The sequence below is a fragment of the Carcharodon carcharias genome, chromosome 30 (genome assembly GCF_017639515.1).
Source record: "Carcharodon carcharias isolate sCarCar2 chromosome 30, sCarCar2.pri, whole genome shotgun sequence".
In the NCBI taxonomy this organism is placed as follows: Eukaryota; Metazoa; Chordata; class Chondrichthyes; order Lamniformes; family Lamnidae; genus Carcharodon; species Carcharodon carcharias.
Window position 1 is genome coordinate 31669873 of NC_054496.1, and position 72089 is coordinate 31741961.

At 43.0% G+C, this 72089-nt stretch overlaps 1 protein-coding gene and 3 pseudogenes across 1 annotated transcript; all 4 read right to left on the bottom strand.

Moving 5' to 3' along the window:
- Nucleotides 1-10607: 10607 nt before the first annotated feature.
- LOC121271235 lies at nucleotides 10608-13419 on the bottom strand (annotated as a pseudogene).
- Nucleotides 13420-30949: 17530 nt separating this feature from the next.
- Nucleotides 30950-48838, bottom strand: LOC121271236 (annotated as a pseudogene).
- A 258-nt stretch (nucleotides 48839-49096) lies between these two features.
- Nucleotides 49097-50037, bottom strand: LOC121271237 (annotated as a pseudogene).
- A 19236-nt stretch (nucleotides 50038-69273) lies between these two features.
- Nucleotides 69274-70459, bottom strand: LOC121271238 (zona pellucida sperm-binding protein 3-like). The gene is made up of 6 exons (XM_041177062.1): nucleotides 70344-70459; nucleotides 70152-70255; nucleotides 69883-70060; nucleotides 69670-69796; nucleotides 69501-69589; nucleotides 69274-69415 (listed from the first exon to the last, which is right to left on the bottom strand). Exons 1-6 carry the CDS (start codon nucleotides 70457-70459, stop codon nucleotides 69274-69276), a joined length of 756 nt encoding a protein of 251 aa, XP_041032996.1.
- Nucleotides 70460-72089: the final 1630 nt, after the last annotated feature.

Below are 72089 nucleotides of genomic sequence, written 5' to 3' on the forward strand. Positions count from 1 at the left end.
ATGAAATTTGACTCCTGATCTGATTGAATTTCCTGAGGTAAACCATATCTTGTAAAAGATTTAGTGAATTCCTCCACTAACTTCTTGAGTGCAATATTTATTAAAAGAATTGCTTCAGGGAACCTGTTAGACACATCAATTATTGTCAGTAATTACTGATTTCCAGTTTTCCCCTGAGGGCGGGCACCTACACAATCAATCATGGCCATAGTAAAAGTTTCTTCAAATTCTGGTATTGGAATTAAATGTGCCGGCTTAATCAATGTTTGTGGTTTCCCTATTTCCAGACATGTGTGACATGTTCTACAGAACTTCACTACATCCATGTGCAATCCTGGCCAAAAAGAAAAACCTCTGTATCGTTTCCTCTGTTTTCCTAATTCCTAAATGTCACCACCCAACCCTTTCACGATCAATTCTCAACATCTCATTTCTACACCCTAATTGGCTAGCAATCTGCTGCATCTCACTCCAACTTTCCTTTGCTGAGACATAATCTGGCCTCCATTTTCTCATTTAAATATCAGCCTTAAGGTAATAACATACTGGAATATGTGTTGCCTCTTTTTCTGAGTAAGCTGCCTGATAGAACTTTTTTAATTGCAAATCATTTTTTCTGTAACTCCACTCACCTCCTTGAGTTAAACATTTCTGCTGAATTGTGCTTTCTTCCTGAACAATGTTATTAAACACAGAGCCAGCTGATTGGATTTTGACACCTTGTTCTTGCCTTTGAGCTGCCTCCCCTGCTTGTTTGTTCTTGTTTCAATCTATGAGTCTGTGATCTCTTTACCACTCAAGCTGGAAACAATCCAAGATGCTCTGTCTGTAACACCTCTGTTGAAAATGCTTCTACAGGCTACTCAACTACCAGAGGCATCACACAAATCTCTGACCCAGCTATATCATTATCCAAAATAATTTGAAACCTTACAAAGGGCACTTTTCCACAACTCCAACAATATCTTCCCCTCTCTTCCATTTGCTCTTGAAATTTATCTTCCACAAGGGTGGAATGTTTAGCATCTCCGCAAACCCCGTTTATTATCACCTGCTCCTGCAGTAATCCCTCTCAATACAAATATCACTATCCCACAACATTAATGATTGACTATCCCCTGTGTCTCTTAAAATGTTAACATTTTACCTACTCCACCCTGGACACATGGAAAGACTTCCCCTTCACACACAAAGTATTTAACATTTTTGCAACTTGCCCCTCCGATTTCTCCTGGGCAAATTGTGAACACATTCCCACTCCTTTACCTTTCACTAAATCTTACTGCTTTACCTGTTCTCAAACAATAGTTTTCCGTGTGCCTGAACCTCAGAACCCACAGTACCTTTCTTTCCAGAACTTTTCTGCACCCCAATAATTCCAACAGATTTTCTCTGTAATTTCCAACACACTGACTTTGTATGCCCCACTTTATTACAATGAAAACACCTCAATTTTCAAAAGTCACTCCTACCCTCAGCACCTTCCTTTTAATTCTGAGAAAAAACTTTCTTGGAATTTCCAGCTACTGCTTCTCTTCCCTAACTACCCACTTCCTTTCACCTTTCCACTTTCTATCCTTCTTGGATTTAAAAGGGTAAAGGAAAAAATGTTTAGCTCTGTGTACTAACTCATAATCATCAGCTTAAACTGCTTCTTTTCTTACCATTTGAACTCTCTGTTCCCTACTTGAGTTCACACTACCGAAGGAATTGAAACTTAAAATACTTCCAGATGAATTTTTCTCTAAGAGCTGTAAAGGTTGTCTCTATTTTTAATGCCGATATCCACCAATCAAAATTATATTGTTTTACTCTCGCAAACTAAGTATATATGTTTGCTCAGCCTGTTTTCTTATATTGCTAAATTTCTGCCCGTAGGCCTCAGGAACTAATTCCTATTCACTCAAAATAGCCTTTTTCAACACACCATATTTCACTGATACCTCTTCAGATAGAAAAAGGCTCATCTGCTCTACCCAACAACCTGCATTGTAACAACAATGTCCAATACTCCAGTGACCATTTCATCATTTTCACTATCTTCTCAAATGAAATAAAGAATGCTTCAACATCTTTTTCCTTAAGCTTTGGAACAGCTTGTACAAATCTAATCATCTCCCCATTGGGCTTTAGGTTAAAGGCTTTTTCATCATCAGAACTCTCCTCAGAACCTCAGATCTCTTTTTGAACCTCAAACCATTTAAGAAATGATTCCCTTTCTCTTCCCTTCTCTCTTTCCCTTGCCTCTCTTTCTTTATCCTTCTCTCTTGCCTGAAATCCCAGGTCCAGCTTCCTTTCTTTCTCCAGCCTTCCTGCTTGTTCCCTTTGAAATGGCCTTTTCTTTCCTTTGCTTCTAATTGATGATTTTTTCAGTCCCTTTGATTGTTCAGGTTCCAGCATCTTCATTTGTAACTCAAGTCTCATTATCTCCAGCTGTGACTCACTGGTGTCAGTTATCACTTCCAACTGTAGATGCTGTGCTGTACCTTTAATTATATCTGCTTTCTTCACCCCTACAGGCAACACTAATTTTAATTTAACTGCAAAATCTGTTAACTTATCCTTGGATACTTTTTGTAACACAATCAGAGTTATATCTTCTACTCCCAGACAAGTCTTTGCAATTTCCAAAGCCATCTTGCAGCCTCACCATTAACAAAAAGCTTCACCAACTCCTGACTACAAAGTGCTTCTCATACTCATACCCTTAAGATTCACCAATTCTGAACGAATGAAGAAATTACAAATATTATCCTGCCAAGAGCCCCCAATTATTATGACACAGCAGTTGGGAAAAGGCTGAGTTGTTTAAATCGCAGAGGGAAACTTGAACAGCTTTCATAACCTGTATTTTCAACTGGTATATTTGATTTGCAGCTCTGAATTCAGGAATAAGACCACTGTGCCTCAGAATGTTTTTGATATCAAACTAAGTTAAACATTATTAACTTAACAATGAATCAACCAAATACACAACTAAAAATTAATACCATCCTAACTTTTAAACAAATCTGCAAATTAATCACGTCCAGGTAAATCTCCACCAAGGCAACAATAATCCATAGACTTTAAACAAACATCAGGAAAAGCATATTTGGCCTTACAAATTCAAAATGAGGTTCCTTGCAATTTGGTTCCTTTGCAGACACAGTTGTTGGCTTACAGGCTGGTTAGATCATAAATGCCTCTGCCTTACACACACAAACTCTTTTCCATTTATACCTAGTGTTTTCTTTGAATGTAAATTTTCCATTGTATCACCAGGCTGTTAATGTTATATTTCCTAACAATAACATCCTTTCGTTCCACCAATTTTATTAGTAAACTGAAAAATGTAAACACATTGCTTGGCATCTTCTAGCTAGGTGCAAGATTTTAGTCCTGCCCTGTAATCCTTTAATCAACAAATGCAAATTTACACTTTACCTTCTCCTTATATTCATCTAATTAACATCTCAGAGTGACTGTACATCAAAGCTCCCAGACTGGCTGACATTAATCTAATGAATTTTCACACAGTCAAACATACAGACACAAGAGCCCCTACAATTCCCTTTTAAAAATGATTTTCAATAACATTATAGACATTAATATCTCTTCATGACATAAACTAGATTAATATCCTATCCCGAGGATTGACGATTTGTACGCTAAACTAGCTGGAGGAAAATCCTAAACCGAACTGAACATGAGGCATGCATCCCAACAGCTAGAGCTGGACAGCATGGAACCATTAACATACACAAGGGCTGCAACAATATACACACCTACCCTTTGTTATATCATCTGTATGTGCAATCTTCCAAAGGACCATGGAAAGTCTACTGCAAGTATGTCCCCGCGTAGTGCTATACCTGGATGATGTCCTAATCACAGGGTCAATGGAAGCCGAACGTTTAGTCAACCTAGAAGATGTTTAAAGGTGATATTTGGAAATTAGTGTGCAGCTGAAAGAAGAGAAATGTACCTTCCAAATGTCAGAAGGTGCTTACTTGTGTCACCAAGGGGATGCCAAAGGAGTAGAGGATTAAGTCAGGAAAATCGAATGGGCACCCTCTCCAATCAGTATCACTGAACTCAAGTCTTTTTTAGGAATGATGAATTATTTTTGTCGCTTCTTGTCAAATTGTCAGAAGTCTTTGCACTTTTACACTTACTATTCAAAAAGAACCATGGTTGGTCACAAAGAGAAGCACCTTCATGAAAGTCAAGAAGCTATTACATACATCATGTTTACTAGTACATTATGACCCATCAAAAGAATTAATGTTAACCTGTGATCCCTGATGCATCTCCTCACGGTGTGGGAGTGGTGTGGTCACACAGGATGGGTGATGGCTCTTAAAGGCCAATAGGAAATGTCTCCAGATCCCTCTGTGAAGCCGTGAAGGCTTATTCACAACTTGAAAAGGAAGGTTTTTCAGTAATATATGAAATGAGGAAATTCCACCAGTGTCAGCACTAACAACATGTCACCAGAGTTTTGGATTATAAATCATTATTGGATTTAATGAGGGAGGATAAAGACATTCCACCTTGTTTTTATTAATCATTCATGCACATTCCAAGTGAATGGATGTGTATGAAGTTAGATCACTGATATATTGCACAGCTATTGAAAAGCCGTGCCAATGTTTCAGTATACGTGGCCTAGCAGTAGTCATTGTTTCAGATAACAGTCCAGCATTCACTAGTACAGAATTTCAGAGATTCATGAGTTTAAATGGAATGAAACATATTAAACAGCACAACATCATCCCTCATCAAGTGGGTTGGCTGGAAGAGCAGTGCAAACTTTCACAACAGGAATGAGGAAGTTCTTCTCAATTATAGTATGAGTCGTCAGCAACTACGGGTTCAACACCATCTGATCTAGTGATGAAACGTCGCCTTCATACAAATTTAGTCTGGTGTTTCCAACCTTAATGGGGAAGGTAGAGAGGAATCAGAGCAGTCAGAAATTAAATCACTTTATTCATAGTAAAGTTTGAAGATTTCCTGTGTGAAATTCAGTTTTTGTGTGGAATTTTGGAAATGGACCTAGTTGGGTTCCTGGTATGATTTTCTCTGAAACCGGACCCTTGTCATTCCAAGTGGAAGTGAAAGGCCCAGTTGTTTGAAAACATGTGGATCATCTAAGGTTTAGAGAGACATTCCAACAATCAGCTATTCCATAATACAAAAGAGGTGAAATATAAACTGGTTTAAGGGGGGTTGGGACAGGTAGAACTGGATAGAGGGCCAGTGGTAGGTGGAGATTGCCAAAAGATGTCATAGACAAAAGGACAAAGAGGTGTTGAAGGTGGTGATATTATCTAAGGAATGTGCTAATTAAGGGTAGAAAGCAGGACAAGCAAGTTACAGATAGCCCTAGTGGGGGTGGGGTGAAGGGAAGGGATCAAAACAGGCTAAAAGAGAGAGATAAAAAAAATGGATGGAAATACATTTAAAAATAATGGTTATAGGTGAGAGACGAAAAATCTTTATAAGATATTGTTAAAAAAACGGGTGATCGGAAAGGTGGTGGGGATGATCGAGAGATTTCTTGATCTAAAATTGTTGAACTCAATATTCAGTCCGGAAGGCTGTAAAGTGCCTAGTCGGAAGATGAGGTGCTGTTCCTCCAGTTTGCGTTGAGCTCCACTGGAACAATGCAGCAGGCCAAGGACGGACAGGTGGGCATGAGAGCAGGGTGGAGTGTTGAAATGGCAAGCGACAGGGAGGTCTGGGTCATGCTTGCAGACAGACCAAAGGTGTTCTGCAAAGCGGTCACCCAGCATGCGTTTGTTCTCTCCAATGTAGAGGAGACCACATTGGGAGCAACGAATGCAGTAGACTAAACTGAGGGAAGTGCATGTGAAATGCTGCTTTACTTGAAAGGAGTGTTTGGGCCCTTGGATGGTGAAGAGAGGGGAAGAAAAGGGGCAGGTGTTGCACCTTCTGCGGTTGCATGGGAAGGGGCCATGGGTGGGGGTTGAGGTGTAGGGGGTGATGGAGGAGTGGACCAGGGTGTCCCTAGGGGAACGATCCCTGCCGAATACTGCCCGGGGGCTGGGTGAAGGGAAGATGTATTTGGTGGTGGCATCATGCTGGAGTTGGTGGAAATGGTGAAGGATGATCCTTTGAATGCGGATGCTGGTGGGGTGATAAGTGAGAACAAGGGGGACCCTATAATGGTTCTGGGAGGGAGAGGAAATTTTGAGGGCGGATGCGCGGGAGCTGGGCCAGACACGGTTGCGGGCCCTGTTAACCACTGTGGGTGGAAAACCTCGGTAAAGGAAGAAGGAAGACATGTCAGAGGAACTGTTTTTGAAAGTGGCATCATCAGAACAGATGCGACAGAGGCGAAGGAACTGAGAGAATGGGATGGTCTCCTTACAGGAAGCAGGGTGTGAGGAGCTGTAGTCGAGGTAGCTGTGGGACTTAGCAGGATTGTAATGAATATTGGTGGACAGTCTATCACCAGAAATTGAGACAGGGAGGTCAAGGAGGGAAGGGAATTGTCAGAGATGGACCATGTGAAAATGATGGAGGGGTGGAAATTGGAAACAAAATTAATAATTTTTTCCAGGTCCAGATGAGACCACAAAACAGCACTGAAGCAATCATCAGTGTAACGGAGAAAGAGTTGTGGAAGGGGGCCGGAGTAGGACAGGAACAAGGAATGTTCCACATACCCCATAAAGAGACAGGCATAGCTGGGGCCCATGCGGGTACCCATAGCCACACCTTTTATTTGGAGGAAGTGAGAGGAGTTTAAGGAGAAATTGTTCAGTGTCCGAACAAAACACCTCCATGCCCGGCCCATCTCCCGCACATCCGCCTTCACAACTTCCTCTGCCTCCCGGAACCATGATAGGGTCCCCCTTGTCCTCACTTATCACCCCACCAGCCTCCGAATTCAAAGGATCATCCTCCGCCATTTCTGCCAACTTCAGCATGATGCCACCACCAAACACATCTTCCCTTCACCACCCTTGGCAGTATTCCACAGGGAGCGTTCCCTCTGGGACACACTGGTCCACTCCTCCATTACCCTCTACAACTCAAACCCCTCCCACGGCATATTCCCATGCAACTACAGAAGGTGCAACACATGCCCCTTTACTTACCCTCTTCTCAGCGTCCAAGGGCCCAAACACTCCTTTCAAGTGAAGTAGCATTTCACTTGCACTTCCAACAATTTAGTCTACTGCAGTCGTTGCTCCCAATGCGGGTTCCTCTACTTTGGAGAGACCAAACGCAGACTGGGTGACCGCTTTGCAGAACACCTTCGGTCTGTCCGCAACCATGACCCAGACCTCCCTGTCACTTGCCATTTCAACATTCCACCTTGCTCTCATGCCCACATATCCATGCTTGGCCTGCTGCATTGTTCCAGTGAAGCTCAACGCAAACTGGAGGAACAGCACCTCATCTTCTGACTAGGCACTTTACAGCCTTCTAGACTGAATATTGAGTTCAACAATTTAAGATCATGAAATCTCTCCTCCATCCCCACCCACTTTCCGATCCCCCCCTTTTTTTCCCAAAAATTTATACAGATTTTCTTTTCCTACCTATTTCCATTATTTTTAAATGTATTTCCATCCATTGTTTTATCTCTACCTTTGCGTTCCCTTCAACCCACCCCACCCCCACTAGGGCTTTCTGTACCTTGCTTGTCCTGCTTTCTACCCTAAATTAGCACATTCCTTAGATAATATCACCACCTTCAACACCTCTTTGTCCTTTTGTCTATGACATCTTTTGGCTATCTCCACCTATCACTGGCCCTCTATCCAGCTCTACCTGTCCCACTCATCCCCCCTTAAATCAGTTTTTATTTCACCTCAGTTCTATTTTTACTTAGTTCTGTTGAAGAGTCATACGGACTCGAAACGTTAACTGTGTTCCTCTCCGCAGATGCTGCCAGACCAGCTGAGTTTTTCCAGGTATTTTTATTTTTTTTTTTTGGATTTCCACAGTTTTTTGACTTTACTCCATAATACATGTTGAACCTTTAATCCCTGAGGTGACAGATGCACCTTGAATAGACATACCCGCTGTCTCTGTTGAAGTCCCAAGTTCTGAACTACAGTTGTCGAAGGATGTCCCTGATACTGCAGCTCCTGATCATGTCGATCCAGTGGGAAAATCACAAGTGATGGAGCTACGCTGCTCTCAATGTATTAGAAAGACACCTTGGAGATTTAATCTTTAATCATATCACCTACGCATATATGTATATATTGTGGATTAAAATATTTTTGTCAACAGGGAATGTAAAGAAAACTAAAGGGTGAGGAAATGTCGTGATTGTAGGCATAACCTATTCTATGGCCTTTAGTAGTCACGTGATTGTACAGACAAATGTGTCCTAAATGTAGCTAATCCTGGGGGTGAAGCTTTCTCATTGTGGTCCTGGTCCAAGCATGTAGTTTCTAAAAGAGCTGATTACATAAATGCCTTTCCAATGACACCATCCGTCTTACTAGTAACTACCTAAGGCTGAGGCAGACTTCAAATAACACAGGAGAGGAAATAATACCCCCATCACAACCCTACCAAATCCTTGGAACAGTTTAAACAGCTCAATCAGATCAGCCATCAATCTTCAAAATCAGGAAAGTTAAACATTGAGCAAAATGAAGTCTGGGGATGTAAACAATCAGTATTGAAACTCAGAGAACAGAAGGGTCATTTGATGTTTGGTTCCCAAAAGTCCAGACTGAAATCCAGATGTGTGTGTACCCAAGGTTCTCTAAAACTGAAGCATCACATCCCCTCCTTTCAGAGAGAGTCCAATGTTCCAAGAGTCTTGATTATGCTAGTTTATAATGATTGCTATAGTTCTATCAAATGTTTGTTCCTCCACCATTCAGACAAAAACACATTTTTCACTTGCTTAGTTCCAGAGTGGTTGACCTTACTCGCCTGCACGGAATGACATTGGCCATTGCTTGGCCCGCCCACTCAATCACATTTGTGTCCCTTCCCCTCTCGGATTGATGATTAACATCACCTGCAAACTTGTGCGAATAGACAGTTGGATATTTAAGTCACGGGTGAAGTTCAGGTACCAGATCAGATCCCTGGGAAGCAACATATGCCACATCCTGCTGGTCTGATGATGCTTTCTTTCTCCCCATTCACCTCCAATCTGTGTGAAAAATTATTGAATGCCCTCTGAAAGTCCATGCACACTCATTCATCAACCCTAATAATTTGAGAGTTTAGTCCAATACTATTTAACGACATAATTGAGACCTGTTGGGTGAGTAGCTGTTAGTTTCCAGAACTGAATCTTACTTTAAAAATCTCCTGAGGATGTGAGCGTAACTGGCAAGGCCAACACTTGTCCTTGAGCTGAATAACTTGCTAAGCTATTGCAGAATGCAGTTTAGTGTTAACCAGATTGCTGTGGGTCAGGAGTCACACACAGACAAGGTAAGGATGACAGATTCCCTTCCTTCAAGGGCATTAGTGAACGAGATGGGCTTTCCATGCTAATTATCCTATTAACCATTACTGAAAATAGTTTTATATTTCAGATTTTTAAATTGAACTTAAATTCCACCACCTATAGCAAGAGCATTAGCTTGGTTCTCGAGCTGATGGTTCCAGTGATACCAACACTAGGGAACCATCAAATGCCCAAAAGTATAAGGTCCCCTGGGGTGGAAAGAAGGATTTTCAAAGTAGTACTAAATTAGTAGGACCTCATCATCTGTTTAATTCATGAACAGGAAGATTGCATTTAGATGGGAAAGCTGGTGGTGTGCGCACTTCTTGTAAAATAATTACCTCCCAGTGAATGTTCCGCTCAGACCACGTTACTAAACTATGCTAGTTCTCACACCACCTTCTGTGCATGATCTGCAGGTTCACTATTCCCCACAATACACAAGCTTTAGTGCATTGTTTGCTCAGTGAGAATGAGTTATCACTGCCCAAAAATTAGCTTTCAAGAGCAGCAGCTCAAGTGTCAAAAAAAATCAAGTGGGTGATTAAACTAAAATAATGGTTGCAGTTGTGACCTCATACCCACTGATCACAGCAAACCTCAAACATTCCAATACTGTGTGTCCCTCTCCAGGGGGGGTGAACATCACCATGGATGAGAACGAGGCAGCCTGAGTAAACACCCACACCAGCCAGGCTCAGGAGCAGGTCCACATGGAGGCACCAGACCTGCTCACTGCACCTCCCCAATCCCAGATAGTTAAAGTTAAGGAGCCAGGGGTCTGATGTAGGCAGAAACATGAGCAGCAGCCCAAAGGAGTGAAAGTTAGTGCTTCTCTCTGCCTTCAGTAAACCCATCATTCAGGAGATAAAGCAAAATACTGCAGAAGATAGAAATGAGAAACAAAAGGAAACTGCTGGACAAACTGAAGAGAATCATCTGGACTCAAAACATGAACCCAATTTCACTCCAGATGCTGACAGACCTGCTGAGTTTGTCCAACAACTTTTGTTGTTGTTTCATCATTCAGGAGGCCTAGTTCTGTGCTTGGATACACTGAAGCCAGCCAATAGTTCCATGGAGACATTTCACATGTTGAGGATGGAGACAAATCAACACCCAGACAGAATATCAAGGAATCACTACTTTATTGATCATTTGGTCACTGGTTGACCTGACTTTGCTTGTGTTTCCTGTACAGGAACAAGGCCAGCAATGAAGCAGAGATCAGAGAGACAGCTGTCACAGTCAGGGCCACAATCAGGACCACCTCAGACTCCACACCTACAAAGCAATGAGAAACCAATGGTTAGTGAAGGAAACACTGAGGGGACAATGGAAACCAGCAGTTGGCCAACTCACCACCTGGAGACCTCTCCTGCATCCTTCGCTCAGCCTCATTCAGGGACTCTGTTGCCAGCTTGGTCACATCAGTATCCAGAATGAGCAGGGGTCCAAGTGAGGCCTCACCCTCCCACTTCAATCCAGCTTCACTCTCTGCAACATCAAACATTCCAGTTAGAGAGGGGAAAGGGGGGGATCTCCAACATCTAGAGGATCAATGTCCTACCAGCTTCAGGTACAAGATCTCTCCTTCCTCTGGAACCAAACCACAACTCCCTTGTGGCACCACAGTTACCCACATGGCAACAGGCACAAATGTCAATGCTCGATTCCTCCAATGGGGTCCAGCTAAACAATAGAAACAGTCCATTATCCATGTTGTGCATCACATCCCAACACAACACATCCATGAGGGAGAGAGGGGGAAACTTACACATTGTGCACCTTCTGGAAAGTACAAGCTTTGGTCCTGGAATCCCTCTGATCCACTGGAGCAACTTTCAGATGACAGGTAATGAAAATCTGAGGGACACATTCAACACAAGTCATGATTCAGTGACTCCCTCCCAACATGGAGACCCCAATGATCAGCTTCCTCTTACCAAGGAACGGTCATCTCCAAGGAAACGGAACGCATCCAGGTCAAACCGGAGCTTGTCCAGCTCCCGCTCGTCTCCTGGCAACACAAAGGTTGAAAAGGAGTCCTCAGCTTTGCTGTCCAGGAGGCAACTGAAGAAAGATTCAAAAGGGACAAGAAGTGAATCAAGCGAAGCCGTTGAGATGGGAGCAGCTGAAGAAAGCAGAGAGCTCCTTACCCATTGTGGTCAATGATGCTGTATCTCGGGGTGGAGTCCTTGTCTGGGCTCAATGTAGCTACACAGTGGTCAATGTAGAGCTTCAGGGGCATGTGGTTGGTCATTGAAACAGAGGCCTCAATGTGAATGAGTTCACCCAGGTAGTAGACAGTCGAAGTGCGCTCTGTAAGCCAGTCACCTGAAGTACAAGAGGACAAGGGTTAGAGACAGTGGCTGTAACTCAAAGTGAGTGACTCTAGGAAATCACTCCCCATCCACCCATCACATACCATTCATTAGGCGCAGAGAGAATGACAGATGCCCTTCTCCAGACTTGGTGGAGCTGAATGGGATCCAGGTGGGCTTGATGGGGTCACTGCTCACATTGCCCTTCCTGGAAAGGCAGGGGAGTCATTTTAGGATAGCTTCAGAGACCACCAGCAGCTGTAGATCTTATTGACCAAGAGATTAAAGATTCTCACCTAAAATAACGACACTCAATGGGAACGACAGCTCCATTCGTTCTCACAATGACAGATCCATGATACTCTGGGGTGTGGTTCAGGTGGGTGGTGTAGATGAGGAAATCTCCAATCATCTGAAAGAATCACATTAAGGAATGAAGAACTGATCTGAAATGAGAATGTTCTCCACAGGGGTTAACAATGAAGTCATCCCATCCCCTGGAAACAATTCAGAGGGGGATTGACAGGGTCAGTGTGAAGAGGCTGCTTCCCCCCAGCTGGAGAGAGTTTACTATTGGGGTGGTCATCTCAGGTCAGGCATCAGTCATTTAAGATTGTGACAGGGAATTCCTTCATCCAGCTGATCATCTACCTTTGGAATTCTGTATTCCTGAGCATTCCCAGATCTCTATTATTGGACACATTCAAGGCAGATGGATTTATTTTGGGACATGAAGGGAATCTAAGAATATGTTAAGAGGACAGGAACATGGAGGTTGTGTAGATGATCAGCCAGGATCTTAATGATTGGGGGAACAGGCTTGAGGGGCCTTGTGACCTCATCTTGGGTTTTAGTTGCTATGCAACCTCAGCCCTTTATCCAAAGAGTGAGATCATCAGAACAAGACCAGGATCCATGAATAGGAAACAGAGTCAACAAAAGGACAGCTTCAGTTAACAGTAAAAGGAGCCACAATTGGACAGTAATATGGAGCATGGAAATAGAACAGTTTGAAACCAAGGGCCCCAATTATTACCATGACTGGGAAAGTGAGAAGTGTGGAGTTCCTCTAGTCCAATAAATTTCAATTCTCATTCTCCCCATTTAAGAAACAACTCAAATGGATTAAACTGGACCAAAACTGAAGTCTCCAGCTGGATTGATCTGAACGAGGGGAACAGAGCTAAAAATTCTCAAAAACAGCAAGAGCAAAAGCTTGGAGAAACCAAAAAAGGTGGTTCACGACCAGTGGGGCTGATGTGACAAGCTCAGAGACACTCAAACCAGTTAAAGCAAAATACAATACAGAATAGAAAGCTAATTCGGGGTTTTATAAAGCAGGAGGCAGCTATCCGCTCAATATCATTGACATCTCACCCAGTGTTGGAATGAAGAGTGGGGAACAATCTACAGCCCAAGCTTAGAGCAAGAGCTGAGGATTCCCATTACCTGCAACCTGCTGCCGCACTCATGCAGTCCATAGTCAAAGAGGACAGTGTGGTTCTGAGAGTAGATCCTGGTTGGCCGACAACCTGCTGTCCCCAGGGTCAGGTCAGCAGCTTTGATCAGGTGCCTGGTTCCAAATAAATCCAACTGGACCCTGAGCAGCAGCTTGTCCTCTCCACACTGCACCATCACAGTCTGCAGTGGAGACACACTTCCACCCTCAGACACATGGAAATGGGAACCAAAGGGAGGCCCAGGAGGAGAGACTGTCTGAGGTACAGGGGTGGCTTTGACTCTGCTCCATGGAAACCTCTGGTCTAGAAACTGTTGCCAAGTATCAGAGCCACAAACAGCTCCAACTAACACCAGCACTGGGAACAAAGCCCTCACTACAAAATCCCCCATGATACCAAACAACTTAACCATGCCTTCAGCCACCGAGCAGCACCTTTTATACAAACAAGCTGCACTCACCTGACACCAATGAGACCAGAAGCAGCAACACTGACCCAATTAACCAGCCCCAATCTCCACCAATGACAGAACTCATGGATTTCTTACCAGGAGGGCCGATTTTATTTGGACCAATAGGAATCACTCTGAGTTGCTCTGGTGTCACCTGACTGAATTCAGCTCCACAAGTTCTGATAATCTTTTAATTGAAACCAATTAAACCAAATCAACAAAATTGGGATAAATCAGGCACAGCCCCTAATTCAGGTCAGCTGTAAAACCAAGGACAAAATTTAAAGGAACCTTACAAACTGTAAATCAAAATGTGATTAAAGGAGTCAACAAAACACCCCAGTCCCCGCGGTGCCCATCGAGCACGGAAGGCCTCGAGCGTGTCAGCAGACACCGCCTGCTCCCTCTCCAGGGACATCCGTCAGCGAACGTAGCCGCGGAAGAGGGACAAACAATCGGGCGGGACTCCCCCGTCGATCGCCCGCTGCCTGGACCTGTTAATGGCCAACTTGGCCAGGCCCAGGAGCAAGGTCACGAGGAGGTCCTCCTCCTTCCCGACCCCCTTCCGCACCGGGTGCCCATAGATCAGGAGCGTGGGGCTGAAGTGCCAACAAAATATCAATAAAAGGTTTTTCAAATAACTAAAAAGGGAGTCCACAAGTCCTGATGTTGAAGGCACCAATAATCCAATCATCTCAGGTGGTTTTGTTCACTGACCCATGAGGATGAGTGGTGGGCACTGCCCACACTGGCCCAGGGAGCCTGGCGCTCAGACTGATAAATGGTGCGATGGGAAATGGAGACTGTCACACTGCTACAACAACAACAACAACAACTTGTAATTATCTCCCAATTTTAACTTAGAGAAACAGTGTACAGAGAGCTTTACTCTGCATCTAATCCCAAGCTGTATCTGTCCTGGGAGTGTTCAATGTGAAAAGTGTAGAGCAAGATGTTCTCTGTATCTAACCCCGGGCTGTAACTGTATTGGTTCATAGCATCAGTGTAGAGGGAGCTTTTCTCTGGATCTAACCCCATGCTGTACCTGCCCTGGGAGTGTTTTAGGGGGACCCTCTAGAGGGCGATTTGCACTGTATCTAACTTGTGCTGTATGTGCCCTGCGATAGGTTCATGCTAACTCTCCAGCTCCTATCAGAACATGTTCCAATCTCCAGCACTCGATGAGTATAAAATTTACACCAGGGAAGTGGAGTAAACACTCACTCCATGAGTGCCCCTGTTTTAGTGAATCCTCCAGCATATTTATCAGCGATGGGGATTTGGGATTTGCCATTTATTTTCCAGGGCAGAATCGGACATGTCCATGTCAGGTCCAGCACAGCTCAGGCGGACTCCCAGAGTTCCTTCTCTTTGGGTCAATTCTCTGCTGACAGTTTTCATCAATTCACCTGTGTCTCCGTGGTGTCACGCTCGAAAACCCTCACACGGACTCACGAGTGTGTCTCCCGAGGATTTTCTATTCATTCACCTCACACACATCAAGTAAACAACTCAGTAACTTGTATTCCCCACATCCACCGTAAACACTGAAGAAACTTTCTGGGTTTTGTCTAGTTGTCTTGTGAAGGTTTCTGTTCTTCACATCTGGATACAGACACACTGTGAAATGTAATTAACTGGCTTCATCTGACTGTCTCTATCAGTGATTGGTGAGACACTGTCCAGACAATGAGTGGGATCAGAGGGGTGATATATTTTATTTAACCATTAGAGATTCCTGATGTAGAATTTGTCTCCACTGCACTATTGGAACTGACACTGTGAATGGTTCTGAGTGTGAGGGTCTGACTATGGTCTGGATCTTTGAGTTTATGATATTGTAGATGAACTTTGATATTGGACGCGGCCTCGCTAATGCCATCGTTTAGATCACAGATAAGGCCATCACTGATCACTTCCTTGTATCACACTCCTCCCACATCCCCTACCCCTCCCAGCTCCACTCCCTCCTGTGTCCATTTCCTAATCCCAACTAACCTCCCTTTGCGTCTCTTTCAACACAACATTTCTGCAGCTCCCAATCTGCCCAACCACACACTCACCTCCACCTTTCATGCCCCAGGACCCAAAGAAGCCATTCCTCTGTCTCCCCAGACTATCCCCTGGTACAGCCCTTATCTCTGCTCCCATACGCCCAAGTGATGCAGATGTAGACAGTCATGCTTAACAATTGCTTTAGCCAACACCAGAGCCGGCTTTACAACACTCACACTGATTGTGTCCGGCTGTCCTATCACCATATCCGAAGCTGATCACTATTCCAGCATCAGGCTACAATGCTCAGATAACCCTTCAGCTCCTCTTGTCTATCACAAACCCTCTTCATAAAGCCCTCTCCACACCACCTTCACCTCCAACAAGGGGAAAGAGCTCATGGGCTTCTTTATCACAGAGATTAAGTCCAACTGATCAGCCGACTCTGCCACTCCCCTCCCCTCCCCCGGGTCAAACATCCCCTGTGGCACAGCCCCTCCCCCACCACCATATCCCTGAACCTGCTTCTTTCTCCACTTTCTCTACCTTCCCTCAGACCCACACTGACCACACCTTGTCCCCGACACCTCACCTCATGTTCCTTTAACACTATTCCCACTGAAATGATAACACCCCCCCCCCCCCCACAATTTCACTTCCTGTCGAATATTAAAACATTTCCTCTCCTCAGGTCCTTTCTCGCTCCCTTTCAAACCTGCCATCACTACGCACAGATCACAAAAAAACGCTTGACTCATCTGCCCGAGTAATTAAGCTTCCCATCTCCAGCCTCCCTTTCCTCTCCAATGTCAGCATGTTCTCATCTCCCAAATCCCTGCCTGTCTTTCCTGGAATTTCCCGGAACTGTACCGCACCATCCGATCTCTCAACCCCTCCACAGCCTCTCATCTACCCAACTGCTTGTCTGACATCCAGTAATGGCTGAGCTGAAATTTAATATTGGAAAACCAAAGCCATTGTCTTCAGTTGTAGTGATTCCAGGTGAAACCTTTCCTACTGCCTTTAGGGGTGACATGATTGTTCTGTTAAATGAGCCCCAAGGGCGGGTGATCCTGAGGGTGGAGCTTTCTAGTCTTGGATCTGTTTCCAGTAAGTAGCTTCTAAGTGAGCTGTGGAATAAAGTGACCTGCTTCAGGTAAGAAACCTGTCTATTACATCAAGTTCATTATGATTGGCAATGAGTATGAACAGCTCCGACGCTGCACCTCGCCTTGTGAATGTGAGGACATCAATCCTTTAGAAGATTATACTCACCAGTCATGCCACCTTTTGGCAGAATTGAGCTGTATGACCCGTCCATGGAAGATTGGAGCCGGTACATAGAGTGCCCAGGTCTTTATTTCAAGGCAAATGATAATAACAGTGAAGGAGAAGCAGAAAGCAATTCCTTTAAGAGTCTGTGTTAGCAACAAATATAAATTCACCTGAAGCCTGACAGCCCCGAACGCCTCCAATTCTAAACCTGATAGTGAATCAGTAGACCTCGTAAATTTGTATTTTCAGCTGAAGCAGAGGCTTAACTCCAGAATAAGGGCCCCAGGAGTGTCCATCACAACTTATATAGTGAAGTTGAAGCAGTTGCTGGAGCTCTGCCACTTCGGAGATACACTCAATGACACGCTGCGGGACCGGTTAGTTTGTGGTGTTCACGACAATGCCATTCAGCACCATTTACTTGCTGGTGTTAACATTGATTTGAAGTGTGCCATGGAAATAGCGCTAGCAATGGAGAGTGCTGAGAGGGACTCGCAGGTTTACAGAGTGTACAACATGGTGCCATTCTTCAGTTGGGCGGGAACCTAGCACTTGGCATGGCCCGTAAACCACAGAGACAGCAGGGAAGTGGGAGAAAATCTCTGCTGTTGAAAAAATGAAAAAGCAAAATGGAAGAATCTCAGAAACAATTCAGAAATTTACCTTGACAGATGTGTGGGTAACCATGTACTGGAAACCTGCAGATTTAAAGAGGCACAATGCCTTTACTGCCACAGGAAGGGGCACATAATAAAGCAATTCAGGACGAAATTGAGACAGCCAATCAGACAGCAGACCAAGAAGTTTGAAGATCACGATATTATTGATCTGAAGCTGCTGATAATGATATCTATTCCCTATACGATGTCAAAGCAGCAAAAACTGACACAATAACCATTCCCCCTCAAGTGAATGGCAAGCCTCTCGTCATGGAGGTAGACACAAGAGACTCGACTACATGGATGGGATAACACACATTTAATTATCAAAACGAGCCATTGAAACTGTAGCAAACCACGTCTCAACTGAAGCTGTACACTGGAGAGTCAACACAGTTAAAAGGTATTGGCACTGTCTGTGTCCTTAGGGCTGCCAGTGATCATCGTGACAGATGAAGAGCCTGGTCTTCTGGGCCGGGACCAGTTACAAAAAATTAAGCACAACTGGTCAGTAATCTTTCAAGTGAGAACAGGAGGATTTCCTCAGCTATTAAGAATGTACGACAGCGTATTTCAAGATAAACTGGGAAAGACAAAAAGCTTATATACAAAAATATTTGTAGATTTGGGGGTGATACCCTGTTTCTTTCAGGCTAGACCTGTGCCTTATGCCCTAATGGAGAAGGTGGATGCAGAATTGTGCCGTTTAGTGAAGCTGGGCATCATCCAGCCAGTCCAATTTTTGGAATGGGCAGTGCCCACACTCCCTGTGATGAAACCAGATCAAACTGTTCCCATTCATGGAGACTTCAAATTAACTATGGACAAGGCTGCTAAATCTTATGACACAGCAGTTGGTAACGGCTGAGTTGTTTAAATCCCAGTGGAAACTTGAACAAGTGTCATAACCTACATTTTCAATTGGTATTTTTGAGATGCAGTTCTGAATTCAGCAATAAGAACACCAAGCCTCAAGAGGCTTTTTCTATAATGCAATTCCAGTGTCACCCTGTTCTAACTGTATGGCCCCAATGGCTTTAGCACTCGCGTCAATGGCCAACATAAATTGCTTGGCATAATTGGATACTGCCAAAACTGGTGTTGTGGTTAATACAGTTTTCAAACTGTCAAATGACTTCTGACACTCCAGTGTCCATTGAAGCTTCTTGTTCATTTTTAATAGGTCAGTCAGTGGAGCAGCCGCTTGGCTAAAGTTTGGAAGAAATTTCCAGTAAAGACCACTCGTGCCCCAGAAATCTCAAAAGCTCTCCTTTTGTTGCAGGCACTGGGAAATCCATGATATCCTTGAGTTTGGCATCTCCCAGAGCCACCTTACCTTGCCCAATGGTATGGCCTAGGTACGTAACTTGCGCTTTTGCAAATTCACTTTTAGCCAAGTTCATCACAAAATTAGCTTCTTGAAACCGAATAAATAATGTTCCAGATGCTGTAAATGCTCCTCCCAAGTCTGATGGAAAACTATCAGATCTTCAATGTAAGCAGCACAATTGCTTAGACCTGCAATTATTATGTTTGTCAGTCTTTGCAATGTTGCAGGTGCATTCTGCATACCAACTGGCATGACTTTAAACTAATGTAGTCCATTTGGTATCACAAAAGCCGATATCTCCTTTGCTCTTTCCGACAACCATACCTGCCAATATCCTTTTAGCAATTCAATCTTTGTGATAAACTTCGACTGTCCCAATTTCTCAATGCAATATTCTAACCATGGTATAGGAAATGAATCTGCTTTTTCCACAGTATTCACCTTTCAATAGTCCACACACAGACTCTGGGTTCCATCCAACTTCAGTACCAGTACAATAGGCGAACTCCAGTAGCTGCACCGAGACTTAATGATATCATTTTGATGCATGATATCAATTTCTTTTTGTACTGGTGATAACTTTGCTGGATTTAATCTATAAGGATGTTGCCTTATTTAAGATGAAACTTGTGCAGACACATCATGTATTGCTAATTCTGTTTTCCCCAACTTATTCCCACAAATAGATTTGTGTGACTGCAATAGCTTTTCTAAATGACTTTGACCTTGCTTGGAACATAACTTGATATTTCATTTTAAGTTTCAAGCACCCCCTCATTATCCAATTTGATTAGAGAAAAATCAATTCCAGAGTCCTGCATCATCCATCATCACTAACACCTCTTTTTGTTCCTTTTCCCTGTCAAAGTACATTTTAAGTATATTTACATGACACACCCTCTGCTTCTTTCTTTTATCTGGGGTATTTATTTAACCATATATTTCACTCAATTCCTTTTCACTCTGCAAGGCCCACTAAACATTGCATTTAATTAATCACTTAGAATTGGTAACAGAACAAGCACTTTCTCTCTAGATACAATGCTGTGAGCTGTTGCTTTCTTGTCTGCCTTCATTTACACTACTAGCTGTGACATCTTTAATCTTCCCGAGACAACTCATGCTCTGTTCAATCTTTCCCTGAAATTTGATATGTAATCCAGGAGAATAGTTTCGGAGTTTTGTCACACCAATTTCTCATGAATCAATTTCAGTGGTCCCCTTACCGCATGACTAGAAACTAGTTCAAAAGGGCTAAAACCAGGCAATGCATTAGGAGTGTCTCTAATAGCAAATAACAAGAATGGTATTCCTGTATTCTGATGTTGTGGATAATACTGATAGTATGGCTGTTATCATAGTTTTAAATTGTGATGTCATCTTTCCAAAGCTCCTTGTGACTCTGGATGGTAAGCTGGTGACTTAAACTGTTTTATTCTCAAACTGTTCATTACTTCCTTTAATAGCTGTGATATGAAATTTGACTCCTGATCTGATTGAATTTCCTGAGGTAAACCATATCTTGTAAAAGATTTAGTGAAATCCTCCACTAACTTCTTGAGTGCAATATTTATTAAAAGGATCGCTTCAGGGAACCTGATAGACACATCAATTATTGTCAGTAATTACTGATTTCCAGTTTTCCCCTGAGGGAGGGCACCTACACAATCAATCATGGCCATAGTAAATGTTTCTTCAAATGCTGGTATTGGAATTAAATGTGCCGGCTTAATCAATGCTTGTGGTTTCCCTATTTCCAGACATGTGTGACATGTTCTACAGAACTTCACTATTTCCATGTGCAATCCTGGCCAAAAAGAAAAACCTCTGTATCTTTTCCTCTGTTTTCCTAATTCCTAAATGTCACCACCCAACACTTTCATGAGCAATTCTCAACATCTCATTTCTACACCCTAATGGGCTAGCAATCTGCTGCATCTCACTCCAACGTTCCTTTGCTGAGACATAATCTGGCCTCCATTTTCTCATTTAAATATCAGCCTTAAGGTAATAACATACTGGAATACATGTTGCCTCTTTTTCTGAGTAAGCTGCCTGATATATCTTTTTTAATTGCAAATCATTTTTTCTGTAACTCCACTCACCTCCTTGAGTTAAACATTTCTGCTGAATTGTGCTTTCTTCCTGAACAATGTTATTAAACACAGAGCCAGCTGATTGGATTTTGACACCTTGTTCTTGCCTTTGAGCTGCCTCCCCTGCTTGTTTGTTCTTGTTTCAATCTATGAGTCTGTGATCTCTTTACCACTTAGCTGGAAACAATCCAAGATGCTCTGTCTGTAACACCTCTGTTGAAAATGCTTCTACAGGCTACTCAACTACCAGAGGCATCACACAAATCTCTGACCCAGCTATATCATTATCCAAAATAATTTGAAACCTTACAAAGGGCACTTTTTCCACAACTCCAACAATATCTTCCCCTCTCTTCCATTTGCTCTTGAAATTTATCTTCCACAAGGGTGGAATGTTTAGCATCTCCGCAAACCCCGTTTATTATCACCTGCTCGTGCAGTAATCCCTCTCAATACAAATATCACTATCCCACAACATTAATGATTGACTAGCCGCTGTGTCTCTTAAAATGTTAACACTTTACCTACTCCACCCTGGACACATGGAAAGACTTCCCCTTCACACACAAAGTCTTTAACATTTTTGCAACTTGCCCCTCCGATTTATCCTGGGCAAATTGTGAACACATTCCCACCCCTTTACCTTTCACTGAATCTTACTGCTTTACCTGTTCTCAAACAATAGTTTTCCCTGTGCCTGAACATCAGAACCCACAGTACCTTTCTTTCCAGAACTTTTCTGCACCCCAATAATTCCAACAGATTTTCTCTGTAATTTCCAACACACTGACTTTGTTTGCCCCACTTTACTACAATGAAAGCACCTCAATTTTCAAAAGTCACTCCTACCCTCAGCACCTTCCTATTAATTCTGAGAAAAAACTTTCTGGGAATTTCCAGCTACTGCTTCTCTTCCCTAACTACCCACTTCCTTTCACCTTCCCACTTTCTATCCTTCTTGGATTTAAAAGGGTAAAGGAAAAAATGTTTAGCTCTGTGTACTAACTCATAATCATCAGCTTAAACTGCTTCTTTTCTTACCATTTGAACTCTCTGTTCCCTACTTGAGTTCACACTATCGAAGGAATTGAAACTTAAAATACTTCCAGATGAATTTTTCTCTACGAGCTGCAAAGGTTGTCTCTATTTTTAATGCCGATATCCACCAATCAAAATTGTATTGTTTTACTCTCGCAAACTAAGTGTTTATGTTTGCCCAGACTGTTTTCTTATATTGCTAAATTTCTGCCCCTAGGCCTCAGGAGCTAATTCCTATTCACTCTAAATAGCCTTTTTCAACACACCATATTTCATTGATACCTCTTCAGATAGAAAAAGGCTCATCTGTTCTACCCAACAACCTGCATTGTAACAGCAATGTCCAATACTCCAGTGACCATTTCATCATTTTCACTATCTTCTCAAATGAAATAAAGAATGCTTCAACATCTTTTTCCTTAAGCTTTGGAACAGCTTGTACAAATCTAATCATCTCCCCATTGGGCTTTAGGTTAAATGCTTTTTCATCATCAGAACTCTCTTCAGAAACTCAGATCTCTTTTTGAACCTCAAAACTTTTAAGAAATTATTCCCTTTCTTTTCCCTTCTCTCTTTCCCTTGCCTCTCTTTCTTTATCCTTCTCTCTTGCCTGAAATCCCAGGTCCAGCTTCCTTTCTTTCTCCAGCCTTCCTGCTTGTTCCCTTTGAAATGGCCTTTTCCTTCCTTTGCTTCTAACTGAAGATTTTTTCAGTCCCTTTGATTGTTCAGGTTCCAGCATCTTCATTTGTAACTCAAGTCTCATTATCTCCCGCTGTGACTCACTGGTGTCTGGTATCACTTCCAACTGTAGATGCTGCGCTGTACCTTTAATTTTATCTGCTTTCTTCACCCCCACAGGCAACACTAATTTTAATTTAACTGCGAAATCTGTTAACTTATCCTTGGATACTTTTTGTAACACAATCATTTTTATATCTTCTACTCCCAGACAAGTCTTTGCAATTTCCAAAGCCTTCTTGCAGACTCACCATTAACAAAAATCTTCACCAACTCCTGAATACAAAGTGCTTCTCATACTCATACCCTTAAGATTCACCAATTCTGAACGAATGAAGAAATTACAAATATTATCCTGCCAAGAGCCCCCAATTATTATGACACAGCAGTTGGTAAAAGGCTGAGTTGTTTAAATCCCAGAGGGAAACTTGAACAGCTTTCATAACCTGTATTTTCAACTGGTATATTTGATTTGCTGCTCGGAATTCAGGAATAAGACCACTGTGCCTCAAAATGTTTTTGATATCAAACTAAATTAAACATTATTAACTTAACAATGAATCAACCAAATACATATCTTAAAATTAATACCATCCTAACTTTTAAACAAATCTGCAAATTAATCACGTCCAGGTAAATCTCCACCAAGGCAACAATAACACATAGACTTTAAACAAACAGCAGGAAAAGCATATTTGGCCTTAGAAATTCAAAATGAGGTTCCTTGCAATTTGGTTCCTTTGCAGACACTGTTGTTGGTTTACAGGCTTGTTAGATCATAAATGCCTCTGGCTTCCGCACACAAACTCTTTTCCATTTATACCTAGTGTTTTATTTGAATATAAATTTTCCTTTGTATCACCAGGCTGTTAATGTTATATTCGCTAACAATAATATCCTTTCGTTCTTCCAATTTTATTAGTAAACTGAACAATGTAAACACATTGCTTGGCATCTTCTAGCTAGGTGCAAGATTTTAGTCCTGCCCTTTAATCCTTTAATCAACAAATGCAAATTTACACTTTACCTTCTCCTTATATTCATCTAATTAACATCTCAGAGTGACTGTACATCAAAGCTCCCAGACTGGCTGACATTAATCTAATGAATTTTCACACAGTCAAACACACAGACACAAGACCCCCTACAATTCCATTTTAAAAATGATTTTCAATAACATTATAGACATTAATATCTCTTCATGACATAAACGAGATTAATATCCTATCCCAAGGATTGATGATTTGTACGCTAAACTAGCTGGAGGAAAATCCTAAACCAAACTGGACATGAGGCATGCATCCCAACAGCTAGAGCTGGACAGCATGGAACCATTAACATGCACAAGGGCTGCAACAATATACACACCTACCCTTTGTTATATCATCTGTATGTGCAATCTTCCAAAGGACCATGGAAAGTCTACTGCAAGTATGTCCCCGCGTAGTGCTATACCTGGATGATGTCCTAATCACAGGGTCAATGGAAGCCGAACGTTTAGTCAACCTAGAAGATATTTAAAGGTGATTTTTGGAAATTAGTGTGCAGCTGAAAGAAGAGAAATGTACCTTCCAAATGTCAGAAGGTGCTTACTTGTGTCACCAAGGGGATGCCAAAGGAGTAGAGGATTAAGTCAGGGAAATCGAATGGGCACCCTCTCCAATCAGTATCACTGAACTCAAGTCTTTTTTAGGAATGATGAATTATTATTGTCGCTTCTTGTCAAATTGTCAAAAGTGTTTGCACTTTTACACTTACTATTCAAAAAGAACCATGGTTGGTCACAAAGAGAAGCACCTTCATGAAAGTCAAGAAGCTATTACATACATCATGTTTACTAGTACATTATGACCCATCAAAAGAGTTAATGTTAACCTGTGATGCCTGATGCATCTCCTCACGTTGTGGGAGTGCTGTGGTCACACAGGATGGGTGATGGTTCTTAAAGGCCAATAGGAAATGTCTCCAGAACCCTCTGTGAAGCCGTGAAGGCTTATTCACAACTTGAAAAGGAAGGTTTTTCAGTAATATTTGAAATGAGGAAATTCCACCAGTGTCTGCACTAACAACATGTCACCAGAGTTTTGGATTATAAATCATTATTGGATTTAATGAGGGAGGATAAAGACATTCCACCTTGTTTTTATTGATCATTCATGCACATTCCAAGTGAATGGATGTGTATGAAGTTAGATCACTGATATATTGCACAGCTATTGAAAAGCCGTGCCAATGTTTCAGTATACGTGGCCTAGCAGTAGTCATTGTTTCAGATAACAGTCCAGCATTCACTAGTACAGAATTTCAGACATTCATCAGTTTAAATGGAATGAAACATATTAAACCGCACAACATCATCCCTCATCAAGTGGGTTAGCTGGAAGAGCAGTGCAAGCTTTCACATCAGGAATGAAGAAGTTTTATCCAAAGGTACTTTAGAAACTCGACTTTAACACGTTCTTCTCAATTATAGTATGAGTCCTCAGCAACTACGGGTTCAACACCATCTGATCTAGTGATGAAACGTCGCCTTCATACAAGTTTTGTCTGGTGTTTCCAACCTTAATGGGGAAGGTAGAGAAGAATCAGATTAGTCAGAAATTAAATCAGTATATTCATAGTAAAGTTTGAAGATTTACTGTGGAAAATTCAGTTTTTGTGTGGAATTTAGGAAATGGACCTAGTTGGGTTCCTGGTATAATTTTCTCTGAAATTGGACCCTTGTCATTCCAAGTGGAAGTGAAAGACCAGATTGTTTGAAAACGTGTGGATCATCTTAGGTTTCGAGAGACATTCCAACAATCAGCTATTCCATTATACAAAAGAGTTGAAATATAAGCTGGTTTAAGGAGGGGTGGGACAGGTAGAACTGGATAGAGGGCCAGTGATAGGTGGAGATTGCCAAAAGATGTCATAGACAAAAGGACAAAGAGGTGTTGAAGGTGGTGATATTATCTAAGGAATGTGCTAATTAAGGGTAGAAAGCAGGACAAGCAAGGTACAGATAGCCCTAGTGGGGGTGGGGTGAAGGGAAGGGTTCAAAACACGATAAAAGATAGAGACAAAACAATGAATGGAAATACATTTAAAAATAATGTAAATAGGTGAGAGACGAAAAATCTATATAAGTTATTGGGAAAAAAAAGGGGTGATCGGAAAGGTGGTGGGGATGGTGGCGAGATTTCTTGATCTAAAATTGTTGAATTCAATATTCAGTCCGGAAGGCTGTAAAGTGCCTAGTCGGAAGATGAGGTGCTGTTCCTCCAGTTTGCGTTGGGCTTCACTGGAACAATGCAGCAGGCCAAGGACGGACATGTGGGCATGAGAGCAGGGTGGAGTGTTGAAATGGCAAGTGACAGGGAGATATGGGTCATGCTTGTAGAAGGTGTTCTGCAAAGCGGTCACCCAGTCTCCGTTTGGACTCTCCAATGTAGAGGAAACTGCATTGGGAGCAACGAATGCAGTAGACTAAATTGAGAGAAGTGCAATTGAAATGCTGCTTCACTTGAAAGGAGTGTTTTGGCCTTGGGACAGTGAGGAGAGTGGAAGTAAAGGGGCAGGTGGTGCACCTTCTGTGGTTGCATGGGAAGGTGCTGTGTGAGGGGGTTGAGATTTAGGGGATGATGGAGGAGTGGAGCAGGGTATCCCAGAAGGAACAATCCCTGTGGAATGCCGCCAGGGGGGGGTGAAGGGAAGATGTGTTTGGTGGTAGCTTCATGCTGGAATTGACAGAACTGGCGAAGGATGATCCTTTGAATGCAGAGGCTGGTGGTCTGATAAGTGAGGACAAGGGAGACCCTATCATGGATCTTTCTCCGATACATCGATTATTGCTTCAGTGCTACTTCATGGTCTCGTCTGGAGCTGGAAAAATTTATTAATTTTGCTTCCAAATTCCACCCCTTATCATTTTCACATGATCCATCTCGGGCACTTCCCTTCCCTTCCTTGACCTCTCTGTCTCAATTTCTGGTGATAGACTGTCTAAAATATTTATTATTAGCCTACCGACTCCCACACCTACCTCGGCTACAGCTCTTCACATCCCGCTTCCTGTAAGGACTCAATCCCATTGTCTCAGTTCCTTTGCCTCCATCACATCTGTTCTGATGATGCTACCTTCAAAAACAATTCCTCTGAAATATCTTCCTTCTTCCTTAATTGAGGTTTTCCACCCATGGTGGTTGACAACTGTGTCCGGCCCATCTCCCGCGCATCCGCCCTCACACCTTCCTCTCCCTCCCAGACCCAGGATAGAGTCCCCTTTGTCCTCACTTATCACCCCAGCCTCCGCATTCAAAGGATCATCCTCCACCATTTCCATCAACTCCAGTATGATGCCACCACCAAACACATATTCCCTTCATCCTGACTGGCGGTATTCCGCAGGGATCGTTCCCTCTAGGACACCCTGGTCCACTCCACCATCACCCCCTACACCTCAACCCCCTCCCACGGTACCTTCCCATGCAACCGCAGAAGGTGCAAAACCTGCCCCTTTACTTCCAATATCCTCACCATCCAAGGGTCCAAACACTCCTTTCAAGTGAAGCAGCGCTTCAATTGCACTTCCCTCAATTTAGTCTACTGCATTCGTTGCTCCCAATGCGGTTTCCTCTACATTGGAGACACCAAATGCAGACTGGGTGACCGCTTTGCAGAACACCTTCGGTCTGTCCGCAAGCTTGACCCAGACCTCCCTGTTGCTTGCCATTTCAACACTGCACCCTGCTCTCATACCCACATGTCAATCCTTGGCCTGCTGCATTGTTCCAGTGAAGCTCAACGCAAACTGGAGGAACAGCACCACATCTTCTGACTAGGCCCTTCTGGACTGAATATTGATTTCAACAATATTCGATCATGAAATCTCTCCTCCATCCCCACCCTCTTTGCGATCCCCCCCTTTTTTTCCAATAATTTATATAGATTTTTCTTTTCCCACTTATTTCCATTATTTTTAAATGTATTTCCATCCATTGTTTTATCTCTACATTTTAGAGTGCTTCTATCTCTTCCCTTCACCCCACCCCCACTAAGGCTATCTGTACCTTGCTTGTCCTGCTTTCTACCCTTAATTAGCACATTCTTTAGATAATATCACCACCTTCAACACCTCTTTGCCCTTTAGTCTATGACATATTTTGGCTATCTCCACCTATCACTGGCCCTTTATCCAGCTGTACATGTCCCACCCCTGTCCCCTTCAACCAGCTTATATTTCACCTCTGTTTTATTTTTACTTCGTTTTGTTGAAGAGTCTTATGGAGAAGAAACGTTAACTGTGTTCCTCTCCGCAGATGCTGCCAGACCTGCTGAGTTTTTCCAGGTATTTTTATTTTTGTTTTGGATTTCCAGCATCTGCAGTTTTTTGCTTTAATTACACAATACATGTTGAAAGTTTAATCCCTGAGGGGACACATCCACATTGAATAGACATACCCGATGTCTCTGTTGAAGTCCCAACTTCTGAACTACAGCTGTCGAAGGCTGTCCCTGATACTGTAGCTCCTGATCATGTCGATCCAGTGGGAAAATCACAAGTGATGGAGCTTCGCTGCTCTAAATGTATTAGAAAGCCACCTTGGAGATTTAATCTTTAACCACAATTCCGAAGCAATTATGTATATATTGTGGATTAAAATATACTTCGTAAATAGGAAATGTAAAGAAAACTAAAGGGGGAGGAAATGTCATGATTGTAGGTATAACCTTTCCTAGTACAGCCTTTAGTAGTCACGTTATTATACAGACAAATATGTCCTAACCACGGGTAATGCTGGTGTTGAACCTTTCACATTGTGGTCCTGGTTCAAGCATGTAGTTTCTAAAAGAGCTGATTACATAAATCCATTTCCAATGACACCATCCCTCTTACTAGTAACTACCTAAGGCTGAGCCTTAGTTTAAACACCCATTTGATTTTTTTGTGACCCTGTGAGCTGCAGCTCTTAAAAGCAAATTTTTGGGCATTGATAATTTATTCTCACTGAGCAAACTCAGCACTAAAGCTTGTGTATTGTAACCCAGGAGAGGAAATATTTCCCCCATCACTACCCTACCAAATCCTTGGAACAGTTTAAACAGCTCAATCAGATCAGCCATCAATCTTCAAAATCAGGAAAGTGAAACACTGAGCAAAATGAAGTCTGGGGATGTAAACAATCAGTATTGAAACTCAGAACAGAAGGGTCATTTGATGTTTGGTTCCCAAAAGTCCAGACTGAAATCCAGATGTGTGTGTACCCAAGGTTCTCTAAAACTGAAGCATCACATCCCCCCCTTTCAGAAAGAGTCCAATGTTCCAAGAGTCTTTATAACGCTAGTTTATAACAATAGTTATATTTCTGTGAAATGTATCTTCCTCCAACATTCAGACAAAAACAATTTTCCCTGGCTTAGTTCGAGTGGTGGACCTTACTCGCCCGCACAGAATGGCATTTGCCATTGTTTGGCCCACTCACTCAATCTCATGTGTCCCTTTTCCTCTCGGATTGATAGTTAACATCTCCTGCAAACTTGTGCGAAAAGACAGTTGAATATTTAAATCACAAGTGAAGTTCAGGTAACAGATCAGATCCCTGGGAAGCAACATATTCCACATCCTGATGGTCTGATGATGCTCTCTTCAACCCCATTCACCTCAATTCCCCTCCATGCTGCCTGTGAAAGATAATTGAATGCCCTCTGAATCTGCACACACCCATTCATCAACCATAATAATTTGACCATTTAGTCCCATACATAGTATTTAACATCATAATTCAGACCTTTGGTTGTGTAACTGTTAGATTCATTTCTGAAAACTTACTTTAAAGATCTCCTTAGGATGTGGGCAAAACTGGCAAGGCCAGCACTTGCCCCTGAGCTGAATAACTTGCTAGGCTATTGCAAAATTTAGTTTACTCTTAACCACAGTGCTGTGGATCAGGAGTCACACACAGACCTGGTAATGATGCCAGATTCCGGTCCTTTGATGGCATTATTGAACCAGATGGGCTTTCCAAGCTAATTATCCTATTAACCATTATTGGAACTAGTTTTTTATTTGAGATTTATTATTTGAACTTAAATTCCACCAGCTATAGCAAGAGTATTAGTTTGGTTCTCGAGATGATGGTTCCAGTGATATCAACAATAGGGAACCATCAAGTGCCCAAAAGTATAAGGACCCCTGGGGTGGAAAGAAGGATTTTCAAAGTAGTACTAAATTAGTAGGACCTCATTATCTGTTTAATTCATGGACAGGAAGATTGCATTAAGATGCCAAAGCTGGTGGTATGCACACATCTTGCAAAATAATGACCTCCTAGTGAATGTTCCTCTCGGACCATGTTATAAGACTATTTTAGTTCTCACATGTTTGTGCTTGATCGGCATGTTCACTATTCCCCACAATACACAAGCTTTAGTGCTGAGTTTGCTCAGTGAGAATACGTTATCAATGCCCAAAAATTTGCTTTTAAGAGCCGCAGCTCAAAGGGTCACAAAAAATCAAATGGGTGATTAAACTAAAATAATGGTTGCAGTTGTGACCTCATACCCACTGATCACAGCAAACCTCAAACATTCCAATACTGTGTGTCCCTCTCCAGGGGGTGAGCATCACCATGGAAGAGAACGAGGCAGCCTGAGTAAACACCCACACCAGCCAGGCTCAGGAGCAGGTCCACATGGAGGCACCAGACCTGCTCACTGCACCTCCCCCACCCCAGATAGTTAAAGTTAAGGAGCCAGGGGTCTGATGTAGGCAGAAACATGAGCAGCAGCCCAAAGGAGTGAAAGTTAGTGCTTCTCTCTGCCTTCAGTAAACCCATCATTCAGGAGATAAAAGCAAAATACTGCAGAAGATAGAAATGAGAAACAAAAAGAAACTGCTGGACAAACTGAAGAGAATCAGCTGGACTCAAAACATGAACCCAATTTCACTCCACAGATGCTGACAGACCTGCTGAGTTAGTCCAACAACTTTTGTTGTTGTTCCATCATTCAGGAGGCCTAGTTCTGTGCTTGGATACACTGAACCCAGCCAATAGTTACATGGAGACATTTCACATGTTGAGGATGGAGACAAATCAACACCCAGACAGAAGATCAATGAATCACTACTTTATTGATCATTTGGTCAATGATTGACCTCAGTTTGCTTGTGTTTCCTGTACAGGAACAAGGCCAGCAATGAAGCAGAGATCAGAGAGACAGCTGTCAGTCAGGGCCACGATCAGGACCACCTCAGACTCCACACCTACAAAGCAATGAGAAACCAATGGTTAGTGAAGGAAACACTGAGGGGACAATGGAAACCAGCAGTCGGCCAACTCACCACCTGGAGACCTCTCCTGCATCCTTCGCTCAGCCTCATGCAGGGACTCTGTTGCCAGCTTGGTCACATCAGTATCCAGAATGAGCAGGGGTCCAAGTGAGGCCTCACCCTCCCTCTTCAATCCAGCTTCACTCTCTGCAACATCAAGCATTCCAGTTAGAGAGGGGAAAGGGGGTCCTCCAACATCTAGAGGATCAATGTCCTACCAGCTTCAGGTACAAGATCTCTCCTTCCTCTGGAACCAAACCACAACTCCCTTGTGGCACCACAGTTACCCACATGGCAACAGGCACAAATGTCAATGCTCGATTCCTCCAATGGGGTCCAGCTAAACAATAGAAACAGTCCATTAACCATGTTGTGCATCACATCCCAACACAACACACCCATGAGGGAGAGAGGGGGAAACTTACACATTGTGCACCTTCTGGAAAGTACAAGCTTTGGTCCTGGAATCTCTGATCCACTGGAGCAACTTTCAGATGACAGGTAATGAAAATCTGAGGGACACATTCAACACAAGTCATGATTCAGTGACTCCCTCCCAACATGGAGAACCCAATGATTAGCTTCCTCTTACCAAGGAGAGGTCATCTCCAAGGAAACGGAATGCATCCAGGTCAAACCGGAGCTTGTCCAGCTCCCACTCGTCTCTTGGCAACACAAAGGTTGAAAAGGAGTCCTCAGCTTTGCTGTCCAGGAGGCAACTGAAGAAAGATTAAAAAGGGACAAGAAGTGAATCAAGTGAAGCCATTGAGATGGGAGCAGCTGGAGAAAACAGACAGCTCCTTACCCATTGTGGTCAATGATGCTGTATCTCAGGTTGGAGTCCTTGTCTGGGCTCAATGTAGCTACACAGTGGTCAATGTAGAGCTTCAGGGACATGTGGTTGGTCATTGAAACAGAGGCCTCAATGTGAATGAGCTCACCCAGGTAGTAGACAGTCAAAGTGTGCTCTGTAAGCCAGTCACCTGAAGTACAAGAGGACAAGGCTTAGAGACATTGGCTGTAACTCCCAGTGAGTGACTACAGGAAATCACTCCCCATCCGCCCATCACATACCATTCATTAGGCGCAGAGAGAATGACAGATGCCCTTCTCCAGACTTGGTGGAGCTGAATGGGATCCAGGTGGGCTTGATGGGATCACTGCTCACATTGCCCTTCCTGGAAAGGCAGGGGAGTCATTTTAGGATAACTTCAGAGACCACCAGCAGCTGTAGATCTTATTGACAAAAAGAGCAAAGATTCTCACCTAAAGTAACGACACTCAATGGGAACGACAGCTCCATTCATTCTCACAATGACCGATCCATGATACTCTGGGATGTGGTTCAGGTGGGTGGTGTAGATGAGGAAATCTCCAATCATCTGAAAGAATCAGGTTAAGGAATGAAGAACTGATCTGAAATGAGAATGTTCTCCACAGGGGTTAACAATGAAGTCATCCCATCCCCTGGAAACAATTCAGAGGGGGATTGACAGGGTCAGTGTGAAGAAGCAGCTTCCCCCCAGCTGGAGAGAGTTTACTATTGGGGTGGTCATCTCAGGTCAGGGGTCAGACATTTAAGATTGTGATAGGGAATTCCTTCATCCAGCAGATCATGTACCTTAGGAATTCTGTACTCCAGAGATGTGGGAATGCTCAGTCATTGGACACATTCAAGGCAGATGGATTTATTTTGGGACGTGAACGTAATCTCAGAATATGTTAAGAGGACAGGAACATGGAGGTTGTGTAGAAGATTAGCCAGGATCTTAATGATTGGGGAAAAGGCTTGAGAGGTTTTGTGACTTCATCTGGTTATTTGTTGCTATGCAACCTCAGCCCTTTATCCAAAGGATGAGATCTTCAGAACAAGACCAGGATCCATTAATAGGAAAGGGAGTCAACAAAAGGACAGCTTCAGTTAACAATAAAAGGTGCCACAATTGGACAGTATTATGGAGCATGGAAATAGAAAAGTTTGAATCCAGGGCCCCAATTATTCCAATGACTGGGAACATGGGATGTATGGAGTTCCTCTTTAGTCCAATACATTTCAAACTTCATTTCATTCTCTCCATTGAAGCAGTAACTCAATTGGATTAAACTGGACTGAAATTGAAGTCTCCAGTTGGATTGATCTGAACGAGAGGAATAGCATTAAAAATCCTCAAAAGAGAAAGCTTGGTGGTTCAAGACCAGTGGGGCTGATGTCACAAGTTCAGACACTCCAAAACTAGTTAAAGCAAAGTACAATACTGAATATAAAGCTAATTCCGGGTTTTATAAAGCAGGAGACTTACCTGCTCATTGACATCTCACCCAGTGTTGGAATGAAGAGTGGGGAACAATCTACAGCCCAAGTTTAAAGCAAGAGCTGAGGATTCCCATTACCTGCAACCTGCTGCCTCACTCATACAGTCCATAGTCAAAGAGGACAGTGTGGTTCTGAGAGTAGATCCTGGTTGGCCGACAACCTGCTGTCCCCAGGGTCAGGTCAGCAGCTTTGATCAGGTGCCTGGTTCCAGATAAATCCAGCTGGACCCTGAGCAGCAGCTTGTCCTCTCAACACTGCATCATCACAGTCTGCAGTGGAGACACACTTCCACCCTCAGACACATGGAAATGGGAACCAAAGGGAGGCCCAGGAGGAGAGACTGTCTGAGGTACAGGGGCGGCTTTGACCCTGCTCCATGGAAACCTCTGGTCTAGAAACTGTTGCCAAGTGTCAGAGCCACAAACAGCTCCAACTAACACCAGCACTGGGAACAAAGCCCTCACTACAAAATCCCCCATGATACCAAACAACTCAACCATCCCTTCAGCCACCGAGCAGCACCTTTTATACACACAAGCTGCACTCACCTGACACCAATGAGACCAGAAGCAGCAACATTGACCCAATTAACCAGCCCCAATCTCCACCAATGACAGAACTCATGGATTAATTACAGGGAGGACCAATTTTATTTGGACCATTAGCAATCACTCTTAGTTGCTCTGGTGTCACCTGACTGAATTCAGCTCCACAAGTTCTCATGTTGAAGGCTCCGTTAATCCAATCATCTCATGTGGATTTGTTCATTGATCCATGAGGATGAGTGGTGGGCACTGCCCACACTGATCCAGGGAGCCTGGCATTCAGACTGATAAATGGTGCGATGGGAAATGGAGACTGTCACACTGCTACAACAACAACAACAACAACTTGTAATTCTCTCCCAATTTTAAGTTAGAGAAACAGTGTACAGAAAGCTTTACTCTGCATCTAATCCCAAGCTGTATCTGTCCTGGGAGTGTTCAATGTGAAAAGTGTAGAGCAAGATGTACTCTGTACCTAACCCCGGGCTGTAACTGTATTGGTTCATAGCATCAGTGTAGAGGGAGCTTTTCTCTGGATCTAACCCCATGCTGTACCTGCCCTGGGAGTGTTTTAGGGGGACCCTCTAGAGGGCGATTTGCACTGTATCTAACTTGTGCTGTATGTGCCCTGCGATAGGTTCATGCTTACTCTCCAGCTCCTATCAGAACATGTTCCAATCTCCAGCACTGAGGTCATTCACCTTGATGAGAATAAAATTTACACCAGGGAAGTGGAGTAAACTCTCACTCCATGAGTGCCCCTGTTTTAGTGAATCCTCCAGCATATTTATCATCAATGGGGATTTAGGATTTGCCATTTATTTTCCAGGGCAGAATCGGACATGTCCAAGTGAGGTCCAGCACAGCTCGGCCGGAATCCCAGAGTTCCTTCTCTTTGGGTCAATTCTCTGCTGACAGTTTTCACCAAATCATCTGTGTCTCCGCGGTGTCACGCTCGAAAACCCTTACACGGACTCAGGAGTTCGTCTCCCGAGGATTTTCTGTTGATTCACCCCACACACATCAAGGAAACAGCTCGGTAACGTGTATTCCCCACATCCACCGTAAACATTGAAGAAACTTTCTGGGTTTTGTCCAGTTGTTGTCTTGTGAAGGTTTCTGTTCTTCACATTTGGATACAGACACTTTGTAAAATGTAATTAACTGGCTTTATCTGACTGTCTCTATCAGTGCTTAGTGAGACACTGTCCATACAAGGAGTGGGATCAGAGGGGTGATATATTTTATTTAACCATTAGAGATTCCTGATGTAGAATTTGACTCCACTGCACTATTGGAACTGACACTGTGAATGGTTCTGAATGTGAGGGTCTGACTATGGTCAGGAACTTTGAGTCTATGATATTGTAGATGAACTTTGACATCGGACGCGGCCTCGCTAATCCCATCATGTAGATCACAGATAAGGCCATCACCGATCACTTCCTTGTATCACACTCCTCCACTTCCCCTTCCCCTCCCAGCTCCACTCCCTCCTGTGTCCATTTCCTAATCCCAACTAACCTCCTTTTGCATCTCTTTTCAACGCAACATTTCTGCAGCTCCCAATCTGCCCAACCACACCCTCACCTCCACCTTTCATGCCCCAGGACCCAAAGAAGCCATTCCTCTGTCTCCCCAGGCTATCCCCTGGTACAGCCCTTATCTCTGCTCCCATACGCCCAAGTGATGCAGATGTAAACAGTCATGGTGAACAATTGCTTTAGCCAACACCAGAGCCAGCTTTACAACACTCACACTGATTGTGTCCGGCTGTCCTATTACCATATCCGAAGCTGATCACTATTCCAGCATGAGGCTACAATGCTCAGATAACCCTTCAGCTCCTCTTCTCTACCACAAACCCTCTTCACAAAGCCCTCTCCCCACCACCTTCACCTCCAACAAGGGGAAAGAGCTCATGGGCTTCCTTATCACAGAGATTAAGTCCAACTGATCAGCCGACTCTGCCACTCCCCTCCCCTCCCCCGGGTCAAACATCCCCTGTGGCTCAGCCCCTCCCCCACCACCGTACCACTGAACCTGCTTCTTTCTCCACTTTCTCTACCTTCCCTCAGACCCACACTGACCACACCTTGTCCCCGACACCTCACCTCATCTTCCTTTAACACTATTCCCACTGTAATGATAACAACCCCACTCCCCCCCCCCAATTTCACTTCCTGTTGAATATTAAAACATTTCCTCTCCTCCGGTCCTTTCACCCTCCCTTTCAAATTTGCCATCACTACGGACAAGCCCTTGACCCAACTATCCGTGTAATTAAGCTTCCCATCTCCAACCTCCCTTTCCTCTCCAATGTCAGCATGTTCTCATCTCCCAAATCCCTGCCTGTCTTTCCTGGAATTTCCCGCAACTGTACCGTACCATCCGATCTCTCAACCCCTCCACAGCCTCTCATCTACCCAACTGCTTGTCTGACATCCCGCAATGGCTGAGCTGAAATTTAATATTGGAAAACCAAAGCCATTGTCTTCAGTTGTAGTGATTCCAGGTGAAACCTTTCCTACTGCCTTTAGGGGTGACATGATTGTTCTGATGAATGAGCCCCAAGGGCGGGTGATCCTGAGGGTGGAGCTTTCTAGTCTTGGATCTGTTTCCAGTAAGTAGCTTCTAAGTGAGCTGTGGAATAAAGTGACCTGTTTCAGGCAAGAAACCTGTCTATTACATCAAGTTCATTACGTTTGACAATGAGTATGAACAGCTCTGACGCTGCACCTCGCCTTGTGAATGTGAGGACATCAATCCTTTAGAAGATTATACTCACCAGTCATGCCACCTTTTGGCAGAATCGAGCTGTATGACCCGTCCATGGAAGATTGGAGCCGGTACTTAGAGTACCCAGGTCTTTATTTCAAGGCAAATGAAATAACAGTGAAGGAAAAGCAGAAAGCAATTCCTTTAAGAGTCTGTGTTAGCAACAAATATAAACTCACCTGTAGCCTGACAGCACCGAATGCCTCCAATTCTAAACCTTTTAGTGAATCGGTAGACCTCGTAAATTTGTATTTTCAGCTGAAGCAGAAGTTAAACTCCAGAATAAGGGCCCCATGAGAGTCCATCACAACCTATTTAGTGAAGTTGAAGCAGTTGCTGGAGTTCTGCCACTTCGGAGATACACTCAATGACACGCTGCAGGACCAGTTAGTTTGCGGTGTTCACAACGATGCCATTCAGCACCATTAACTTGCTGATGTTAACATTGATTTGAAGTTGGCCATGGAAATTGCACTATCAATGGAGAGTGCTGAGAAGAACTCGCAGGTTTACAGAATGTACAACAAGGTGCCAATCTTCAGTTGGGCGGGAACCTAGCACTAGGCGTGACCCGTAAACCACAGAGACAGCAGGGAAGTGGGAGACAATCTCTGCTGTTGAAAAAATGAAAAAGCAAAATGGAAGAATCTCAGAAGCAACTCAGAAATTTACCTTGACAGATGTGTGGGTAACCATGTACTGGAAAACTGCAGATTTAAAGAGGCACAATGCCTTTACTGCCAGAAAGGGGCACATAATAAAGCAATTCAGGACGAAATTGAAACAGCCAATCAGACAGCAGACCAAGAATTTTGAAGTGCACAATACTATTGATCTGAAGCTGCTAATAATGATTTCTATTCCCTATACAATGTCAAAGCAGCAAAAACTGAACCAATAACCAATCTCTATCAAGTGAATATGAAGCCTCTCGTCATGGAGGTAGACACGAGAGACTCGACTACACGGATGGGATAATACACATTTAATTATCAAAACGAGCCATTGAAACTGTAGCAAACCACGTCTCAACTGAAGCTGTACACTGGAGAGTCAACACAGTTAAAAGGTATTGGCACTGTCTGTGTCCTTAGGGCTGCCAGTGATCATCGTGACAGATGAAGAGCCTGGTCTTCTGGGCCGGGACCAGTTACAAAAAATTAAGCACAACTGGTCAGAAATCTTTCAAGTGAGAACAGGAGGATTTCCTCAGCTATTAAGAATGTACGACAGCGTATTTCAAGATAAACTGGGAAAGACAAAAAGCTTATATACAAAAATATTTGTAGATTTGGGGGTGATACCCTGTTTCTTTCAGGCTAGACCTGTGCCTTATGCCCTAAAGGAGAAGGTGGATGCAGAATTGTGCCGTTTAGTGAAGCTGGGCGTCATCCAGCCAGTCCAATTTTTGGAATGGGCAGTGCCCACACTCCCTGTGATGAAACCAGATCAAACTGTTCCCATTCATGGAGTCTTCAAATTAACTATGGACAAGGCTGCTAAATCTTATGACACAGCAGTTGGTAACGGCTGAGTTGTTTAAATCCCAGTGGAAACTTGAACAAGTGTCATAACCTACATTTTCAACTGGTATTTTTGAGATGCAGTTCTGAATTCAGGAATAAGACCACCAAGCCTCAAGAGGCTTTTTCTATAATGCAATTCCAGTGTCACCCTGTTCTAACTGTATGGCCCCAATGGCTTTAGCACTCGCGTCAATGGCCAACATAAATTGCTTGGCATAATTGGATACTGCCAAAACTGGTGTCGTGGTTGATACAGTTTTCAAACTGTCAAATGACTTCTGACACTCCAGTGTCCACTGAAGCTTCTTGTTCATTTTTAATAGGTCAGTCAGTGGAGCAACCGCTTGGCTAAAGTTTGGAAGAAATTTCCAGTAAAGCCCACTCGTGCCCCAGAAATCTCAAAAGCTCTCCTTTTGTTGCAGGCACTGGGAAATCCACGATATCCTTGAGTTTGGCATCTCCCAGAGCCACCTTACCTTTAGCCAAGTTCATCACAAAATTAGCTTCCTGTAATTGAGAAAATAATTTTCCAGATGCTGTAAATGCTCCTCCCAAGTCAGATGGAAAACTATCAGATCTTCAATGTAAGCAGCACAATTGCTTAGACCTGCAATTATTTTGTTTGTCAGTCTTTGCAATGTTGCAGGTGCATTCTGCATACCAACCGGCATGACCTTAAACTGATGTAGTCCATTTGGTATCACAAAAGCCGATATCTCCTTTGCTGTTTCCGACATCCATACCTGCCAATATCCTTTTAGCAATTCAATCTTTGTGATAAACTTCGATTGTCCCAATTTCGCAATGCAATATTCTAACCATGGTATAGGAAATGAATGTGCTTTTTCCACAGTATTCACCTTTCAATAGTTCACACATAGACCCTGGGTTCCATCCATCTTCAGTACCAGTACAATAGGCAAACTCCAGTTGCTGCACCGAGACTCAATGATATAATTTTTAAGCATGAAATCAATTTCTTTTTGTACTGGTGATAACTTTGCCGCATTTAATCCATAAGGATGTTGCCTTATTTAAGATGAAACTTGTGCAGACCCAACTTATTCCCCAACTTATTCCCACAAATAGATTTGTGTGACTGCAATAGCTTTTCTAAATGACTTTGACCTTGCTTGGAAGATAACTTGATATTTCATTTTAAGTTTCAAACACCCCCCCATTATCCAATTTGATTAGAGAAAAATCAATTTCAGAGTCCTGTATCATCCATCATCACGAATACCTCTTTTTGTTCCTTTTCCCTGTCAAAGTACATTTTAAGTATATTTACATGACACACCCTCTGCTTCTTTCTTTTATCTGGGGTATTTATTTAATCATATATTTCACTCAATTTTTTTCACTCTGAAAGGCCCACTAAACCTTTCAATTAATTAATAACCTGGGATTGGTAACAGAACGAGCACTTTCTCTCTAGATACAATGCTGTGAGCTGTTGCTTTCTTGTCTGCCTTCATTTACATTACTAGCTGTGACATTTTTAATCTTCCCGAGACAACTCATGCTCTGTTCAATCTTTCCCTGAAATTTGATATATAATCCAGGAGAGTAGTTTCTGAGTTTTGTCAGCCCAATTTCTCATGAATCAATTTCAGTGGTCCCCTTACCTCATGACCATAAACCAGTTCAAAAGGGTTAAAACCAGGCCATGCATTATGAGCGTCTCTATTAGCAAATAACAAGAGTGGTATTCCTGTATCCCAATGTTGTGGATTATACTGATAGTATGGCTGTTATCATAGTTTTAAAGTGTGATGCAATCTTTCCAAAGCCCCTTGTGACTCTGGATGGAAAGCTATTGACTAAAACTGTTTTATCCCCCAAACTCTTCATTACTTCCTTAAATAGCTGTGACATGAAATTTGACTCCTGATCTGATTGAATTTCCAAAGGTAAACCATATCTTGTAAAATATTTAGTGAAATCTTCCACTAACTTCTTCACTGTAATATTTCTTAAAAGTATCGCTTCAGGGAACCTGTTACACACATCAATTATTGTCAGTAAATACTGATTTCCACTTTTCCACTGAGGGAGGGATCCTACACATTCAATCATGACCCTAGTAAAAGTTTCTTCAAATGCTGGTGTTGGAATTAAATGTGCCAGCTTAATCAATGCTTGTGGCTTCCCTATTTCCATACATGTGTGACATGTTCTACAGAACTTCACTACATCCATGTGCAATCCTGGCCAAAAAAAAACCTCCGTATATTTTCCTCTGTTTTCATAATTCCTAAATGTCACCACCCAAACCCCAGTCCCCACCCACCCCACCCCACCCCACCCCCACCCCATTTGGAATTTCATGAGCAATTCTCAACATCTCATTTCTACACCCTAATGGACTAGCAATCTGCTGTGTCTCACTCCAACTTTCATTTGCTGAGACATAATCTGGCCTCTGTTTCCACATTTAAATATCGCCCTTAAGGTAATAACATACTGGAATATATGTTGCCTCTTTTTCTGAGTAAGCTGTCTGATATAACTTTTTTAATTGCAAATCATTTTTTCTGTAACTCCACTCACCTCCTTGAGTTAAACATTTCTGCTGAATTGTGCTTTCTTCCTGAACAATGTTATTAAACACAGAGCCAGCTGATTGGATTTTGACACCTTGTTCTTGCCTTTGAGCTGCCTCCCCTGCTTGTTTGTTCTTGTTTCAATCTATGAGTCTGTGATCTCTTTACTACTTAGCTGGAAACAATCCAAGATGCTCTGTCTGTAACACCTCTGTTGAAAATGCTTCTACAGGCTACTCAACTACCAGAGGCATCACACAAATCTCTGACCCAGCTATATCATTATCCAAAATAATTTGAAATCTTACAAAAGGCACTTTTTCCACAACTCCAACAATATCTTCCCCTCTCTTCCATTTGCTCTTGAAATTTATCTTCCACAAGGGTGGAATGTTTAGCATCTCTGCAAACCCCATTTATTATCACCTGCTCCTGCACTAATCCCTCTTAACACAATAACACAATCCCACAACATTAATGATTGACTAGCCCCTGTGTCTCTTAAAACGTTAACATTTTTACCTACTCCACCGTGCACACATGGAAAGACTTTGCCTTCACACACAAAGTCTTTAACATTTTTGCAACTTGCCCCTCTGATTTCTCCTGGGCAAATTGTGAACACATTCCCACCCCTTTACCTTTCACTGAATCTTACTGCTTTACCTGTTCTCAAACAATTGGTTTCCCTGTGCCTGAACCTCAGGACCCACAGTACCTTTCTTTCCAGAACTTTTCTGCCCCCCAATAATTCCAACAGATTTTCTCTGTAATTTCCAACACACTGACTTTTTAATGCCCCACTTTATTACAATGAAAACACCTCAATTTTCAAAAGTCACTCCTACCCTCAGCACCTTCCTTTTTATTCTGAGAAAAAACTTTCTTGGAATTTCCAGCTACTGCTACTCTTCCCTTACTACCCACTTCCTTTCAGCTTCCCACTTTCTATCCTTCTTGTATTTAAAAAGGTAAAGGAAAAAATGTTTAGCTCTGTGTACTAACTCATAATCATCAACTTGAACTGCTTCCTGTCTTACCATTTGAACTCTCTGTTCCCCACTTGAGTTCACTCTACCGATGGAATTGAAACTTTAAATACTTCCAGAAGAATTTCTTCTCTAAGAGCTACAAAAGTTGTCTCTAATTTTAATGCCAGTATCCACCAGTCAAAATTATATTCTTTTACTCTCTCAAACTAAGTATATATGTTTGCTCAGCCTGTTTTCTTATATTGCTAAATTTCTGCCCGTAGGCCTCAGGAACTAATTCCTATTCACTCAAAATAGCCTTTCTCAACACATCATATTTCACGGATACCTCTTCAGATAGAAAAAGGCTCATCTGCTCTACCCAACAACCTGGGTTGTAACAACAATGTCCAATACTCCAGTGACCATTTCATCATTTTCACTATCTTCTCAAATGAAATAAAGAATGCTTCAACATCTTTTTCCTTAAGCTTTGGAACAGCTTGTACAAATCTAATCATCTCCCCATTGGGCTTTAGGTTAAAGGCTTTTTCATCATCAGAACTCTCCTCAGAACCTCAGATCTCTTTTTGAACCTCAAACCATTTAAGAAATTATTCCCTTTCTCTTCCCTTCTCTCTTTCCCTTGCCTCTCTTTCTTTATCCTTCTCTCTTGCCTGAAATCCCAGGTCCAGCTTCCTTTCTTTCTCCAGCCTTCCTGCTTGTTCCCTTTGAAATGGCCTTTTCTTTCCTTTGCTTCTAATTCAAGATTTTTTCAGTCCCTTTGATTGTTCAGGTTCCAGCATCTTCATTTGTAACTCAAGTCTCATTATCTCCAGCTGTGACTCACTGGTGTCAGTTATCACTTCCAACTGTAGATGCTGTGCTGTACATTTAATTATATCTAATTTCTTCACCCCTGCAGGCAACACTAATTTTAATTTATCTTCCAAAACTGTTAACTTATCCTTGGATACTTTTTGTAACACAATCAGAGTTATATCTTCTACTCCCAGACAAGTCTTAGCAATTTCCAAAGCCATCTTGCAGCCTCACCATTAACAAAAGGTTTCACGAACTCTTGAATACAAAGTGCTTCTCACACTCATATCATTAAGATATACCAAATCTGAACGAAGCAAAATATTACAAATATTTTCTTGCCAAGAGCCCCCAAATATTATGACTCAGTAGTTGGTAAAGGCTGAGTTGTTTAAATCGCAGAGGGAAACTTGAACAACTTTCATAACCTGTATTTTCAACTGGTATATTTGATTTGCAGCTCTGAATTCAGGAATAAGACCACTGTGCCTCCATTTTTTTATATCAAACCAAATTAAACATTTAATAATTTAACAACAAATTAACCACTTACACATCTACAAATTAATACCATCGTAACTTTTAAACAAATCTGCAAATTAATCACTTCCAGGTAAATCTCCATCAAGGCAACAATAACCCAAAGACATTATTTAAACAGCAGGAAAAGCATATTTGGCCTTTGAAATTCAAAATGAGGTTCCTTGCAATTTGGTTCCTTTGCAGACACAGTTGTTGGCTTACAAGCTGGTTAGATCATAAATGCCTCTGCCTTACACACACAAACTCTTTTCCGTTTATACCTATTGTTTTCTTTGAATGTAAATTTTCCATTGTATCACCAGGCTGTTAATGTAAAGTCTCCTAACAATAATATCCATTTCTTCCAACATTTTATTAGTAAACTGAAAAAAGTAAACACATTGCTAGATATCTTCTAGCTAGGTGCAAGATTTTAGTCCTGCCCTTTAATCCTTTAATCAAGAATTGCAAATGTACACTTTACCTTCTCCTTATGTTCATCTAATTAACATCTAATAATGATTGTACATCAAAGCTCCCAGACTGGCTGGCTTTAACCTAACTAATTTTCACACAGTCAAACACACAGACACGGGCCCCACTAAAATGCAATTTTAAAAATGATTTCCAATTAGATTATAGACATTAATATCTCTTCATGACATAAACGAGATTAATATCCTATCCCGAGGATTGATGATTTGTACGCTAAACTAGCTGGAGGAAAATCCTAAACCAAACTGGACATGAGGCATGCATCCCAACAGCTAGAGCTGGACAGCATGGAACCATTAACATGCACAAGGGCTGCAACAATATACACACCTACCCTTTGTTATATCATCTGTATGTGCAATCTTCCAAAGGACCATGGAAAGTCTACTGCAAGTATGTCCCCGCCTAGTGCTATACCTGCATGATGTCCTAATCACAGGGTCAATGGAAGCTGAACGTTTAGTCAACCTAGAAGAGGTTTCAAGGTGATTTTTGGAAACTAGTGTGCAGCTGAAAGAAGAGAAATGTACCTTCCAAATGACAGAAGGTGCTTACTTGTGTCACCAAGTGGATTCCAATGGAGTAGAGGAGAAAGTAAGGGAAATCAAATGGGCATCCTCTCCAATCTGTGTCATTGAACTCAAGTCTTTTTTAGGAATGATAAATTATTATAATCGATTCTTGTCAAACTATTTCCACAGTGTTTGCACTTTTACACTTACTATTCAAAAAGAACCATGGTTGGTCACAAAGAGAAGCACCTTCATGAAATTCAAGAAGCTATTACATACATCATGTTTACTAGTACTTTATGACCCATCAAAAGAACTAATGTGAAACTGTGATGCTTGATACATCTCCTCACTGTGTGGTAGCGGTGTGGTCACACAGGATGGATGATGGTTCTGAAAGGCCTATAGGCTATATCTCCACAAACCTCTCTGAAGCCGTGAAGGGTTATTTACAAATTGAAAAGGAAGAGTTATCAGTAATATTTGGAGTGAGGAAATTACACCAGTGTCTGTACGATCAACATGTCACCAGAGTGTTGGACTATAAACCATTGTTGGATTTAATGAGGGAGGACAAAGGGGACCCTTGCTTTTCACCCCAACAGCCTCCATATTCAAATGATCATCCTCCACCATTTCCACCAACTCTAGCATGATGCCACTACCAAACACATCTTCCCTTCATCACCCCTGGCGCTATTCCGCAGGGATTGTTCCCTCCGGGACAGTCTGGTCCACTCCTCCATCACCCCCTATACCTCAACCCCCTCCCACGGCACCTTCCCATGCAACCGCAGAAGGTGCAACACCTGCCCCTTTACTTCAAATCACCTCACCGTCCAAGGGTCCACACATTCCTTTAAAGGGAAGCATCATTTCACTTGCACTTCCCTCAATTTAGTCTACTGCATTCGTTGCTCCCAATGCATTTTCCTGTACATTGGAGAGACCAAACACAGACTGAGTTACCGCTTTGCAGAACACCTTCGGTCTGTCTGCAAGCATTACCCAGACCTCCCTGTCACTTGCCATTTCAACATTCCACCCTGCTCTCATGCCCACATGTCCATCCTTGACCTGCTGCATTGTTCCAGTGAAGCTCAACGCAAACTGGAGGAACAGCACCTCATCTTCTGACTAGGCACTTTACAGCCTTCTGGACTGAATATTGAATTCAGCAATTTTAGATCATGAAATCTCTCCTCCATCCCCACCCCCTTTCCGATCCCCCCTTTTTATTCCAATAATTTATCTAGATTTTTCTTTTCCCACCTATTTCCATTATTTTTCAATGTATTTCCATCCATTGTTTTATCTCTACATTTTAAGGAATTTCTATTCCTTCACATCACCCTACCCCACCCCCACTACGACTTTCTGTACCTTGCTTGTCCTGCTTTCTACCCTAAATTAGCACATTCCTTAGATAATATCACCACCTTAAACACATCTTTTTCCTTTTGTCTATGACATCTTTTGGCAGTCTCCACCTGTCACTGGCCCTCTATCCAGCTCTACCTGTCCCAGCCCACCTTAAACCAGTTTATATTTCACCTGTTTTCTCTTTTTACTTAGTTCTGTTGAAGAGTCATAAAGACTCGAAACGTTAACTGTGTTCCTCTCCGCAGATGCTGCCAGACCAGCTGAGTTTTTAGAGGTATTTTTGTTTTTGTTTTGAATTTCCAGCATCTGCAGATTTTTGCTTTCATTCCTTAATTCATGTTGAACCTGTAATCCCTCAGGCGACAGATCCACCTTGAACAGACATACCCGATGTCTCTGTTGAAGTCCCAAATTCTGAACTACAGCTGTCGAAGGATGTCCCTGATAGTGCAGCTCCTGATCATGTCAATCCAGTGGGAAAATCAAAAATGATGGAGCTACACTGCTCTAACTGTATTAGAAAGACACCTTGGAGATTTAATCTTTAATCCCAACACCTACACTTATATGTATAAATTGTGGATTAAAATATACTTTGCAAATAGGAAATGTGATGAAAACTAAAGGGGGAGGAAATGTCGTGATTGTAGGTATAATCTTTCCTACTACAGCCTTTAGTAGTCATGTTATTGTACAGACAAATGTTTCCTAAATGTGGGTAATCCTGGGGGTGAAGCTTTCTCGTTGTGGTCCTGGTTCAAACACGTAATTTCTATAAGAGTTGATAACGTAAATCCCCTTCCAATGACACCATCCCTCTTACTAGTAACTACCTAAGGCTGAGCCAGACTTCAAATAACCCAGAAGAGGAAATAATTCCCCCATCAATACCCTACCAAATCCTTGGAACAATTTAAACAGCTCAATCAGATCAGCCATCAATCTTCAAAATCAGGAAAGTGAAACATTGAGCAAAATGAAGTCTGGGGATGTAAACAATCAGTATTGAAACTCAGAACAGAAGTGTCATTTGATGTTTGGTTCCCAAAGTCCAGATTGAAATCCAGATGTGTGTGTACCCAAGGTTCTCTGAAACTGAAGCATCACATTCCCCCCTTTCAGAGAGAGTCCAATGTTCCAAGAGTCTTGATTATGCTAGTTTATAATGATTGTTATATTTCTGTGAAATGTATCTTCCCCCACCATTCAGACAAAACTCAATTTTCACTTGCTTATTTCCAGAGTGGTTGACCTTACTCGCCTGCACAGAATGGCATTTGCCGTTGTTTGGCCCACTCACTCAATTTCATTTGTGTCCCTTTTTCCTCTCGGATTGATGCTTAACATCTCCTGCAAACTTGTGCAAATAGAGTTGGATATTTAAATCACGAGTGAAGTTCAGGTACCAGATCAGATCCCAGGGAAGCAACATATGCCACATCCGGATGGTCTGATGATACTCTCTTCATCCCCATTCACCTCATTTTCCGCCAATGTGTCTGTGAAAGATTATTGAATGCCCTCTGAAAGTCCACACACACACACTTGTTCATCAACCCTAATAATTTGACTATTTAGTCCCATACATAGTATTTAATTTCATAATTGAGACATTGAGTGTGTAACTTAGTTTTCAGAACTGAATCTTACTTTTAAAATCTCATTAGGATGTGGGCATAACTGGCAAGGCCAGCACTTGTCCTTGTGCTGAATAACTTGTGAGGCTATTATAGAATGCAGTTTAGTGTTGACCAGATTGCTGTGGGTCAGGAATCTCACACAGAAAAGGTAAGGATGACAGATTCTCTTCCTTCGATGGCATTATTGAACCAGATGGGCTTGCATGCTAATTATCCTATTAACCATTATTGGAACTAGTTTTATATTTCAGATGTTTAAATACCAACACCTATGGTAAGAGTTTTAGCTTGGTTCTCTAGATGATGGTTCCAGTGATATCAACACCAGGGAAGCAGCAAGTGCCCAAAAGTATAACATGCCCTGGGGTGGAAAGAAGGATTTTCAAAGTAGTACTAAATTAGTAGGACCTCATCTGTTTAATTCATGGACAGGAAGATTGCATTAAGATGGGAAAGCTGGGAGTGTGTGCGATTCCTGCAAAATGAAGACCTCCCAGTGAATGTTTCTCTCAGACCATGTAATAAATCTATGCTAGCTCTCACGTCACCTTTTGTGCTTGATCTGCAGGTTCGCTATGCCCCACAATACACAGGATTTAGTGCATAGTTTGCTCAGTGAGAATAAGTTATCACTGCCCAAAAATTAGCTTTTAAGAGGCTCAGCTCAAGTGTATCAAGAAAGTCAAATGGGTGATCAAGCTAAAATAATGGCTGCAGTTGTGACCTCATACCCACTGATCACAGCAAACCTCAAACATTCCAATACTGTGTGTCCCTCCCCAGGGGGTGAGCATCACCATGGAAGAGAACGAGGGAGCCTGAGTAAACACCCACACCAGCCAGGCTCAGGAGCAGGTCCACATGGAGGCACCAGACCTGCTCACTGCACCTCCCCAACCCCAGATAGTTAAAGTTAAGGAGCCAGGGGTCTGATGTAGGTAGAAACATGAGCAGCAGCCCAAAGGAGTGAAAGTTAGTGCTTCTCTGCCTTCAGTAAACCCATCATTCAGGAGATAAAAGCAAAATACTGCAGAAGATAGAAATGAGAAACAATGAGAGACTACTGGAAAAACTGAAGAGAATCATGTGGATTCAAAACATGAACCCAATTTCACTCCACAGATGCTGACAGACCTGCTGAGTTTTTCCAACAACTTTTGTTGTTGTTTCATCATTCAGGAGGCCTAGTTCTGTGCTTGGATACACTGAAGCCAGCCAATAGTTCCATGGAGACATTTCACATGTTGAGGATGGAGACAAATCAACACCCAGACAGAAGATCAAGGAATCACTACTTTATTGATCATTTGGTCACTGGTTGACCTGAGTTTGCTTGTGTTTCCTGTACAGGAACAAGACCAGCAATGAAGCAGAGATCAGAGAGACAGCTGTCACAGTCAGGGCCACGATCAGGACCACCTCAGACTCCACACCTACAAAGCAATGAGAAACCAATGGCTAGAGAAGGAAACACTGAGGGGACAATGGAAACCCACAGTCAGCCAACTCACCACCTGGAGACCTCTCCTGCATCCTTCGCTCAGCCTCATTCAGGGACTCTGTTGCCAGCTTGGTCACATCAGTATCCAGAATGAGCAGGGGTCCAAGTGAGGCCTCACCCTCCCTCTTCAATCCAGCTTCACTCTCTGCAACATCAAGCATTCCAGTTAGAGAGGGGAAAGGGAGACCTCCAACATCTAGAGGATCAATGTCCTACCAGCTTCAGGTACAAGATCCCTCCTTCCTCTGGATCCAAACCACAAATCCCTTGTGGCTCCACAGTTACCCACATGGCAACAGGCACAAATGTCAATGCTCGATTACTCCAATGAGGTCCAGCTAAACAGGAGAAACAGCCCATCAACCATGTTGTGTATCACATCCCAACTTACCACATCCCTGAGGGAGAGAGGGGGAAACTTACACATTGTACACCTTCTGGAAAGTACAAGCTTTGGTCCTGGAATCCCTGATCCACTGGAGCAACTTTCAGGCGACAGGTAATGAAAATCTGAGGGATACATTCAACACAAGTCAAGTTTCAGTGACTCCCTCCCAATATGGAGACCCCAATGATCAGCTTCCTCTTACCAAGGAACAGTCATCTCCAAGGAAACGGAAAGCATCCAGGTCAAACCGGAGCTTGTCCAGCTCCCGCTCATCTCTTGGCAACACAAAGGTTGGAAAGGAGTCCTCAGCTTTGCTGTCCAGGAGGCAACTGAAGAAAGATTCAAAAGGGACAGGAAGTGAATCAAATGAAGCCATTGAGATGGGAGCAGCTGGAGAAAGCAGAGAGCTCCTTACCCATTGTGGTCAATGATGCTGTATCTCGGGGTGGAGTCCTTGTCTGGGCTCAATGTAGCGCTTCAGGGACATGTGGTTGGTCATTGAAACAGAGGCCTCAATGTGAATGAGCTCACCCAGGTAGTAGACAGTCAAAGTGCGCTCTGTAAGCCAGTCACCTGAAGTACAAGAGGACAAGGGTTAGAGACAGTGGCTGTAACTCCCAGTGAGTGACTACAGGAAATCACTCCCCATCCACCCATTGCATACCATTCATTAGGCGCAGAGAGAATGACAGATGCCCTTCTCCAGACTTGGTGGAGCTGAATGGGATCCAGGTGGGCTTGATGGGGTCACTGCTCACATTGCCCTTCCTGGAAAGGCAGGGGAGTCATTTTAGGATAACTTCAGAGTCCACCAGCAGCTGTAGATCTTATTGTCAAAGAGAGTAAAGATTCTCACCTAAAATAACGACACTCAATGGGAACGACAGCTCCATTCGTTCTCACAATGACAGATCCATGATACTCTGGGGTATGGTTCAGGTGGGTGGTGTAGATGAGGAAATCTCCAATCATCTGAAAGAATCACATTAAGGAATGAAGAACTGATCTGAAATGAGAATGTTCTGCACAGGGGTTTACAACGAAGTCATCCCATCCCCTGGAAACAATTCAGAGGGGGATTGACAGGGTCAGTGTGAAGAGGCTGCTTCCCCCCAGCTGGAGAGAGTTTACTATTGGGGTGGTCATCTCAGGTCAGGGGTCTGTCATTTAAGATTGTGACAGGGAATTCCTTCATCCAGCTGATCATCTACCTTAGGAATTCTGTATTCCTGAGCATTCCCAGATCTCTATTATTGGACACAATCAAAGCAGATGGATTTATTTTGGGACATGAAGGGAATCTAAGAATATGTTAAGAGGACAGGAACATGGAGGTTGTGTAGATGATCAGCCAGGATCTTAATGATTGGGGGAACAGGCTTGAGGGGCCTTGTGACCTCATCTGGTTATTTGTTGCTATGCAACCTCAGCCCTTTATCCAAAGAGTGAGATCATCAGAACAAGACCAGGATCCATGAATAGGAAAGGGAGTCAACAGAAGGACAGCTTCAATTAACTGTAAAAGGAGCCACAATCCGACCATAATATGGAGCATGGAAATAGATCAGTTTGAAACCATTTATTTCAATGACTGGGAAAGTGGGAATTGTGGAGTTCCTGTTTAGTCCAAAAAATTTCAATTCTCATTTCATTCCCTCCATTTAAGAAACAACTCAATTTGATTAAACTGGACTGAAACTGAAGTCTCCAGTTGGATTGATCTGAATGCACGGAATAGGTCTAAAAATTCTCAAAAACAGCAATAGAAAAAGCTTGGAGGAACCAAAAAGGTGGTTCAAGACCAGTGGGGCTGATGTGACAAGTTCAGAGACACTCAGAAACCAGTTAAAGCAAAGTACAATACAGAATAGAAAGATAGTTTGGGGTTTTATAAAGCAGGAGACTTATCTGCTCATTGACATCTCACCCAGTGTTGGAATGAAGAGTGGGGAACAATCTACAGCCCAAGCTTAGAGCAAGAGCTGAGGATTCCCATTACCTGCAACCTGCTGCCTCACTCATGCAGTCCATAGTCAAAGAGGACAGTGTGGTTCTGAGAGTAGATCCTGGTTGGCTGACAACCTGCTGTCCCCAGGGTCAGGTCAGCAGCTTTGATCAGGTGCCTGGTTCCAAATAAATCCAACTGGACCCTGAGCAGCAGCTTGTCCTCTCCACACTGCACCATCACAGTCTGCAGTGGAGACACACTTCCACCCTCAGACACATGGAAATGGGAACCAAAGGGAGGCCCAGGAGGAGAGACTGTCTGAGGTACAGGGGTGGCTTTGACTCTGCTCCATGGAAACCTCTGGCCTAGCAACTGTTGCAAGTAACAGAGCCACAAACAGCACCAACTAACACCAGCACTGGGAACAAAGCCCTCACTACAAAATCCCCCATGATACCAAACAACTCAACCACCCCTTCAGCCACCGAGCAGCACCTTTTATACACACAAGCTGCACTCACCTGACACCAATGAGACCAGAAGCAGCAACATTGAACCAATTAACCAGCCCCAATCTCCACCAATGACAGAACTCATGGATTCTTACCAGGAGGGCCGATTTTATTTGGACCAATAGGAATCACTCTGAGTTGCTTTGGTGTCACCTGACTGAATTCAATTCCACAAGTTCTGATAATCTTTTAATTGAAACCAATTAAAACAAATCAACAAAATAGGGATAAATCAGGCACAGCCCCTAATTCAGGTCAGCTGTAAAACCAAGGACAAAATTTAAAGGAACCTTACAAACTGAAAATCAAAATGTGATTAACGGAGTCAACAAAACACCCCAGTCCCCGCGGTGCCCACCGAGCACGGAAGGCCTAGAGCGTGTCAGCAGACACCTTGTGCTCCCTCTCCAGGGACATCCGGCAGCGAACGTAGCCGCAGAAAAGGGACAAACAATCGGGCGGGACTCCCCCGTCAATCGCCCGCTGCCTGGACCTGTTAATGGCCAACTTGGCCAGGCCCAGGAGCAGGGTCACAAGGAGGTCCTCCTCCTTCCCGACCCCCTTCCGCACCGGGTGCCCATAGATCAGGAGCGTGGGGCTGAAGTGCAAACAAAACATCAATAAAAGGTTTTTCAAATAACTAAAAAGGGAGTCCACAAGTTCCGATGTTGAACGCCCCAATAATCCAATCATCTCAGGTGGTTTTGTTCACTGATCCATGGGGATGAGTGGTGGGCACTGCCCACACTGGCCCAGGGAGCCTGGCGTTCAGACTGATAACTGGTGCGATGGGAAATGGAGACTGTCACACTGCTACAACAACAACAACAACAACTTGTAAATATCTCCCAATTTTAACTTAGAGAAACAATGTACTGAGAGCTTTATTCTGTATCTAATCCCAAGCTGTATCTGTCCTGGGAGTGTTCATTGTGAAAAGTGTAGAGCAAGATGTACTCTGTATCTAACCCCGGGCTGTAACTGTATTGGTTCATAGCATCAGTGTAGAGGGAGCTTTTCTCTGGATTTAACCTCATGCTGTACCTGCCCTGGGAGTGTTTTAGTGGACCCTCTAGAGGGCGATTTACACTGTATCTAACTTGTGCTGTATGTGCCCTGCGATAGGTTCATGCTAACTCTCGAGCCCCTATCAGAACGTGTTCCAATCTCCAGCACTCGATGAGTATAAAATTTACACCAGGGAAGTGGAGTAAACTCTCACTCCATGAGTACCACTGTTTTAGTGAATCCTCCAGCATATTTATCATCGATGGGGATTTGGGATTTGCCATTTATTTTCCAGGGCAGAATCGGACTTGTCCAAGTGAGGTCCAGCACAGCTCGGGCGCAATCCCAGAGTTCCTTCTCTTTGGGTCAATTCTCTGCTGACAGTTTTCACCAATTCGCCTGTGTCTCCGCGGTGTCACGCTCGAAAACCCTCACATGGACTCACGAGTGTGTCTCCCGAGGATTTTCTATTCATTCATCCCACACACATCAAGTAAACAACTCAGTAATTTGTATCCCCCACATCCACCGTAAAGACTGAAGAAACTTTCTGGGTTTTGTCTAGTTGTTGTCTTGTGAACGTTTCTGTTCTTCACATCTGGATACAGACACTTTGTGAAATGTAATTAACTGGCTTTATCTGACTATCTCTAACAGTGATTGGTGAGATACTGTCCATACAATGAGTGGGATCAGAGGGGTGATATATTGTATTTAACCATTTGAGTTTCTTGATGTAGAATTTGACTCCACTGCACTATTGAAACTGACACTGTGAATGGTTCTGAGTGTGAGGGTCTGACTATGGTCTGGAACTTTGAGTTTATGATATTGTAGATGAACTTTGATATTGGACGCGGCCTCGCTAATGCCATCGTTTAGATCACAGTTAAGGCCATCACCGATCACTCCCTTGTATCACACTCCTCCCACATCCCCTTCCCCTCCCAGCTCCACTCCCTCCTGTGTCCATTTCCAAATCCCAACTAACCTCCCTTTGCGTCTCTTTCAACACGACATTTCTGCAGCTCCCAATCTGCCCAACCACACCCTCACCTCCACCTTTCATGCCCCAGGACCCAAAGAAGCCATTCCTCTGTCTCCCCAGACTATCCCCCGGTAAGGCCCTTATCTCTGCTCCCATAAGCCCAAGTGATGCAGATGTAAACAGTCATGGTGAACAATTGTTTTAGCCAACACCAGAGCCGGCTTTACCACATTCACCCTGATTGTGTCCGGCTGTCCTATCACCATATCCGAAGCTGATCACTATTCCAGCATCAGGCTACAATGCTCAGATAACCCTTCAGCTCCTCTTGTCTATCACAAACCCTCTTCATAAAGCCCTCTCCACACCACCTTCACCTCCAACAAGGGGAAAGAGCTCATGGGCTTCTTTATCACAGAGCTTAAGTCCAACTGATCAGCCGACTCTGCCACTCCCCTCCCCCGGGTCAAACATCCCCTGTGGCACAGCCCCTCCCCCACCACCATATCCCTGAACCTGCTTCTTTCTCCACTTTCTCTACCTTCCCTCAGACCCACACTGACCACATCTTGTCCCCGACACCTCTCCTCATCTTCCTTTAACACTATTCCCATGGAAGTGATGACACCACCCCTCCCCCCCCCACCCCCAATTTCACTTCCTGTTGAATATTAAAACATTTCCTCTTCTCAGGTCCTTTCTCCCTCCCTTTCAAAACTGCCATCACTACGCACAGATCACAAAAAAACCCTTGACCCATCTGCCCGAGTAATTAAGCTTCCCATCTCCAGCCTCCCTTTCCTCTCCAACGTCAGCATGTTCTCATCTCCCAAATCCCTGCCTGTCTTTCCTGGAATTTCCCGGAACTGTACCGCACCATCCGATCTCTCAACCCCTCCACAGCCTCTCATCTACCCACCTGCTTGTCTGACATCCAGTAATGGCTGAGCTGAAATTTAATATTGGAAAACCAAAGCCATTGTCTTCAGTTGTAGTGATTCCAGGTGAAACCTTTCCTACTGCCTTTAGGGGTGACATGATTGTTCTGATGAATGAGCCCCAAGGGCGGGTGATCCTGAGGGTGGAGCTTTCTAGTCTTGGATCTGTTTCCAGTAAGTAGCTTCTAAATGAGCTGTGGAATAAAGTGACCTGTTTCAGGTAAGAAACCTGTCTATTACATCAAGTTCATTACGATTGGCAATGTGTATGAACAGTTCCGACGCTGCACCTCGCCTTGTGAATGTGAGGACATCAATCCTTTAGAAAATTATATTCACCAGTCATGCCACCTTTTGGCAGAATCGAGCTGTATGACCCGTCCATGGAAGATTGGAGCCGGTACATAGAGCGCCCAGGTCTTTATTTCAAGGCAGATGAAATAACAGTGAAGGAGAAGCAGAAAGCAATTCCTTTAAGAGTCTGTGTTAGCAACAAGTATAAACTCACCTGTAGCCTGACAGCCCCGAACGCATCCAATTCTAAACCTTATAGTGAATCAGCAGACCTTGTAAATTTGTATTTTCAGCTGAAGCAGAGGCTTAACTCCAGAATAAGGGCCCCAGGAGTGTCCATCACAACTTATATAGTGAAGTTGAAGCAGTTGCTGGAGCTCTGCCACTTCGGAGATACACTCAATGACACGCTGCGGGACCGGTTAGTTTGTGGTGTTCACGACAATGCCATTCAGCACCATTTACTTGCTGATGTTAACATTGATTTGAAGTGGGCCATGGAAATAGCGCTAGCAATGGAGAGTGCTGAGATGGACACGCAGGTTTACAGAGTGTACAACATGGTGCCATTCTTCAGTTGGGCGGGAACCTAGCACTTGGCGTGGCCCGTAAACCACAGAGACAGCAGGGAAGTGGGAGACAATCTCTGCTGTTGAAAAAATGAAAAAGCAAAATGGAAGAATCTCAGAAACAATTCAGAAATTTACCTTGACAGATGTGTGGGTAACCATGTACTGGAAATCTGCAGTTTAAAGAGGCAGAATGCCTTTACTGCCAGAAGGAGGGGCACATAATAAAGCAATTCAGGGCAAAATTGAGACAGACAATCAGACAGCAGACCAAGAAGTTTGAAGATCACGATATTATTGATCTGAAGCTGCTGATAATGATATCTATTCCCTATACAATGTCAAAGCAGCAAAAACTGAACCAATAACCATTCCCCCTCAAGTGAATGGGAAGCCTCTCGTCATGGACGTAAACAGAAGAGACTCGACTACACGGATGGGATAACACTCATTTAATTATCAAAACGAGCCATTGAAACTGTAGCAAACCACGTCTCAACTGAAGCTGTACACTGGAGAGTCAACACAGTTAAAAGGTATTGGCACTGTCTGTGTCCTTAGGGCTGCCAGTGATCATCGTGACAGATGAAGAGCCTGGTCTTCTGGGCCGGGACCAGTTACAAAAAATTAAGCACAACTGGTCAGAAATCTTTCAAGTGAGAACAGGAGGATTTCCTCAGCTATTAAGAATGTACGACAGCGTATTTCAAGATAAACTGGGAAAGACAAAAAGCTTATATACAAAAATATTTGTAGATTTGAGGGTGATACCCTGTTTCTTTCAGGCTAGACCTGTGCCTTATGCCCTAAAGGAGAAGGTGGATGCAGAATTGTGCCGTTTAGTGAAGCTGGGCATCATCCAGCCAGTCCAATTTTTGGAATGGGCAGTGCCCACACTCCCTGTGATGAAACCAGATCAAACTGTTCCCATTCATGGAGACTTCAAATTAACTATGGACAAGGCTGCTAAATCTTATGGCATAGCAGTTGGTAAAGGCTGAGTTGTTTAAATCCCAGTGGGAAACTTGAACAAGTGTCATAACCTACATTTTCAATTGGTATTTTTGAGATGCAGCTCTGAATTCAGGAATAAGACCACCAAGCCTCAAGAGGCTTTTTCTATAATGCAATTCCAGTGTCACCCTGTTCTAACTGTATGGCCCCAATGGCTTTAGCACTCGCGTCAATGGCCAACATAAATTGCTTGGCATAATTGGATACTGCCAAAACTGGTGTTGTGGTTAATACAGTTTTCAAACTGTCAAATGACTTCTGACACTCCAGTGCCCATTGAAGCTTCTTGTTCATTTTTAATAGGTCAGTCAGTGGAGCAACCGCTTGGCTAAAGTTTGGAAGAAATTTCCAGTAAAGACCACACATGCCCCAGAAATCTCAAAAGCTCTCCTTTTGTTGCAGGCACTGGGAAATCCACGATATCCTTGAGTTTGGCATCTCCCAGAGCCACCTTACCTTGCCCAATGGTATGGCCTAGATACGTAACTTGCGCTTTTGCAAATTCACTTTTAGCCAAGTTCACCACAAAATTAGCTTCTTGTAACCGAGTAAATAATGTTCCAGATGCTGTAAATGCTCCTCCCAAGTCTGATGGAAAACTATCAGATCTTCAATGTAAGCAGCACAATTGCTTAGACCTGCAATTATTATGTTTGTCAGTCTTTGCAATGTTGCAGGTGCATTCTGCATACCAACTGGCATGACTTTAAACTGATGTAGTCCATTTGGTTTCACAAAAGCCGATATCTCCTTTGCTCTTTCCGACAACCATACCTGCCAATATCCTTTTAGCAATTCAATCTTTGTGATAAACTTCGACTGTCCCAATTTCTCAATGCAATATTCTAACCATGGTATAGGAAATGAATCTGCTTTTTCCACAGTATTCGCCTTTCAATAATCCACACACAGACTCTGGGTTCCATCCAACTTCAGTACCAGTACAATAGGCGAAATCCAGTAGCTGCACCGAGACTTAATGGTATCATTTTGATGCATGATATCAATTTCTTTTTGTACTGGTGATAACTTTGCTGGATTTAATCTATAAGGATGTTGCCTTATTTAAGATGAAACTTGTGCAGACACATCATGTATTGCTAATTCTGTTTTCCCCAACTTATTCCCACAAATAGATTTGTGTGACTGCAATAGCTTTTCTAAATGACTTTGACCTTGCTTGGAACATAACTTGATATTTCATTTTAAGTTTCAAGCACCCCCTCATTATCCAATTTGATTAGAGAAACATCAATTTCAGAGTCCTGCATCATCCATCATCACTAATAGCTCTTTTTGTTCCTTTTCCTGTCAAAGTACATTTTAAGTATATTTACATGACACACCCTCTGCTTCTTTCTTTTATCTGGGGTATTTATTTAACCATATATTTCACTCAATTCCTTTTCACTCTGCAAGGCCCACTAAACATTGCATTTAATTAATCACCTAGAATTGGTAACAGAACGAGCACTTTCTCTCTAGATACAATGCTGTGAGCTGTTGCTTTCTTGTCTGCCTTCATTTACATTACTAGCTGTGACATCTTTAATCTTCCCGAGACAACTCATGCTCTGTTCAATCTTTCCCTGAAATTTGAGATGTAATCCAGGAGAATAGTTTCGGAGTTTTGTCACACCAATTTCTCATGAATCAATTTCAGTGGTCCCCTTACCTCATGACTAGAAACTAGTTCAAAAGGGCTAAAACCAGGCAATGCATTAGGAGTGTCTCTAATAGCAAATAACAAGAATGGTATTCCTGTATTCTGATGTTGTGGATAATACTGATAGTATGGCTGTTATCATAGTTTTAAATTGTGATGTCATCTTTCCAAAGCTCCTTGTGACTCTGGATGGTAAGCTGTTGACTTAAACTGTTTTATTCTCAAACTGTTCATTACTTCCTTTAATAGCTGTGATATGAAATTTGACTCCTGATCTGATTGAATTTCCTGAGGTAAACCATATCTTGTAAAAGATTTAGTGAAATCCTCCACTAACTTCTTGAGTGCAATATTTATTAAAAGAATCGCTTCAGGGAACCTATTAGACACATCAATTATTGTCAGTAATTACTGATTTCCAGTTTTCCCCTGAGGGAGGGCACCTACACAATCAATCATGGCCATAGTAAAAGTTTCTTCAAATGCTGGTATTGGAATTAAATGTGCCGGCTTAATCAATGTTTGTGGTTTCCCTATTTCCAGACATGTGTGACATGTTCTACAGAACTTCACTATTTCCATGTGCAATCCTGGCCAAAAAGAAAAACCTCTGTATCTTTTCCTCTGTTTTCCTAATTCCTAAATGTCACCACCCAACCCTTTCACGATCAATTCTCAACATCTCATTTCTACACCCTAATGGGCTAGCAATCTGCTGCATCTCACTGCAACTTTCCTTTGCTGAGACATAATCTGGCCTCCATTTTCTCATTTAAATATCAGCCTTAAGGTAATAACATACTGGAATATATGTTGCCTCTTTTTCTGAGTAAGCTGCCTGATAGAACTTTTTTAATTGCAAATCATTTTTTTCTGTAACTCCACTCACCTCCTTGAGTTAAACATTTCTGCTGAATTGTGCTTTCTTCCTGAACAATGTTATTAAACACAGAGCCAGCTGATTGGATTTTGACACCTTGTTCTTGCCTTTGAGCTGCCTCCCCTGCTTGTTTGTTCTTGTTTCAATCTATGAGTCTGTGATCTCTTTACCACTCAAGCTGGAAACAATCCAAGATGCTCTGTCTGTAACACCTCTGTTGAAAATGCTTCTACAGGCTACTCAACTACCAGAGGCATCACACAAATCTCTGACCCAGCTATATCATTATCCAAAATAATTTGAAACCTTACAAAGGGCACTTTTTCCACAACTCCAACAATATCTTCCCCTCTCTTCCATTTGCTCTTGAAATTTATCTTCCACAAGGGTGGAATGTTTAGCATCTCCGCAAACCCCGTTTATTATCACCTGCTCCTGCAGTAATCCCTCTCAATACAAATATCACTATCCCACAACATTAATGATTAACTATCCCCTGTGTCTCTTAAAATGTTAACATTTTACCTACTCCACCCTGGACACATGGAAAGACTTCCCCTTCACACACAAAGTCTTTAACATTTTTACAACTTGCCCCTCTGATTTCTCCTGGGCAAATTGTGAACACATTCCCACTCCTTTACCTTTCACTGAATCTTACTGCTTTACCTGTTCTCAAACAATAGTTTTCCCTGTGCCTGAACCTCAGAACCCACAGTACCTTTCTTTCCAGAACTTTTCTGCACCCCAATAATTCCAACAGATTTTCTCTGTAATTTCCAACACACTGACTTTTTAATGCCCCACTTTATTACAATGAAAACACCTCAATTTTCAAAAGTCACTCCTACCCTCAGCACCTTCCTTTTAATTCTGAGAAAAAACTTTCTGGGAATTTCCAGCTACTGCTTCTCTTCCCTAACTACCCACTTCCTTTCACCTTTCCACTTTCTATCCTTCTTGGATTTAAAAGGGTAAAGGAAAAAATGTTTAGCTCTGTGTACTAACTCATAATCATCAGCTTAAACTGCTTCTTTTCTTACCATTTGAACTCTCTGTTCCCTACTTGAGTTCACACTACCGAAGGAATTGAAACTTAAAATACTTCCAGATGAATTTTTCTCTAAGAGCTGTAAAGGTTGTCTCTATTTTTAATGCCGATATCCACCAATCAAAATTATATTGTTTTACTCTCGCAAACTAAGTATATATGTTTGCTCAGCCTGTTTTCTTATATTGCTAAATTTCTGCCCGTAGGCCTCAGGAACTAATTCCTATTCACTCAAAATAGCCTTTTTCAACACACCATATTTCACTGATACCTCTTCAGATAGAAAAAGGCTCATCTGCTCTACCCAACAACCTGCATTGTAACAACAATGTCCAATACTCCAGTGACCATTTCATCATTTTCTCTATCTTCTCAAATGAAATAAAGAATGCTTCAACATCTTTTTCCTTAAGCTTTGGAACAGCTTGTACAAATCTAATCATCTCCCCATTGGGCTTTAGGTTAAAGGCTTTTTCATCATCAGAACTCTCCTCAGAACCTCTGATCTCTTTTTGAACCTCAAACCATTTAAGAAATGATTCCCTTTCTCTTCCCTTCTCTCTTTCCCTTGCCTCTCTTTCTTTATCCTTCTCTCTTGCCTGAAATCCCAGGTCCAGCTTCCTTTCTTTCTCCAGCCTTCCTGCTTGTTCCCTTTGAAATGGCCTTTTCTTTCCTTTGCTTCTAATTGATGATTTTTTCAGTCCCTTTGATTGTTCAGGTTCCAGCATCTTCATTTGTAACTCAAGTCTCATTATCTCCAGCTGTGACTCACTGGTGTCAGTTATCACTTCCAACTGTAGATGCTGTGCTGTACCTTTAATTATATCTGCTTTCTTCACCCCTACAGGCAACACTAATTTTAATTTAACTGCGAAATCTGTTAACTTATCCTTGGATACTTTTTGTAACACAATCAGAGTTATATCTTCTACTCCCAGACAAGTCTTTGCAATTTCCAAAGCCATCTTGCAGCCTCACCATTAACAAAAAGCTTCACCAACTCCTGACTACAAAGTGCTTCTCATACTCATACCCTTAAGATTCACCAATTCTGAACGAATGAAGAAATTACAAATATTATCCTGCCAAGAGCCCCCAATTGTTATGACACAGCAGTTGGGAAAAGGCTGAGGTGTTTAAATCACAGAGGGAAACTTGAACAGCTTTCATAACCTGTATTTTCAACTGGTATATTTGATTTGCAGCTCTGAATTCAGGAATAAGACCACTGTGCCTCAAAATGTTTTTGATATCAAACTAAATTAAACATTATTAACTTAACAATGAATCAACCAAATACACAACTAAAAATTAATACCATCCTAACTTTTAAACAAATCTGCAAATTAATCACGTCCAGGTAAATCTCCACCAAGGCAACAATAATCCATAGACTTTAAACAAACATCAGGAAAAGCATATTTGGCCTTACAAATTCAAAATGAGGTTCCTTGCAATTTGGTTCCTTTGCAGACACAGTTGTTGGCTTACAGGCTGGTTAGATCATAAATGCCTCTGCCTAACACACACAAACTCTTTTCCGTTTATACCTAGTGTTTTCTTTGAATGTAAATTTTCCATTGTATCACCAGGCTGTTAATGTTATATCTCCTAACAATAACATCCTTTCGTTCCACCAATTTTATTAGTAAACTGAAAAATGTAAACACATTGCTTGGCATCTTCTAGCTAGGTGCAAGATTTTAGTCCTGCCCTGTAATCCTTTAATCAACAAATGCAAATTTACACTTTACCTTCTCCTTATATTCATCTAATTAACATCTCAGAGTGACTGTACATCGAAGCTCCCGGACTGGCTGACATTAATCTAATGAATTTTCACACAGTCAAACACACAGACACAAGACCCCCTACAATTCCATTTTAAAAATGATTTCCAATAACATTATAGACATTAATATCTCTTCGTCACAGAATCTAGATAAATATCCTTTCCCAAGGATTGACAATTTGCATGCTAAGCTAGCTGGATGAAAATCGTAATCCAAACTGGGCATGAGGCATGCATCCCAACAGCTAGAGCTGGACAGCACGGAACCATTAACATGTACAACTGCTGCAAAAATATACACACCTAACCTTTTTTATATCATCTGTATGTGCAGTCATCCAAAGGACCATGGAAAGTTACTGCAAGTACCTCCCCGTGCAGTGGTATACCTGGATGATGTCCTAATCACAGGGTCAATGGAAGCCAAACATTTAGTCAACCTAGAAGATGTTTCAAGGTGACTTTTGGAAACTAGTGTGCAGCTGAAAGAAGAGAAATGTACCTTCCAAATGTCAGAAGTCACTTACTTGTGTCACCAAGAGGAGAAGTCAGGGAAATCGAATGGGCACCTTCTTCAATCAGTGTCACTGAACTCAAGTCTTTTTTGGGAATGAAAAATTATTATAGTCGCTTCTTGTCAAATTTATCAACAGTGATTGCACTTTCACACTTACTATTCAAAAAGAACCATGGTTGGTCACAAAGAGAAGCACCTTCATGAAAGTCAAGAAGCTATTACATTCATCATGTTCACTGCTACATTAAGACCCATCAAAAGAATTAATGTTAACCTGTAAAGCTTGTTGCATCTCCTCATGGTGTGGGAGCAGTGTGGTCACACAGGATGGATGATGGTTTTGAAAGGCCTATAGGCTATGTCTCCAGAACCCTCTCTGAAGCTGTGAAGGCTTATTCACAACTTGAAAACAAAGGTTTATCAGTAATATTTGGAGTGAAGAAATTACACCAGTGTCTGCACGAAGAACATGTCAGCAGAGTGTTGGATTATAAACCATTATTGGATGTAACGTGGGAGGATAAATCCATGTTTTTATTGACTGGTCATGCACATTCCAAGTGAATGGATGTGTATGAAGTTAGATCACTGACATCATGCGCAGCTATTGAAAAGCCGTGCCAATGTTTCAGTATACGTGGCCTAGCGGAGGTAATTGTTTTGAACAATGGTCCAGCATTCACTAGTACAGAATTTCAGGATTCATGAATTTAATTGGAATGAAACATCTTAAACAGCACAATATCATCCCTCATCAAGTGGGTTAGCTGGAAGAGCAGTGCAAACTTTCACAACAGGAATGAAGAAGTTTTATCCAAAGGTACTTTAGAAACTCGACTTTAACCTGTTCTTCTCAATTATAGTATGAGTCCTCAACAACTACGGGTTCAACACCATCTGATTTAGAGATGAAACGTCGCCTTCATACAAGGTTAGTCTGGTGTTTCCAAACTTAATGGGGAAGGTAGAGAAGAATCAGAGCAGTCAGAAATTAAATCACTTTATTCATAGTAAAGTTTGAAGATTTCCTGTGGGAAATTCAGTCTTTGTGTGGAATTTTGGAAATGGACCTATTTGGGTTCCTGGTATAATTTTCTCTGAAACTGGACCTTTGTCATTCCAAGTGGAAGTGAAAGACCAGGTTGCTTGAAAACATGTGGATCACCTTAGGTTTAGAGAGACATTCCAACAATCAGCTATTCCATCATACAAAAGGGGTGAAATATAAACTGGTGTAAGGGGGGTGGGACAGGTAGAACTGGATAGAGGGCCAGTGATAGGTGGAGATTGCCAAAAGATGTCATAGACAAAAGGACAAAGAGGTGTTGAAGGTGGTGATATTATCTAAGGAATGTGCTAATTAAGGGTAGAAAGCAGGACAGCAAGGTACAGATAACCCTAGTGGGGGTGGGGTGAAGGGAAGGGATCAAAACAGGCAAAAAGATAGAGATAAAAAAAATGGATGGAAATATATTTAAAAATAATGTTAATAGGTGAAAGAAGAAAAATCTATATAAGTTATTGTGAAAAAAAGTGGTGATCGGAAAGGTGGTGGGGATGATCGAGAGATTTCTTGATCTAAAATTGTTGAACTCAATATTCAGTCCGGAAGGCTGTAAAGTGCCTAGTCGGAAGATGAGGTGCTGTTCCTCCAGTTTGCGTTGAGCTTCACTGGAACAATGCAGCAGGCCAAGGACGGACACGTGGGCATGAGAGCAGGATGGAGTGTTGAAATGGCAAGCGACAGGGAGGTCTGGGTCATGCTTGCAGACAGACCAAAGGTGTTCTGCAAAGCGGTCACCCAGCATGCGTTTGTTCTCTCCAATGTAGAGGAGACCACATTGGGAGCAACGAATGCAGTAGACTAAATTGAGGGAAGTGCATGTGAAATGCTGCTTTACTTGAAAGGAGTGTTTGGGCCCTTGGATGGTGAAGAGAGGGGAAGAAAAGGGGCAGGTGTTGCACCTTCTGCGGTTGCATGGGAAGGGGCCATGGGTGGGGGTTGAGGTGTAGGGGGTGATGGAGGAGTGGACCAGGGTGTCCCTAGGGGAACGATTCCTGCCGAATACTGCCCGGGGGCTGGGTGAAGGTAAGATGTGTTTGGTGGTGGCATCATGCTGGAGTTGGTGGAAATGGTGAAGGATGATCCTTTGAATGCGGATGCTGGTGGGGTGATAAGTGAGGACAAGGGGGACCCTATCATGGTTCTGGGAGGGAGAGGAAATTTTGAGGGCGGATGCGCGGGAGCTGGGCCAGACACGGTTGCGGGCCCTGTTAACCACTGTGGGTGGAAAACCTCGGTAAAGGAAGAAGGAAGACATGTCAGAGGAACTGTTTTTGAAAGTGGCATCATCAGAACAGATGCGACAGAGGCGAAGGAACTGAGAGAATGGGATGGTCTCCTTACAGGAAGCAGGGTGTGAGGAGCTGTAGTCGAGGTAGCTGTGGGACTTAGCAGGATTGTAATGAATATTGGTGGACAGTCTATCACCAGAAATTGAGACAGGGAGGTCAAGGAAGGGAAGGGAATTGTCAGAGATGGACCATGTGAAAAAGATGGAGGGGTGGAAATTGGAAACAAAATTAATAATTTTTTCCAGGTCCAGATGAGACCACAAAGCAGCACTGAAGCAATCATCAGTGTACCGGAGAAAGAGTTGTGGAAGGGGGCCGGAGTAGGACAGGAACAAGGAATGTTCCACATACCCCATAAAGAGACAGGCATAGCTGGGGCCCATGCGGGTACCCATAGCCACACCTTTTATTTGGAGGAAGTGAGAGGAGTTTAAGGAGAAATTGTTCAGTGTCCGAACAAAACACCTCCATGCCCGGCCCATCTCCCGCACATCCGCCCTCACAACTTCCTCTGCCTCCCGGAACCATGATAGGGTCCCCCTTGTCCTCACTTATCACCCCACCAGCCTCCGAATTCAAAGGATCATCCTCCGCCATTTCTGCCAACTTCAGCATGATGCCACCACCAAACACATCTTCCCTTCACCACCCTTGGCAGTATTCCACAGGGAGCGTTCCCTCTGGGACACACTGGTCCACTCCTCCATTACCCTCTACAACTCAAACCCCTCCCACGGCATATTTCCATGCAACTGCCGAAGGTGCAACACCTGCCCCTTTACTTACCCTCTTCTCAGCGTCCAAGGGCCCAAACACTCCTTTCAAGTGAAGTAGCATTTCACTTGCACTTCCAACAATTTAGTCTACTGCAGTCGTTGCTCCCAATGCGGGTTCCTCTGCGTTGGAGAGACCAAACGCAGACTGGGTGACCGCTTTGCAGAACACCTTCGGTCTGTCCGCAACCATGACCCAGACCTCCCTGACACTTGCCATTTCAACATTCCACCCTGCTCTCATGCCCACATATCCATGCTTGGCCTGCTGCATTGTTCCAGTGAAGCTCAACGCAAACTGGAGGAACAGCACCTCATCTTCTGACTAGGCACTTTACAGCCTTCTAGACTGAATATTGAGTTCAACAATTTAAGATCATGAAATCTCTCCTCCATCCCCACCCACTTTCCGATCCCCCCCTTTTTTTCCCAATAATTTATACAGATTTTCTTTTCCTAACTATTTCCATTATTTTTAAATGTATTTCCATCCATTGTTTTATCTCTACCTTTGCGTTCCCTTCAACCCACCCCACCCCCACTAGGGCTTTCTGTACCTTGCTTGTCCTGCTTTCTACCCTAAATTAGCACATTCCTTAGATAATATCACCACCTTCAACACCTCTTTGTCCTTTTGTCTATGACATCTTTTGGCTATCTCCACCTATCACTGGCCCTCTATCCAGCTCTACCTGTCCCACTCATCCCCCCTTAAATCAGTTTTTATTTCACCTCAGTTCTATTTTTACTTAGTTCTGTTGAAGAGTCATACGGATTCGAAACGTTAACTGTGTTCCTCTCCGCAGATGCTGCCAGACCAGCTGAGTTTTACCAGGTATTTTTATTTTTTTTTTTGGATTTCCACAGTTTTTTGACTTTACTCCATAATACATGTTGAACCTTTAATCCCTGAGGTGACAGATGCACCTTGAATAGACATACCCGATGTCTCTGTTGAAGTCCCAAGTTCTGAACTACAGTTGTCGAAGGATGTCCCTGATACTGCAGCTCCTGATCATGTCGATCCAGTGGGAAAATCACAAGTGATGGAGCTATGCTGCTCTCAATGTATTAGAAAGACACCTTGGAGATTTAATCTTTAATCATATCACCTACGCATATATGTATATATTGTGGATTAAAATATTTTTGTCAACAGGAAATGTAAAGAAAACTAAAGGGTGAGGAAATGTCGTGATTGTAAGCATAACCTATTCTATGGCCTTTAGTAGTCACGTGATTGTACAGACAAATGTGTCCTAAATGTAGCTAATCCTGGGGGTGAAGCTTTCTCATTGTGGTCCTGGTCCAAGCATGTAGTTTCTAAAAGAGCTGATTACATAAATGCCTTTCCAATGACACCATCCGTCTTACTAGTAACTACCTAAGGCTGAGGCAGACTTCAAATAACACAGGAGAGGAAATAATACCCCCATCACAACCCTACCAAATCCTTGGAACAGTTTAAACAGCTCAATCAGATCAGCCATCAATCTTCAAAATCAGGAAAGTTAAACATTGAGCAAAATGAAGTCTGGGGATGTAAACAATCAGTATTGAAACTCAGAGAACAGAAGGGTCATTTGATGTTTGGTTCCCAAAAGTCCAGACTGAAATCCAGATGTGTGTGTACCCAAGGTTCTCTAAAACTGAAGCATCACATCCCCTCCTTTCAGAGAGAGTCCAATGTTCCAAGAGTCTTGATTATGCTAGTTTATAATGATTGCTATAGTTCTATCAAATGTTTGTTCCTCCACCATTCAGACAAAAACACATTTTTCACTTGCTTAGTTCCAGAGTGGTTGACCTTACTCGCCTGCACGGAATGACATTTGCCATTGCTTGGCCCGCCCACTCAATCACATTTGCGTCCCTTCCCCTCTCGGATTGATGATTAACATCACCTGCAAACTTGTGCGAATAGACAGTTGGATCTTTAAGTCACGGGTGAAGTTCAGGTACCAGATCAGATCCCTGGGAAGCAACATATGCCACATCCTGATGGTCTGATGATGCTTTCTTTATCCCCATTCACCTCATTTTCCTCCAATCTGTGAAAAATTATTGAATGCCCTCTGAAAGTCCATGCACACTCATTCATCAACCCTAATAATTTGAGAGTTTAGTCCAATACTATTTAACAACATAATTGAGACCTGTTGGGTGAGTAGCTGTTAGTTTCCAGAACTGAATCTTACTTTAAAAATCTCCTGAGGATGTGAGCTTAACTGGCAAGGCCAACACTTGTCCTTGAGCTGAATAACTTGCTAAGCTATTGCAGAATGCAGTTTAGTGTTAACCAGATTGCTGTGGGTCAGGAGTCACACACAGACAAGGTAAGGATGACAGATTCCCTTCCTTCAAGGGCATTAGTGAATGAGATGGGCTTTCCATGCTAATTATCCTATTAACCATTACTGAAAATTGTTTTATATTTCAGATTTTTAAATTGAACTTAAATTCCACCACCTATAGCAAGAGCATTAGCTTGGTTCTTGAGCTGATGGTTCCAGTGATACCAACACTAGGGAACCATCAAATGCCCAAAAGTATAAGGTCCCCTGGGGTGGAAAGAAGGATTTTCAAAGTAGTACTAAATTAGTAGGACCTCATCATCTGTTTAATTCATGAACAGGAAGATTGCATTTAGATGGGAAAGCTGGTGGTGTGCGCACTTCTTGTAAAATAATTACCTCCCAGTGAATGTTCCTCTCAGACCACGTTACTAAACTATGCTAGTTCTCACACAACCTTCTGTGCTTGATCTGCAGGTTCACTATTCCCCACAATACACAAGCTTTAGTGCATAGTTTGCTCAGTGAGAATGAGTTATCACTGCCCAAAAATTAGCTTTCAAGAGCAGCAGCTCAGGTGTCAAAAAAAATCAAGTGGGTGATTAAACTAAAATAATAGTTGCAGTTGTGACCTCATACCCACTGATCACAGCAAACCTCAAACATTCCAATACTGTGTGTCCCTCTCCAGGGGGGGTGAACATCACCATGGATGAGAACGAGGCAGCCTGAGTAAACACCCACACCAGCCAGGCTCAGGAGCAGGTCCACATGGAGGCACCAGACCTGCTCACTGCACCTCCCCAATCCCAGATAGTTAAAGTTAAGGAGCCAGGGGTCTGATGTAGGCAGAAACATGAGCAGCAGCCCAAAGGAGTGAAAGTTAGTGCTTCTCTCTGCCTTCAGTAAACCCATCATTCAGGAGATAAAGCAAAATACTGCAGAAGATAGAAATGAGAAACAAAAGGAAACTGCTGGACAAACTGAAGAGAATCATCTGGACTCAAAACATGAACCCAATTTCACTCCACAGATGCTGACAGACCTGCTGAGTTTGTCCAACAACTTTTGTTGTTGTTTCATCATTCAGGAGGCCTAGTTCTGTGCTTGGATACACTGAAGCCAGCCAATAGTTCCATGGAGACATTTCACATGTTGAGGATGGAGACAAATCAACACCCAGACAGAATATCAAGGAATCACTACTTTATTGATCATTTGGTCACTGGTTGACCTGACTTTGCTTGTGTTTCCTGTACAGGAACAAGGCCAGCAATGAAGCAGAGATCAGAGAGACAGCTGTCACAGTCAGGGCCACGATCAGGACCACCTCAGACTCCACACCTACAAAGCAATGAGAAACCAATGGTTAGTGAAGGAAACAATGAGGGGACAATGGAAACCAGCAGTCAGCCAACTCACCACCTGGAGACCTCTCCTGCATCCTTCGCTCAGCCTCATTCAGGGACTCTGTTGCCAGCTTGGTCACATCAGTATCCAGAATGAGCAGGGGTCCAAGTGAGGCCTCACCCTCCCTCTTCAATCCAGCTTCACTCTCTGCAACATCAAACATTCCAGTTAGAGAGGGGAAAGGGGGGATCTCCAACATCTAGAGGATCAATGTCCTACCAGCTTCAGGTACAAGATCTCTCCTTCCTCTGGAACCAAACCACAACTCCCTTGTGGCACCACAGTTACCCACATGGCAACAGGCACAAATGTCAATGCTCGATTCCTCCAATGGGGTCCAGCTAAACAATAGAAACAGTCCATTAACCATGTTGTGCATCACATCCCAACACAACACATCCATGAGGGAGAGAGGGGGAAACTTACACATTGTGCACCTTCTGGAAAGTACAAGCTTTGGTCCTGGAATCCCTCTGATCCACTGGAGCAACTTTCAGGTGACAGGTAATGAAAATCTGAGGGACACATTCAACACAAGTCATGATTCAGTGACTCCCTCCCAACATGGAGACCCCAATGATCAGCTTCCTCTTACCAAGGAACGGTCATCTCCAAGGAAACGGAACGCATCCAGGTCAAACCGGAGCTTGTCCAGCTCCCGCTCGTCTCCTGGCAACACAAAGGTTGAAAAGGAGTCCTCAGCTTTGCTGTCCAGGAGGCAACTGAAGAAAGATTCAAAAGGGACAAGAAGTGAATCAAGTGAAGCCATTGAGATGGGAGCAGCTGGAGAAAGCAGAGAGCTCCTTACCCATTGTGGTCAATGATGCTGTATCTCGGGGTGGAGTCCTTGTCTAGACTCAATGTAGCTACACAGTGGTCAATGTAGAGCTTCAGGGGCATGTGGTTGGTCATTGAAACAGAGGCCTCAATGTGAATGAGTTCACCCAGGTAGTAGACAGTCGAAGTGTGCTCTGTAAGCCAGTCAGCTGAAGTACAAGAGGACAAGGGTTAGAGACAGTGGCTGTAACTCCCAGTGAGTGACTATAGGAAATCACTCCCCATCCACCCATCACATACCATTCATTAGGCGCAGAGAGAATGACAGATGCCCTTCTCCAGACTTGGTGGAGCTGAATGGGATCCAGGTGGGCTTGATGGGGTCACTGCTCACATTGCCCTTCCTGGAAAGGCAGGGGAGTCATTTTAGGATAACTTCAGAGACCACCAGCAGCTGTAGATCTTATTGACCAAGAGATTAAAGATTCTCACCTAAAATAACGACACTCAATGGGAACGACAGCTCCATTCGTTCTCACAATGACAGATCCATGATACTCTGGGGTGTGGTTCAGGTGGGTGGTGTAGATGAGGAAATCTCCAATCATCTGAAAGAATCAGGTTAAGGAATGAAGAACTGATCTGAAATGAGAATGTTCTCCACAGGGGTTAACAATGAAGTCATCCCATCCCCTGGAAACAATTCAGAGGGGGATTGACAGGGTCAGTGTGAAGAGGCTGCTTCCCCCCAGCTGGAGAGAGTTTACTATTGGGGTGGTTATCTCAGGTCAGGTGTCAGTCATTTAAGATTGTGACAGGGAATTCTTTCATCCAGCTGATCATCTACCTTTGGAATTCTGTATTCCTGAGCATTCCCAGATCTCTATTATTGGACACATTCAAGGCAGATGGATTTATTTTGGGACATGAAGGGAATCTAAGAATATGTTAAGAGGACAGGAACATGGAGGTTGTGTAGATGATCAGCCAGGATCTTAATGATTGGGGGAACAGGCTTGAGGGGCCTTGTGACCTCATCTTGGGTTTTAGTTGCTATGCAACCTCAGCCCTTTATCCAAAGAGTGAGATCATCAGAACAAGACCAGGATCCATGAATAGGAAACAGAGTCAACAAAAGGACAGCTTCAGTTAACAGTAAAAGGAGCCACAATTGGACAGTAATATGGAGCATGGAAATAGAACAGTTTGAAACCAAGGGCCCCAATTATTACCATGATTGGGAAAGTGAGAAGTGTGGAGTTCCTCTAGTCCAATAAATTTCAATTCTCATTCTCCCCATTTAAGAAACAACTCAAATGGATTAAACTGGACCAAAACTGAAGTCTCCAGCTGGATTGATCTGAACGAGGGGAACAGAGCTAAAAATTCTCAAAAACAGCAAGAGCAAAAGCTTGGAGAAACCAAAAAAGGTGGTTCACGACCAGTGGGGCTGATGTGACAAGCTCAGAGACACTCAAACCAGTTAAAGCAAAATACAATACAGAATAGAAAGCTAATTCGGGGTTTTATAAAGCAGGAGGCAGCTATCCGCTCAATATCATTGACATCTCACCCAGTGTTGGAATGAAGAGTGGGGAACAATCTACAGCCCAAGCTTAGAGCAAGAGCTGAGGATTCCCATTACCTGCAACCTGCTGCCGCACTCATGCAGTCCATAGTCAAAGAGGACAGTGTGGTTCTGAGAGTAGATCCTGGTTGGCCGACAACCTGCTGTCCCCAGGGTCAGGTCAGCAGCTTTGATCAGGTGCCTGGTTCCAAATAAATCCAACTGGACCCTGAGCAGCAGCTTGTCCTCTCCACACTGCACCATCACAGTCTGCAGTGGAGACACACTTCCACCCTCAGACACATGGAAATGGGAACCAAAGGGAGGCCCAGGAGGAGAGACTGTCTGAGGTACAGGGGTGGCTTTGACTCTGCTCCATGGAAACCTCTGGTCTAGAAACTGTTGCCAAGTATCAGAGCCACAAACAGCTCCAACTAACACCAGCACTGGGAACAAAGCCCTCACTACAAAATCCCCCATGATACCAAACAACTTAACCATGCCTTCAGCCACCGAGCAGCACCTTTTATACACACAAACTGCACTCACCTGACACCAATGAGACCAGAAGCAGCAACACTGAACCAATTAACCAGCCCCAATCTCCACCAATGACAGAACTCATGGATTTCTTACCAGGAGGGCCGATTTTATTTGGACCAATAGGAATC

What these genes read in the sequence shown, in the direction of transcription:
- LOC121271238 (XM_041177062.1), bottom strand. Translation starts at nt 70,459, where the DNA reads ATGATTGGAGATTTCCTCATCTACACCACCCACCTGAACCACACCCCA. An exon ending in ATTGAGTGTCGTTATTTTAG is followed by an intron (nt 70,256 to 70,343) that starts GTGAGAATCTTT and finishes CTGCCTTTCCAG; the next exon opens with GAAGGGCAATGTGAGCAGTG. An exon ending in AGCATCATTGACCACAATGG is followed by an intron (nt 69,797 to 69,882) that starts GTAAGGAGCTCT and finishes ATCTTTCTTCAG; the next exon opens with TTGCCTCCTGGACAGCAAAG.